Genomic DNA, 72,089 nt, shown 5'->3' on the forward strand with positions numbered 1-72,089 from the left:
ATCCAAACTCACTGCATCAATACCAGTTCTTTGCAAACCATCTTGGAGGTATCTTTCTCAAACACTATTTTTACACCTGCATCATCCATCTTTCTTACATAAATCAAATTTCTAGCCAATGTAGGAATATGCAGAACACTAAGAAGTGTTCTAATCCTTCCACCTTGCAACTTCAGCTTGAATTTTCCACGTCTGATGATTCTAACATTCATGTCATCCCCTAATAAGACATCACCACCATAATATTTCTCTTACTTTCAAAACCACTCCCTATGGGGAATGAAGTGAAATGATGCACCTGATTCAATCAACCATGCCTTGTGATCTAGATGTGTAATTCAAGAGGAAGTCAAGTACACATCAGCACCTTCATCTAAGGTGGTTTTCACCTCTACAGAAGGAGCATCATCATATCCCCTTCCTTTTTTAGGTTCTTTAGATCTACAGTTCTTTTCGTAGTGCCCTTCCTTTCTGCATTACCAACACACCTTTACAGGTTTTCCTGGAGATTTATATCTCCCTCTAGATTTAGATCTCCCACTTGAGGACTTATTTTTGTAACTTTGTTTCTATTATGGGACCATCCTCATACATACAAGATATCTCCAATCTGGCTCTCCATATTTTTCCATCTCATCTCCTTAGACAACAAGGATGAGAAAATTTCATCAAACTTCAAAGTAGTTGCATTGATACCTATTGCAACAACCAAACTATCCCATGAATCTAGTAGGGAACATAGCAAACTGATTCACTTATCTTCATCTAAATTTTTTATATCAACAACTAAAATTGTCTTACCACATTATTAAAGGCATTTAGATGCTCAGTAACCAAGTCTCCATCCTCCATCCTCAAGTTATACAACTTTTTCCGCAAGAACAATTTGTTCACCTAAGACTTAGATTGGTACAAAGTCCTTAACTTGTCCCACAAAGCCTTCATTGTAGCGTCCCCTAATACATTCAACAATATTGAATCTGAGATACACAATCGTATTGTGCTCTTTTCCTTCATATCCAACTTTGCCCAATCTTCTACTGATATTGTTGTTGGTTTAGTACTCTGATCTATTGTGATCCACTAATATTCATCCACTAATAGATCCTCCATCTTGAGCTTCCACAACTCAAGACTTTGTGCATTGAATTTCTCGATCTTTATCTTTCCACTATTTTACATCTTCTTTCATTGTAAGAATCAATCTCGTAGATCTCCCACTATAATAGGGTCTACCACAGGCCCGATCAAAACCCCTCAATAGCAAAGTCGTTCCTTTGAAGTCGAAACTTTTTTGGTATGAAATGTAGGTTTTAACCCTATATAGAAATTACTTGCAAACAGATTATTCAAACAAAAAAAAAGCAATGGCAAGAATTTAAAACAAATATACACAAAGATTTTCCCCCTGGATCCCAAAATTGGGACTACCAAATTGATTTTTCATTATATTCCTTTCAATGTTACAATACATATATATACATGTCGAAGCATTCATAAACCTCAATCCATTAACCTTGGATTAGAACATAACCATAGTTTCCTTAACCGGATCTACAAAATTCCATGGGAAGAAAACCCTCATGCCCAAAACCGTGTGCAAAACCCATGCACAAAACCATGGGTAGGTATGCCCACCATCTTTGGGTCTGCCCAACTATTATTGGGTTCGCATAAACAAATAATCTCGGGCCGCTACCTTAGACCCCGTGCAAGGGGGCTACCGCCCGAAGCAACGTACAACGTGTGGGCCTAGTCGTGGAAATAATATAACACACACCGAATAAGGAAAACAATCTAACTCAATGATAATCTAGTTCACTGATCGATCAACCCAAAATACCTAGTGGATGCAGAGAATTTGAGTTCCCCAGTTGTGGTGGAGATTCCAAGGTAGTGTAACATCAATGGTAGACTAGTATTGAGTGTACAGGTGTTGCATGCAGTCAGATGATCAACCTTAGGAATTGTGCAAAAAATTTGGAGAAAATTCCAAAATAATAGGGGCCTAATTTCCTCAGGAATTGCACAAGGAAATAGGGGCTCAAGCAGTGGCAAAAATTGACTAAGTCTAGCTCATAGCTTCTTAGTGAGCAGAGATATAGGTTATTCACTTGCAAGTTGAGCTCAAATTGAGATATAAATTGTAATACATCTTTATTCATCATATTAATGCAAACAGGCATAAGGGGTTTTTAGCATATTGCTTTCCCCTGGAAAAATATTGTGTGTGTTGTTTCTCATTGAATGGTTTTGATTGATGTTCTAAATTGTGAATTGAATTCCACAAAGCAGTAGAGTAAGATTGTGTCTTGTAATTTATATTAAATTTTTTCATGAGAAATTACAATTCTACACCATAATTTTTGCAGAGTCCTTTGAAGTATTGAATCAGTCCAAGGTTAGAGCCTTGTGAGAGACAAGGTTGGAGATTGGAATTGTTGTGAGGATTGAAGTCCTCATTTTGACTAAGTTAGTGCTTAGTTTTGTTCAAGGTTGGAGACTTGAAGAAGTTAAATATTTGTTGTATAGGTTGCAGTATAGAATTTTGTAAAAGAAGATTGGAGTCCTCACCATTTTCATTAATAAAATCATTTTCTTGTTCTATTTATTTTGTTTTGATTTAATTTGTGATAAAATCTTAACTAACATAATATAACAATAGAAAGAAATACTAATTCACCCGCTTTTAATATTTCCAACCATCATCATAAATTAATAATTTAAAATAAATTTATTGATTAATTATATTTTATAATATATTATAATTATTATAAAATATTGTAAACATAATTATAAAGTAAGTACTAGCTACTTTGCCATTATTATTTTTATTTATTTTAATAATTATAATAAAATCCAACATTAAATTGATAAATATAATTTAAATGTATTAGTTTTATTTTTATATTTCCCACATATATATATATATATAAATAAATAAATAAATATAAATATAATTGTAATGAGAAATATAACATTAAAGTTTAATAAATTCGCTTTTTAAAAATCAAAATCAATCATAAGCAAATGCTATAAAGTAGTGCCATGGAGGTTAAAACATATATTCATCACCATCAATATATTAAAAAGGAACATAGATCCCATTAACATCTATATTGAGATAGATATATATCTTATTTAAATCGAAAGATCTGTATTTTTTTCTTAGCCTTTATTTTTATGGCGAAATTATAACTTATTTATAAGAAAAATATATTTTTAATGTTTAAAACCACTCAAATTTTATAGAGAGAGATTATCAATCAAACAAGTCTTTATCCAGTAAAATTTTCTTGATATTATCATTTAAGATTTGAAAATGTTATGATGTATTTCACTTTTGTAAGTGAATTAATTAATTTAATGGTTGTTATTTAAAAGATAAGTAAAAGTATATTTTATTAGTGTGGATTATATCTAACTAGTTTAGATATATAAATTACATAGCTAGTAAATTATGATAGCCATCCATTCATAATGAGCATTAAAACATTCACTGCATGATATATCTTATATTGCAAGATTATTAACTATGGATATTTACTTTACTTTACAATTGAATTTTGTTGATGGGGAAAAATGTACCACCAACAGTAAGGGGGTCTCCCTGGTGTGAAGTCCCAATTAGACCTCACACTATTTTGGATAAGAGCCCCATCCAGTATGTGTGTCTTGTTGTCTCCGTGTGTGTTTTACTATTTGTTGTCAAATGCAGAGAAGTTAGCATGTGAGCAAGTATGAAATTCCTAGAGAATGAGGACAAAATCAACATACAATTGACAAACTTGCAGAATAATGTACAAGAACATAGTAACAAAAAAATATGAAAAATATGCCTCAAGAGGAGTCAGTTAATAAAGACCATCTAAAACATACCAGTAAGAAAGTATTATAGGTTAACTACAAATTAGTTCGCTAGTTACTATCATTAGCATGGTTAAAGAGAAAATATTCAAAAGAAAGCATATGAGTCATACACCAAGAATTAGTTCATTAACATATGACCAATATAAAAGCACACACACACACACACATGATTGGAGTAATAATTAGCCATTACAACTAACAGAGGAATGCATGGGAATATATGCCAAAAATGAAGAACTCATTAGTAATGTTGCAAATCCAAGTACATACGCCACAAGCCCGTCGAAACATATTAGTGGAATAATGTCCTCTTATATGATCTCCAACACAAACCCTAGCCTCACCACCACTCAGTGTAAAAGTTTCCAAGAGAAAGAGTGCTCAAAGATCTCAGTATTAACAGTTATCTATATGTTAAAAGAACTCCAGTGCTAAAATCCCATTGTAAGAGGTATGAGGATATATTTATACAGATGGGGAGGTGGATTTCCACCTTCCCATGACTCTTCAAATGCCTCAACCTACTCAACTACTATGTACTCTTCATATTCTACATAACTCTTGGATGACTTTTACAATTTATTAATCTCATGGGTATGATACAATATTATAATATGATAAAAGGAGGCAATGGACTTTGAGTATGCATCGTGTAAATAGTCAACAATCATACCAACAACTTAAGTCCTCTAACAACTTCAATCCTACAAGCACACAACCAGTAGTCATAACCCAAGATGGAAACATTTCATCACAACTAGATAGGAAAACATTGTAATAAGTATCCCTGTATCTATCAATAATATCTTCTAATGTCCCCTATTATTCCTTCAAAGAATCTATAAAATCATCTTCAAGCTTTTCCTTTTAAGCATGAAAGATTCTAACAGGTTTCAACCAAGATAGGAGAAGCACCCTCCCAAAACCAAAAGAGCTTATGTAGATTGCAGTTATGTGTTTGTACTAGTTTAAATATGTAGTGCGGCTATGATGGCCTCTAGTGTTATATATATATATATATATATATATATATATATATATATATATATATATATATATATATATATATTGTATCGTTGAGGTTGTAATAGGGGATCTAGCTAAAATAACAAGCTTGTAGCCCTTGGTTGCTACTCAAATAAAGTTATTTGAATGTACACCAAAAGAATGTGCATAAAATTTAGAAGCCTGATTCAATTTGTAATTCCCCCAATAGCTTACTATTCAAATCCCTCCTTGGTAAATGAAGTAATTTGGTGAGGAAGGTGGTTGCAACAGCTCTAGATATGTCCTAGTTGTAGTGTAAAAAGTGAACAATATAAGCCCCTTTTTATATTATTTACCAACATATGCCTACATCTTCCATCTGCATGAATGCATTAGGTGATAATAGATGTTGCAGTAATCTTCTCATGGAGGTTTCCCGGTTTCATTCTACATAAAAGAGATGGAGTATCCTCTATATCTATGACTTTCTTTGCATAGTTAGATCATAATTTTCACATTTTGTCTTGTTTTTGAGAGTCGAAATGGTGGAAATAGCTTGTTTCATGTTAGTCAAAAGAGAATATGAAATTGGAAGGGTAACATCAAATGATTTTTCTTGATAAAATGGTGTTAGGTCCCTATAATACTAGTGTAGCCCCCTAATTATTATTATTATTAGTGTATCCCCCTTATTGTTATTGTTGTGCCCATGTAGTCCCAATATTGTTATTGTTGTCCCCATAAAAGCCCATTTTTTTTAATGTTGTTCCCTTACATTATTATTGTTATGTAGGCTTTGATTATATTGTGGCCCCTTAGACTCCTATATATACAAAGGAGGTCTTTTCATTTGTATCATCCAAGAATTGTTGATCATTTATATAATGTAAAGGAGGTTTTCCCCTCAAAGAGGATAATTTTTAAGTCGTTGATCTATATTTTCTTCTATTTTGTGAGCTTGTTATGAAACCAACTCACAAAAAGATAGAAAAGAAAGATAAATGTTTTAGAAATAAGCCTCTTCAAGGGGGAAACCTCCTTTACATTACACAAATGAACAATTCTTCGATGATACAAATGACAAGACCTACTTTCTATATACATAAGCCTAAGGGGTCATAATATAATTAGAATCGACATAACAATAATAATGTAAGGGCACAATAATAAAAATATAGGGACTACATGGGCACAACAATATAATAAGGGGGTTGTACTAATAACAATAGGGGGTTACACTAGTATTATAGGGACCTAACAAAGCTATTTTCATAACATTTGGTATCAGAGCTTTGGATTCTAGGGTTTCACTGCTTCAAACAGGCCATTGTGGAATTTTAGCTATAACCTTTTTTTTCTGTGAAGCTTAAAAAGTTGAAAGTTAAACCATGTGGAGCCAAAATCTTGGTGAACTTCGTGTTGGAATTTTATATATTGTTTCTCTATATTTTCTGAGATATAGTTCGAAGAAGTTATGGTTTTTTCATGCTCCAAAATTCAGTCTCAAAAATGTGACCAAGGGAAAATCGTCATAACTTTCTCCTTAAGCATCGGATTGGAATTTCATAAAAAAATACAGAAAGAAAAAGATTTCCTTCTTTAATATCAATTTCAGGTCCAAATGATGAAATAATGACATGTGGAATTATGTACAAGTTCGCTCTACTGAACCATTACATAGTCAGGTCATTGTGGGAGATTTGACAAAGCATTACCTTGAAGAATAAAATTTTGGTCTGTGTTGTGGTGTTGGAAAGAAGACTCAAAGGGATACCATAGCAAGGAATTTCATACCTTGGAGATCCAAAATTACAGAGTTACAATCATTTAAGGATCGAGCTCCTAAAAGCAAGAAAAAGGTGTGTATTCTTTTAAAAATTGCATAACTTTTGTTTGAAAAAAAAGTTTGAAGTGATTCCAAGGGAATATTGAAGCATATATATCAATATTGGGTTCTAAAATTCCTCCCAAACAAAATAATTATACATCCATTAAGCCCTCAGAAATATCTACTATAACACATGAAGAGGAATAATTGCAACATGATATATCAAAATTATGGGACCAAGTGCAACAAATTTCAGTCTCACAAAGAGAAACCAAATATGAAATAAAAGGGGACATTGATGGCTAAAAAGAGGACATGTATGGTTTAAAATTAGAAAATGTGACATGGATGGTATAAAATAAACATGGAGGTTTTTAAAGTAGACATGGATGAAATGAATGTCAAGTTGGAAGGGTTGAAAATGTTGTTGAAAGAAAGGCTTCTCAGTGGTGACAAGGTAATCCATGAAAATCATGATGAGGACAAAAGGATTATGAATTATGATTTTAGAGACTCTAATATGGGGTTTAAGAACCACCACATTACAAATATATATATGAGTAAGTTTGATGGCAAGGATCCGATAACATGGATACTGCAGATGGAGAAATATTTTGATCTACAAGATGCGCAACCCTCGCAAAAGGTATGCATTGCATATTTATATTTAGAACCCAATCAGTTTGTATGGTATAGATGGCTTTGTTCTCATAAATCACTTGTCACTTGGTCAATGTTAATGGAGGAAATGATAGCACATTATGAAGATATAATGAGCAACACTTTCTTTAGCCAATTGTTAAATATAAAACAAAAGGGTTCAATGTTGGAGCACATTGAAGACTTCCAAAAATTGAATATTAGGGTAAATGATATTCCATAGGAGCATAGGATTGATATCTTCATATGGGTGTTAAAATATAACATACAACATGAGGTTCACCTTTGGGAACTTGATTCGTTGGAGAAGGCATTTAGAGTGGCAAGAAAATTTGAAAGAAAATTACGGCAACAAGGAAGTATACCACTCACAACTATAAATATGGAAGTCTTGTTGCTCCTAGTCTTCCACAACCTACAAGGTTGACACCACAACAATTGGAGGAAAAAAGAGAAAAAGGGATTTGTTACTATTGTGATAGAAAATACACCAAAGGTCATAAGTGTGCTAAGAAGAAATGAACTTGACCATATATTTTAATGCATTGGCAGGAATTACCACTCCTCAAACTCCAAAACATAGAAGGATATATCAAGAAGAAAAAGGTAATAGTGCTAATTGATGCGGGTAGTACCCATAATTTTATTCATTGTAAGACAACAAGGAATTGAATTTCTTCCTATATCTAGCACCAGAGTGTCAAGAGGAACTATAAATTTCTCAGGAAAGTGCCATGATATCAAGATAATGAAGGGGGAATATGTATTGAATAGTCCAATTCTTTCCATTCCAACAGGTGGCATTGATGTTGTACTAGGAGTCCAATGGTTACAATCTTTGGGGATGAGAACTTTCAATTTCAATAACTTTTCTTGAAATTTGTTTGGTAAGGAAAGGAAGTTCAATTAAGGGGTATTGCAGGGAAACCAATAAAGACAATCATCTCTAATGGCATGAAAAATCCTCTGAAGCAAGAACAACGGGGAATAATTTCACAATTATTCTCACTATAGGTTCAAACATCGAAATCATCTATTTCTCCATATCTCCAATGTTGGGAATGACGATTGTTGTTAGACCAAAACCTGCAAGTGTTAGTCAACGATCACATCACCAGTGATAAGGATCCATGAGAGGCGGTTATTCCATGTAGTGAAACAGACAGGGAGCATTGATTTATCTAATGTCCAACAATATCCCCCTAAAAGAGAGTCGGGTGTGTATCGAACTTGTGACCTATACTATGAAACCACTTTTGGGAATAACAATTGCCATTAGACCAAAACCCACAGGCATTGGTAAATGATCTCATCACTAGAGATAAGGATCCACGGGAGGCATTTAGTCCATGTCGCAAAACACATGGTGAGCATTGGTTTATCCAATGTCCAACATCCAAAAAGTCTTAGACAAACATTCCAAGGTATTTGTGACTTCCAAAGGCCTCCCACCTATTCGTGATTATGATCATGATATTCATTTGATTCTAGGAAGTTTTCCTCCAAAAATTAGGCCTTACAAATAGCCTTATGCCCAAAAGAGTGAAATTGAACATATGGTTAGATAAATTCTAGAGGTTGGTATAATTCAACCTACTCAAAGTTCTTTCTTTGCTCCAATAGTATTGGTGCACAAGAAGGATGGATCATGGCATATGTGTATGCATTATAGGGAGCTCAACAAGCTCACTATTAAAGATAAATTTCCCATTCCTATCATTGATTCATTGTTGGATGAATTACATGGAGAATTTTGCTTCACCAAGTTGGATCTTCATTTAGGATATCATCAAGTTAGAATGAAGAATGAAGACATTATGAAAACAACATTAAGAACTCATGAGGGTCATTATGAATTTTTGGTCATGCCTTTTGTCCTTACTAATGTACTTTCCACATTTCAAGGCTAGATGAATTCCATTTTCAAACCCTTCCTTAGAAAATTTGTGGTATTATTTTTTTATGATATACTAATCTACAAAAGGTCTTGGAAGGATCATGTTCAACATGTTGATAGGGTGCTCAAACTATTGGAGGAGAAACAATTATATGCAAAAACCTCCAAATGTTTCTTTGGAGTATAGGAGGTGGAATATTTGGGTCATGTTGTATCTCATGAGGGTGTTAAGGTAGACCCTAACAAAATTAAATCCATTAAGGAATGGAAAATCCCCACGACCATAGAGCATATTTGGGGATTTCTCAGGTTGACAGTGCATTATCACAAGTTTTTTAAGAATTATGGGAGAATAACGGCACCTCTAACATCATTAATAAATAAAGATGCATTTTCTTGGACTCCAAAATAAACTAACACCTTTTAACAACTTAAAGAGGTAATGTGCCAAGCACTGATCCTAGCTACACTAGACTTCACAAAAACCTATTATGGAATGTGATGCCTTAGGAAATGGAATTAGTGTTGTTTTAATGTAAGAAGGAAGACCCATTACTTTTGAAAGTCATCCAATCAAAGGAAAATATTTACACAAACCTATTTATAAGAAGGAAACGTTGGAAATATTACATGCACTAAAGCAATGTTGACCTTACCTAATGGGAAGGCACTTCAAGTTAAAAACAGATCATGATAGCCTTAAATACTTTTTGGAACAAAGATTATCTTCAGAATAGCAACAAAAAATGGGTGACAAATATGTTGGTTATGACTTTGAAATCATCTACAAAAAGGGAAGCAAAAATGTTGTTGCAGATGTACTCTCAAGAAAGGATGAGGATGTGGAAGCATTGCTTTGTGCAATTTCTATTATCCAACCTGAGTGGATAACCAAAGAAAGGGATGAATGGAAGAATGATGAAGAGGTGTGGAAACTCATTCAAAAGTTGCAGTAAGATCTCAATACATATGATACATTTAGCTGGAAAAATTATTCATTATGGTATAAAGATCGCTTATATATTTGTAAAAATTCCCAACTCAAGCAAAATATTTTTTGGAATTTCACACCTCTCCCTTAGGAGGGCACTTTGGATTTTTAAAAACTTACCATAAGGTTAAGAAGGAATATTTTTGAGATAGAATTAAATCTGATATTCAGAAGTTTTTGGCAGAATGTTTGGTTTGCCAAAAAAATAAGGTTGAGACAATTAAGTCCCCGGGTCTGTTACAACCTTTAGCCATTCCAAATCAACGTTGGGGGGAGGTATCAAAATGGATTTTTATCACAGGTTTACCCAAGTTTGAAGGAAATAGTGTCATCATGATGGTAGTTGATAGACTTACCTAGTATGCATACTTTTGTGCATTAGCTCATTCTTTTAAAACTGGTACAATTGCAACTACATTTATGGAAACAATTCAAAAGATTCTTGGAAACCCAAAGAATATAGTAAGTAACAGAGATCCCATTTTGACTAGAAATTTTTGGACGGAATTAGTTTATTGTCTTGGTACTCAATTAGCTCATAACTTATCTTATCATCCTCAATCTGATGGGAAAACTGAGATATTGAACAAATGTTTGGAAGGATATTTTCATTTCTTTGTATCTGATAAACAAACACAATGGGTCAAGTGGTTACCTCTAACTGAATGGTGGTATAACACTTCCTTCCATACTGAAGCAAAAATGACCCCATTTATGGCTATTTATGGATATCATCCACCATCCATCACATCATTTTTAAGAGAAAATTCTAAGGTTCAAGTTGTTATCACTCCATAATTTCCCAAGGTTGTGAGAGAAACCCAAAGGTAACCACAAAACCACTTTGGAAGTTGGGATCTAGCCCTTCTAGCTTTAGAGAGGGATCTCTCTATATGATTTAGATTTGTTGATTTAAGATATTAGGCTAGTTATTGTATTCTGAGTTTGATTTTTTCAAAGGTTTGGTTGAAACTGCAAGGATGGTCCATTGGGAATGGAGTCAATGAGTCTTGGGTGATCAAATACAAGAATTGAAAAATAGATGTAACAGGGTAAGGTAGGCAGGTTTTTGGGTCTTTAGAGAATCTATGGAATGAATGGGATGAAAATATTTAGATTCAATTAAACATAGAGCATACTACGATGAATTATATATTTAATATCAGTGTGAAAACATGGATATTGTTTATAAGCCAGATCAAAGTTTATTAAAAAAAAAATCGGCCCTTAATCTTCTTTAAACAATACAGATAGGAAAAACATATGGAAAAATTGGAAAAATAACAAGTTTACATGAGAGGAAACTTCACCAATTGTCTGACACAAGAATCCCGGAACACACTTTTTGTATTAATGGAAATCATCACTTCATTACATGCACAACTTTACGCCAAGGAACTCCTTTCTTGTTAAGAGCTCCAACCCTTTGTACTGCTTTATTACAATATATTTATAGACTTTCTGCTAAACTAATATCAAATTCCAAAAAGGAAATGATTACATAATATTCTCTAACAATTTCTAGAAAAAAATTGAATAATAAACTAAAGATGACATTAATCGCTGGAAATCTGCATGAAGTATGGAACTACTAGAAAATCTTCAGCCTTTAAATCTGGAAATTGGTTTTTAAATGTTGATCCTCTACCTTGGAATTTTGGAAAGGTTGAAGAATTCTTCGCAAAACCTGCTAGTTTCCCTCTCAAATCTGATTAACTCTTCCTCTTGTATCAACTAGTTGTCCCTAAAAAACTGTCAATTACTTGAATTTACTAATGATTTTATGTCACCTTTTGACAATGATTCACCAATGTCATAAAATATTTTGGAAGGAAATATTTTATAAATGTTTTTCAAATATTATGTAAATGAATTTCATATTTCTCTATTTTCATGAATTTACTAAATGAAATCCTCAAAATATCTACTCAAATAATTGCATCCCGTAAATCCATCCACTATTTGAAATTATGTCTTGTTTTGAAATCTTTTAAATCCATGTCTTGTTATTTAATAGCTAAGTGTGGGGTGGCAACGCAATTTACTTTGACTTTATGGATTTTACTTGTGATTTGAGGTATATAATATGATTATGAAGCGGGAAATTAATGGATATGGTAATTTTAATGGCAAATGGATATGATCATTTTAATGGAAACGTGGAAATGGAAAGAGATAAGGTGGAATATAGGATAAGTTAAGATGAATATAGGTAATATATGAGGCAAATATATGAGAGAATGAGTGGGAGATGAGTGTATTTTTATTTTATAAAATATTATTTTACTTAAAATATAAAACCAAAATAATATTTAAATATAATGATTTTATATCACATAAAACTTTGATGAGGGCAATTGAAAATTGGGTATAAGACCCAATTTTGTTTATTTTGTCAGATACTCGTAAATGTGCTTGAAACTCTACATACCAAATTAAGCATGTCCAGGGCACAAATTTTTCCAAAATTTATCATGTGCTAACATCGGCTCCAACTGCAGTGGTCATCACACCCCTTAACTTGCAACTTGTCACATGTTTTGAAACTCAAAAATCTGTACAAACTGAAAATGATACTGAATACTGCAAACTGTAAACTAAATGATGAAAAAGATGCTTTCCCAGTAAGATTATTTATGTATAGACAATCCTATTCTAACAACTAAGAACCAAATACTTGATTTCAAGCAATGTAAAACCTCCAATATAACCAATCAAAAAGTTGATCCAATGCCTGGGCTCCTTGATTGTGTCTAAGACGAATCAAAACTAGAGCATGTAAGGGCACTAGAAACTGATTGTAAACTTGATCTTCACAATAGAAACATAATTGGAACTCTATATTGAAAAATTCCTCCATATAGACAGTTATGGGATCATGAAAGACATGACTTATTGTTTGATTTTCAAAGTATTCTACAAATTTATGGTCATGCTTGGGTAGTTCATATATGCTTTCTTTACCATCATATAGTTTCAGTTGTGAGTCATCAAATCTATTCTCAAAACAATCCTCAACCTCAATATCAAAATGCAGCACTACCACTTCTTGTTTTGGTTGACAAAGGTTCTCAAAGAAATGATTTTGACATTGTAAATTGTGGCCCTGAATTTGAACTTCTAAGGCTTGAAGATCCTTCTCAATTTGTTCAACAAACTTTGCTAAAAATATGGTCTTGGCTTTAGAGCTACATTTTCATTTCTCTAGATAAATAAGAAAAGAATATGAGAAACCCTTATCAATTTGATCATCATCAAAATTATCCTAGTATTCCTTGAAACCTTCAATAGAGATAGGGTCTTCCACATACCCTATCATATTATTTAACAAGCAACTTGATTAGCATGTAGTGGAGTCATCATGAGTGTTTTTCAATCTAGATTATTTGACAATGGAGTATTTGGATCAAGTTGAAACTTGATTGGATTCACCATGTGAATGGTTCAACCTTCTTGTGTCTAATCACTTTCCACCATCAGCAATCAGATCTGAAACTTGATACTCTTTCTTGAGGATGATGAAACCATGAGGGGTCCCCAACAGAGTCACCAGAATGTTATCACTCTGTAATTTCCCAAGGCTGTGAGAGAAACCCATAGGTAACCACAAAACCACTTTGAAAGTTGGGATATATCCCTTCCATCTTCATTGAGGGATCTCTCTATATGATTTAGATTTGTTGATTTAAGATATTAGGCTAGTTATTGAGTTCCGAGTTTGTTTCTTTCAAAGGTTTGGTTGAAATTGAGAGCACGGTCCATTGGGCATGGAGTCAATGAGTCTTGGGTGATCAAATACAAGAATTGCAGAACATATGTAACAGGGAAAGGTAGGCAAGATTTTGGATCTTTAGAGCATTTATGGAATGAATGGGATTAGAATATTTAGATTCAATTAAACATAAACCATACTAGGATTAATTCTATATTTAATATTAGTGTGAAAACATAGATATTGTTTATAAGCTAGAGCAGAGTGTATTCAAACAAATTCAACCCTTAATCTTCTTTAAACAATACAGATAGGAAAAACATATGGAAACACTGGAAAAATAATAAGTTTACATGAAAAAAAACTTCACCAATTTCCTGACACAGGAATCCTAGAACAAACTTTCTGTATTAATGGAAATGATCACTTTTTACATGCACAACTTTACATCAAGGATCTCCTTTCTTGATAAGAGTTCCGACCCTTTGTACTTCTTTGTTACAATGTATTTATAGACTTTATACTAAACTAATATCAGATTCCAAAACGGAACTCATTACAAAATAATCTCTAACAATTTATGGAAAAAATATGAATAATAAACTAAAGATAACATTAATCACTGGAAATATGCAGGAAGTATGGAACTGCTGGAAAATATTCAACCTTTAAATTTGGAAATTGGTTTTTAAATGTTGATCCTTTGCCTTGGAATCTTGGAAAGGTTGAAGAAGTCTTCACAAAACCTGTTAGTTTCCCTCTCAAATATGATTAACTCTTCCACCTGTATCAACTAGTTGTCCCTGAAAATCTATCAATTGCTTGAATTTACTAATGATTTTATGTCACTTTTTGACAATGCTTCACCAATGTCATAAAATATTTTGGAAGGAAATATTTTATAATTTTTTTTCAAATATTCTGTAAATGAATTTCATATTTCTCTATTTTTGTGAATTTACTAAATGAATAACACAAAATATCTCCTCAAATAATTGCATTCCGTAAATCCATCCACTATTTGAAATTATGTCTTGTTTTGAAATATTTTAAATCGATGTCTTTTTTTTTCCTTCCCATGGATTTCAAAAGCCTTCTCATGGATTTCCAAAACCATGTGTTGTTTATCCATGTGTTATTGTTTTTACTTTTCCTTTTATCCCTCTAAAATATTTAGATAAATATTTATCCAAATATTATGTTCCCGTACATTTTTCATTCATAATTCATTTTCCTCCTTATATTTGTAAAGTTGTTGTTGGTTTTTCTCCCATGGTTTTGATTTCAAAAATAATTAAAGTTATTTTTAATCTTGAAATAATTTAAATATTCCTTTGTTCCAACATACAGGAAAATAAATGAATATAAGTGAATTTTTGATCTGGTTCAATTCCTTTTGTCAAATTTCATTTTTGTTGAGCCTCCTTTTACTTTCACCTATAACCTTATTTCACACCTGTAAGTCTCCCTTTTACCTTGGTCGTGTTCACCTCAGTCTTAATCTTACTTAGGTCTTTTATAAATATAACAGAGGAATCCAAACTCCAACTCCAGAGAAATTCGATTAATCAAATGAAACCATTGATCTTCCCATGATAGTTCATAAGATTCAAATCAATATAATTAGTGGTTTTCCGGGGGGTGTAGGTAGTAAATTGTTTAGGAGGGGGGTTTGAAATTAACAAGAGGGTGACAGCTATAAAAAGCGGTAAAGTGAAAAACATCTGCTCCCGCCCCTGCATGGTTAAATGTCGAAAAGGTAGGGCCCCTTGAAATCCATTAATAACCATCAATTTATTTTGCACATATATTGACGCATGAAAGATAAGGGTGATTTAATAGTTAAGTGTGAGGTGGGGACACAATTTACTTTGACTTTATGGATTTGATTTGTGATTTGATGTATATAATACAATTATGAAGTTGGGATTTAATGGATTTGGTAATTTTAATAGCAACTAAGGTGGAGTATAGGATAAGGTAAGATGAATATAGGTAATATATGAGGCAAATATATGAGAGAATGAGTGGGAGATGAGCGTATTTTTATTTTATAAAATATTATTTTATTTAAAATATAAAACCAAAATAACATTTAAATATAATGATTTTATATCTCAAATAAAATTAATTGAAACTTGAATAAAACTTTGATGAGGCCAATTGAAAATTGGGTATAAAAGTCTATTTTGTCTATTTTGTTAGATCCTCATAAATGAGCTTGAAACTTTGCATACCAAACTAAGCATTTCCAGGGCATAAATTTTGCCAAAATTTATCATGTGTTAACACAAGCAATGGAATATCACATCGAGCATCAACAACAAGTTCTCCAACTCTTAAAGGATAACCTCACTCTGGTGCAGAATCAAATGAAACAACAGGAAAATCAGTATCATAGTCAAAGAAGTTTTGATGTAGGTGACTGGGTATTTTTAAAACTACAACCATACAAACAAATGCCTCTCAAGTAAGCTAAGAAGGATAACAAATTATCACCCAAGTACTATGGTCCTTACAAGGTGTTGCAAAATATTGGTACTATGGAATAGAAATTGGAGATACTTGCATCTTCCCGAGTACACCCAGTTTTCCATGTTTCATGCTTAAAAAAGGTTATTGGTGACAAGCTTCCAGTTCAAAAAGTGTTTCCATAGCATGAAGAAGAAGGAAAAATCATATTTTAGCCTGAAGCAGTGATGGAAACAAGAATCCAACAACTACGGAATCGATAAATTTCAGAGTATTTCATTAACTGGAATAACTTACCCGTTGAAGATTCCACATGAGAGGATGAGAATTTTATACAGAAGCATCCAAAACTACTCAAGCATTGAGGGCAACGTTTTTTTGAAGGAGAGGGGGATGTTAGGTCCCTATAATACTAGTGTATCCCCCTTATTGTTATTGTTAGTGTAACCCCCTTATTGTTATTGGTGTGCCCATGTAGCCCCCATATTGTTATTGTTGTGCCCCATAGAAACCAACTATTGTTATTGTTGTTCCCTTACATTATTATTTTTATGTAGCCTCTAATTATATTGTGACCCCTTAGACTCCTATATATACAAAGGATGTCTTGTCATTTGTATCATCCAAGAATTGTACATTTATGTAATGTAAAGGAGGTTTCCCCCTCGAAGAGGATAATTTGAAGTCATTGATCTATCTTTTCTTCTATTTTGTGAGTTGGTTGCATAACAAATGGCACCCAAGGGTAGTTTTATTTTCATGTGTGCACTATGCTTCCTCCTTCCATGGTGATCCCCATACAACAAGTGATTTGAATGACATTATTGTCATGCTCGATGAGTTTTCCAAACTTATAGGTTTCTCGCCATGCCTTTAGGTTTTCCAAGCTCATCGGTCGCTATAGCTAGATTCTGCCTGGGGAGACTGACAATCCTCATTATGAAATGACAATTTAAATGTTACTAAACATTTCCTGCATAGTCATACAAAATTAGATTACTAATATGAATGTTACAAGCCCAGGTGTGTATGCTTATTAGTTGAACACACAAAGATGTTGATCCATCCCAATTTATCCAAGTTGCCACTTTGCATGATTTTTAGACATTTTAAAATTTGAGTTAGCATGCAAAGATCCAAACATATAATGTTTAAACGAGGAGCGACAAGTTACAAGGGAGTAACCATAAAATAATCCATGAGCTTCCCTAATGAAATATTGTGTCTCGTGCACCAATCCAAATCATTATTGGTACGAAAAGCATCACTTAAGTTCTTATTAGGCAATGTATTCATAAACCAATACATCTGAAAACCTTGTTGGATAGATAACAATAGAGATTCACTATGTAGTGAATGGTTCCCAAACTTTCAAGTCTTGCCTTAACCAATAGAGGGTCGTATTCCCTGTACATTGTCAATTTCATTATTATTTTTCTCTTTGTCCATACTGATATCATTTATATCCATTTTGGTGGTTTTCTAGAGGTTCTTAATTGTCACTATTTCCTTGTTAGGTAGGTCAGCGTAAGTTACCTTTTCTTTTGTCTTTCAGTGATAAAATTGTTGTACTTGGAATGAAACTGCCTACCAATTCCATTCTTTGAGATTCCTTGTAAGTGTTGGAAGAAGACAATGAATATGTGGCATCAAGTTGTGTAGAATGGCCAAGTGATAAATTCTTTATACTTCTAATCTTCGTGTTGAGTTTGGTGACAAAAGTGTGAAGCTAGAACCAACAATATTGACATTAGGTATATAACAAATTCCCCAATCACTCTAATTCTCAAACATGTTTCTATTGACATAAGTGTATAATTTTTTGGTAGGTCCCTCATGAGAGAAGAAATTCTCTGGTGAAATATCTTTCAACATCAAGAAAATAATTTAAGTTTCTTCCTCTACGTATGTCTCAAGGAAGAGAACCATTGCTCTGATTTTGTGATGTGTCCATAATGTTGAAATTTGGATAGGCTATTGAGATTCTATAATAATTGGCCCCTAATATCATTCCAATTCATCGACAAACCTTCCAAAAGTTGTAGTTATTGTTTCTTTTAAGAACTTGGCCCAACTGATTGCTATTCTAGAACTATGAGTATGATATCTTCTTCAAATTCCCTAGCTCTAGTAGGATGTTTTTTATAAGATTCTTTCTTGGAATTGTAATGGAATGCCAAAAAAAATATTTATTGCACTCAAACACACATATAAAATTTTATAACAATCCACTCAAGTATCTCCCTCAAAGTATCATCATTGTATAGAGTTTATTCCACGTATGAATAAGATCCCATGTAAACTCATCTAGGTCATGACTTTAGTGAGCATGAAATTCTTTAATTAATAACCTCTCTTGCTTCTCAAATAGGTAGTCTATTTCACTACTGAGAAGCAAACCCACAATGGTCATTCCATAAAATACAAAGACATGAGTGACATTTAACGTGACAGTGGTCACCAACCAACTGAACTGCAAGATGTAGAATCGAGTATCTCGATCGCATTCCCATGGCATGCAATGATAAAATAGTATGAATGTAGAAAATATCAAAGAAAAGATACCAAGATTTTGAAAACTAGATCGGCAAGCATAATCACCTAATTATCATGTTTCAATGATTAATTAAGCAAACCGGAAGATTTATTCCACTTCTTTATTTCTCCTTGGTAGAATACTTAATTTTCATTTCCAACAAAGAAACCAAAAGGAAAAAACTCCCAGCATCTGCACAAGCAGGTGCCATGTTCCCCCCTATAATTTTCTCGTAAAGTGCCATCACACACTCCGTGTAACGAACCAACCAACTACAGTCAAATGCACTACACATACTAAGTTCTAATGTCATAAATATTTTAAGGCGGTCATTTATCCACAACGAACGATACTGCGGATACTTTGAATGCATGCGGCTCATGATACTAAGAATGATAAATTCTATTCGAATGCACAAGAACAAGAATTCGACGAGGCACAAGATAGCCATCATTGCGTGTCGCTTTCTGAGCTTTAACCAATCAAATTTAAATGGCTGGGGCGGTTGGCTTTCGCACCCTTTAGCCGTGATCGAGTCCTGTGGCGGTCTCTTGCTGGGTGCTTTTGAACGGCTATGCTGTATTTTGCTGGCTTCGGTCGTATTGTAAAAATATCTGTAGGCTTCGGCCATATGTAGATTTTCTCTCTGAAAAAAAAGATACCACATAGCATGCAAACATAGCCAAACATAGCCAAGATCATCTCGTATTTTTCTTCTTGATTAGCTGAGAACATTTTCTGAGTGGAATTGGTCCTGGAACACTTAAAATGTAATGGCATTTTCCTCCACAAGAATGAAACTCATATACATGAGACACTAAGATGAGATTTACAAACTTTGAATGTTGAAGTTTTGAATGCATACAATAGATGAAAGTGTCTACAATCATAAGCTAGTTGACCAGGCCACAGTCAACAAAATGGATTTTGTAATGCATTGTGCTTAAAAATCCAAAATAAGTTTTACGAATATAGAATTTTAAATGATTTTTCAAATGCAAGTGGTAAAGATACCTCAAATATTTTTACTTAGAAAAATTTCAATGCATAATGGGAATTTATGAAGATATTGTCTTTAATTCATGACAATGCATATACAAACTCTCTTATTTGTTCATAATCAAGAAAAAAAATTAGAATTTAAATCTTGCATTGCTATTAAATTATTTTTAAAAATTGGCATCCAATAGAAAATAATAAAGTGTTGGAAATTGCACTAATTTAGCAAAAGAAAATCAAGCTTGAAAACCAATTCAATATTCAAGCATATAAACTAAGTTAATGACTATAATGGCATTGATATAGAATTCAGTTTCCATTATCATGATGCAATTATTATGATTGAAAATTGCAATGAAATTCCCATCAGATTTCAAGGTTGAAGATGCAAATCAGTGGATGAGAACCAAAGTAAACTATGGTTGGGTTTTTTACTCGTATAGTACAAGACTTATGCATGTAGACTGAAGTGCATGAAAGTTTATGAATGAGGCAACAATTCCACAAAACATGGCTAGAAATTTCCTACATTTACCCTAAAAATTCAATCTGTAAAATAACCGACATTTAAGCATGCAAGAGAAATTTGAGGTCAAGTAACATCAAATTTCCTCTTAGAACCGCTACTAATGGTGGCAAGCCTTTTGGTCCAATTACAACCTTGCCCAAACCCTATACACATAAAATCATGAATAAGTATAGTTCTAACAAACTACCAAATATAAAGCACTCTTCACATATGGTAGATAGAAATGCATGAAGCCTTGGAATAGGGCTTGAAAAAGGATTCTTGAAAGATGCCATAGACTAAAATGCATTCAGAAATATTAGAACTAGGGTGAGGCGAGGCAATATGATAATTCATATCAGACCATGATAGACAAGGAGTACTGAAGATCAGGGTCCTTGTGAGTATCCACACCAATTTATTGGGATAATGATCAAGCCATTTCAGAAAGCATCGTGTTAGACGTGTAGCAAAGGGGGACCTAAAATTTAGATGTATAGGTTGAAGAAATTTGGGGGGTGTTGTAGTGGCTACAATAATTGGTAAACCACCACTAGAATGCAACATCTTTATCTTCATCCATTTGAAATATAGAGCCTTATTAATGATGCAAGTGGGCATTGAACTAATATTGTGGGTACTGATTTGAGTTGTTGGAACTTTTATATATGTAGCATGCATTTATCTCATAGTTAGGTACTATTAATTTCATATACCAAACAAGAGTTCACGCATGTAAGTCTTTGACAATGACATGGATAACATGATAGAGGGTTTATTATTTGTAGAAATTAATAATGGGTTTCCGGTATTGCTTCGTTGCTAGCGAGCATCCATAGCCCTAGTGGAGTCGCTCAATAAATCCTAAGCATTGCTTCACTGCCAACGAGTGTCCATAGCCCCAACAAATTTATTTCTTCACCTCTTTGTGCAAGAATGATTTCTCATGCCTTTACCACCTTTTATTTATTTTTTCTTTTTTCTAAGGAATTCGCATTATATAGGCATTATTTGTGCCAAGTTGGATGAGTGACCCTAACTTATTTGATGGGAAAGAGAGGTTGTTTCTTGTTTTACGTAAACTAAAAAATATTTTGAATTAGATTTTCCTTCATGCCATATCTCCACATCACATCTCCAACCCACAAGTGGACAAGAAAAGCACACAAATCAAATATGTTTAGGACCAGACCGGAAATATATTTTTGGTTATAGATGTAGGCCTTATGAACTGATTAGGGTTCCTTGCAAATAATGGATCATATTTTCCTCACTAAAAATACAGACTCATGTAAAGAATATCTGGGATAGGGTTTTAATCCCAGGGTCTACAAGAGGTTTCCTCTTGGAGTAACGATCATAACCACAACACAACCACTTGTGGGATTTCAGAAAATTTGGCAAGGCAGATAAGGAAATCCCTTCATGTCTTTATTTATGTACAAGCTTAAAAATAAAGTGCAAACAACAAGGCTTAGATGGAAAGGTAAATGCATAATGCAAGGGTGTAAATGCTAAATGAAATGAGATTTGAAAAGAAGTGAAATGAGTAATGCAATGAGATAAATCGAATATAAATGTAATGGGAAGGAAAATAATGTTAAATGAAATTTAGATGCACAATGTAATGAAGCAAACAAAAGCTACATGCGATAAACGATAAGTGAAATTCTATAAAATAATGTAAGTGGAAATGTAAATGTGAAATGCTAAGCATGGATCCTCTAACTAGGTGCAATAAAGAAGAAACATAAAGCAACAAATCAAAACTAGATGAAAAATGAAAGAGCTATGTGGTGCAAGGTACTAACATCTAGATGTAATGAAAAGAAAAGAAATGAAATAAGAAAGCAATGCATGAAGATAAAACCAACAAAATTAACTACATGTGGAAAAACACAAATGAAAGAAATATGACCAACAAAGAAAGTAATATACCATGCACAACTACTCTAATAAGAAAATGAATTAAAACTAAACTTAAACCCTAATATAATTCAAGAGAAGAGATCAAGCTCATGTAAAATCTAATTTCCAATGGAGCCACCTGAATTGTTCCCAACCCGCAAACACAAAGATATCAATAATTAAAACCAGCATAAAAAATGTGCCAATGTAAATATATTTACCTGTTGTTGATGTTGTGATCAACACCCTCCAAAATTTTTCTTACACTTGAATTTTAGAACCTACTGAGGATATTACGATCTGTCATTCTATGGTCACTTCATTGTTGATCAATGTTGTGCTAAATTTTAAATCTTCTTCTCCATTTGTAACTATCAAAGTCACTTAATCGCACATGCTCAACCCTTGATGAATTCTTAAGCACACTTCCTTTATGCAAGCTTGAACATGCATAGCATATTCCATCAAGATAGTACATGCATAATGCACAACCTATGTCGATAGTCAGTGTGCTTTTTCCATTGACAGTCTCCCTCACTCTGGTTGCAAGTGTACTCCTCTTTCAGTGAGTTTTTCCAACTTTCACTCTTGTGTACCTTTGTTTTCAAAATTTTCGCTTTCACATTCACAACTATTGATTTTTCTTGCTTCCACTTTAGCAAGTGTTTTTTGCATGTTATCCTCTCTATGGCATATGTCACTCTCAATTTATTTAGAATTTTCATGTGTCATTTTCACATTTTCTTATTATCGCAGGTGTCACTTATAATCATTTTTACTCTTATATGTGTCACACCTTTTCGCATCACTAGAGGTAGTTCTAGCACACTCTTCTACACTAGATGGTCTTATATATCATAATTATATTGCTAGACACATTCCCACAACTTATGTTCTAAGTGACGTAATGTGTCGTTCTAACTATCACACTTAGAAATAAGTGTTTTTTTGTTGTCGTTTCAAGGTGTGATTTTTGTTCATGAGTACTGTGTATTTTCCTAGCTTGTATTAATGGAATTCATGTGTGTGATCCATGTTTGAGTCTCGTTCAGATGTATTTCCCTCTCATACTCTATTGTGCCCACACTTAGCCATTTTGGAGCTCTTCTTAGACCTCCTACTCAATGCAAGTTATGAAATACTTAATCCTTCAATAGGTAATGAGAATTATTTGTTCATGAGCCTTATTAGTGATATCTCTTCCTCCTACACTTGTGAATTGAGCCTTTCTTAATACCATATCCTATGACTGCACATTGAGGGTCTTCTACGCATGGTCACCTAACCCTTGTTGCATGTACTGACTCACTGCATTGAGTTTTGATCGCCTTTGTCTTTTATAGCACATAGAGAACTCCTATATGATAGTAAGTACCTCTTCCATCCCCTTGTAAAAGAAAAATGCACAAGGAAAATTCCCATCTCCCTCTACAATGCAATAAAGCCCTTCCTAGGCTAAGTGACCTAACCTTGTGTTGCCTCCCTCTATGAACTGCATAATTCCCCCTTCTAGTGATCTCTCCTAAGCACAGAGTGCATATTTAGTGAACATTAAGCCGTTATTGAAGAAATTAGTCCTAGTATAAGGTTTTCAGAGCGCACTTCGGAAAAATAAGGACCTTATATCTCTTCAAAAGCACACTTTAGAGGAACAAGGACCTTTTCTCCTTTTAAAAGCACACTTCAAAAAAAAGGGTCCTTTGAACCTTTAAAAGCACATGGTGCACTCTTAAGAAATAGTCAATCATCCTTGTCCATCATTACTATGCCATGCACACTCACTGGCTCTTCCAAAGTACATAGCGCATCCTCAAGCAATAGTCGAGAATCCTTGTCCACTGTTACTGTGCCCTGCACCCTCACTAGCTCTTCCAAAGCACATAGTATCCATGGGGGCTTCATTAGGGGAGCAATACCATACCATGTGCATTCATATTGGGGGATATATATTGAGGAAAAAATGGCATAATATATTGAGCATATAATAGGGGTTAAAGGGTTTTTATATTGACAGGTATAAAAAATGGAGCTCAAAGTTAATCAAAAGATACAAAGGGGTATAAAAAATGTTAATGAAAAAATGGATGCCTACAATATCTATTGAAAGTAGGGAATTTTAAAATTGGGAAGTTGTATTGGTTTCATATTGGTAGGGGTTTAAATAATGTGATTTTTATAGGTATTTTCCAATATGTGGTCAAATTAAAGGTATTGTTTAGTATGCCATCAATGCATGTGCTATGTCAGAGGTTCACTGAGTGAAGCGCCTGTGAGTGCATCCTCAAGCAACAGTCGGACATGCTTGATTCATTAAACCTCACTAGCACACAGCACACCATCAAGCAACAATAGTTCTTCCTTGTCTCTTGCGACTACGCCCTGCACCTAAGTAGTCTCTCTCTCTCCCTAAGCACATGGCACACTTTTAGTAAATAATGGGGTTATCCCTTGCTCATTGTCTGGATCAATTGTGCTTTCATTGTCTCCTACTCCTTTGAGCCTAATGCAAGTTAACAACCTCCTCACATTTCCCCTTCCACTTTCCCACTATATTGGACCTTGAAGATTCCCTCCTCATAGTGCCTGGTGCAGTTTTAATGAACATTGATGCTTTCCTAAGTCACTATTGGGCTCAACTACATCCTCCTCATCGACCCCTTCCTTCTTAGTCCTTTCACATGCATATCATAAGCATGTTCTTTCATGAGAAAGCTAGAGATAGGATAGATGATTTTAAGACCGATTTTTCCTTTTCATGAGTGATCTTCACTGGCAAGTGTACCATATCAGTAGGACAAGGTGATGCTCAAGAAAGATGTCAAGGATAAGACACAAAGAAGAACTTTTGGAGAAGAAGCACAAATATGAACCATCATGAAGACATGAAGTAGATCCTGGACCATGGCATAAAAGAGACATTGCATGTTAAATGAAAAGGCCCTAATATTGATCCATGATCCTTTGGAGGGTGAAGATGAAGAACAAAGTAGATATTTCATGAATATGAAGTGTCGATCAGATATATCATGAAGAAGTGAAATACATAGCAGCAAAGAGAGAATCTTGGCATCAACACATCATCATGAAGTTCCATGTCATCAATGCCAAGTCATGGCATGTATGTAGAAATTTGATAGAAATCGCAACTGCTCAAGGTTTCGAACTGAAAACAAGACACACAATTCTACTCTATTAATCTCCAGGATAGAAATCACAATTTAGAACAGCATTCACATACATGCAACAATAAAAACCACAAGTACGTAGTGATTTCTAAGGGAACCCAACTGGGAAAAAACTCTCAAGCGTATTTGCATTAATCAGTTGAATATAGAAACTATTACAATTGCTTGCTCTAGCTCTGAGTAAAACTAGCAAGAGTAAAATTGTCCTCTCTGCTAAATGAGAACCTCTAGCTAACACTTAACCACTTTATACCTCCTATAGCCTCTTATTTCCTTGAGAAAATCTAAGTTAATTCAAACTCATAAAAAATAGGAAATGTCCCTATTTCCTTGTGCAATTCCCAAGGATTGATCAACCGCGTGCATGAAAAATTTTGTACACTCCACTAGTATACAAATAATTTTACATTAGCCTTAATTCCTCCACTCTAGCTGAGGAATTATAATTCCATGCATGCATGAGCTATTTTGGGTTTATTGGTTAGTTAATTGACAAATCTCTAATTTAGAACGTTGTCCCACTGCACAACTGATTCCATTAATTGTTAGAGGTGAGTTAACTGAGTGCAACTGAAAATAACTAAACTAGATTACTAAAATTTACCAATCAACACATGCATGACTAAAATCCAAGCCCACTAACTTGAATTATTTGATCTAAATGAGTGACAAGAGCTATGTCACACTAGTTAATTACCTCCAAGTTGTCCTATTAATGTGGAAATTTGATTTACTCAATTTGACTAAGGCTAAAGTCAAATTGGGCCTTTCTTGCTACACTTTCTAACTCTCCCTCTTTGCAAGAAATGGATTTTTCACCACCCCTATCCATCATGTGTGGAATGTATTGTAGCAACACCTCTCATTTTTTTCGTTTCTAATGCAGCAAATACAACTGAGAAGCATCGAACATATATAATCAATTGTGTATCTGCAATTGTATACTAGGAAAACTACAATGTTGTTGATTCTAAATTGTGCCTCCTACACTAGTATCAACACTGCTTTGTGCTCCTCCGCATCTGATTGCACCAACTGACATTGATCCTTCTACTACTAAATACTATGGGCCATTGTAGCAAGGTAATGATCCATGAGGAAAGTATATTTTTGTTGGCGTTGTAGTGTTGGCATTGATGTCAACAAGGTGTTGGTGTTTTTCATCATATGCCTATGATGTGTGATGAGTGTTTGGTTGTTGTAGTGCTAAGTTTGATGGTCTTGTCAGTTGGCATTGATGTCAACATGTTTATGACATGACCTAGTGCAGGATTTGGATGCTGAATAGATATGGATGTGATGTATGATATGATGGATTTTCATAGGTTGATGATTGACTTGCCACATATGTTGGAGATGTTGTTGCTGCAAGTGGTTGGAGTGTTGCTACAGGTGTTTCCTATGCTTATAAATGTGTTGGAATCATTGGATACGTTTCTACACATGTTGGAGATGCTTCTACTAGTGTTGGAGGTAGTTAAATGACATGATGTTGTTGCTGCAAGAGTCAGAGATGCTCCTACAGGAGTTAGAGATGTTTCGATAGGTGTTGGAGGTGTTTGGACAAATTGTGGTTGTTGCTTGAGGAGCTGGAGGTGTTGGTCTTGGTGATAAGGTTGGCAGACTAGGGACTACTTGTCACTAATTTGTTGCAACAGTTATTGGCCTTTGTCATAGTTGCAGACATGTTATAGAGTCTTGGAGGGATGTTCAGGAGTTGAAGAATATGATCCATAACTAGTAGACATCTTGGACTGATGTTTCAATGTTTTTATTTAGTTTTTCCCCGAATGCATGGAGCCAAGCCTATGGGAGCAGATGAAAAGATCCAGCCGCTAACAGGTGGGCCTATGGGAGAAACTATGATGTGATAATCGAATTTCCTCAGTGTTGTGTGTGTGACCAAGATTTTTCACCAGAATTTCTCTGCATTCCTCACGCTGCTCAATTATTTTTTTTATTTTGGAGACATTCTTGTTCGGAACTTTTTGGTTTATAGTTGAAAAAGTTTGCGGGACCTCCAGAAGTTAATTAAAGATGAAAATATCGAAAGGAAAGTGAAGTAGTGGTTTGATAGAGTCAAGGAGTTGAATCTGGATCAAATCAAGCATATGAACAGAGTTGTGAAGCCCATAATATCTTAGTAATTATTGAGTTAAGAACCTTAGCTCATATATTTATTTGAGATAACTCAATGATAGTTCTGTTGATTTTCTCTTGTGTGTTGAGTGAGTGAGTGTGTGGAGAAGAGTGTGAAAGTTGTGTGAGGATTGCATTGCTGATTTTCTGAAGTAGTTTGTAGTTGTAGCAGCAGTGAGCTGAAATATGTTTCATCCATCATATTTATGAAGTGTGTGAAGTGTTAATGTGTGGATTGGAGTAGTGGTTGATGAGATTGTGTGGCAGTTAGTGGAGTATTTTGGAGATTCTATTCTCCTATTTTATTATTCATTTTTTGTTGGAGCTTTTGATTTAGAACGATGGTGTTGTTATGATGTTCGCGTTGATCGAATTGGGAGTCTAGTCTCAAATATAGTGAAACGAGGCTCACATGGAGGAATTGAAGCATGGAGGCTTCATAGTAGACAGTGATTTGGTGGATTCAGTAGAGGAAACATATTTCTCCATCCAATCAGAGTTGGATAGTCCAATCGTAGTTGGGAGAGGATCGTTGATTATGGTGGCCTTCAGTGGATCAGTCCATAGATCTGTGAGAGAAACAAAACTCTTGTCTAATAAATTTGAGCATACTATGAAAGAAGTTGAGTCTTCCAGCTTATGGGAGTAAGTTGATCCATGTAAAATTTGTTCATCAAATTAATAAAATGTATTGAGCAACGCAATAGCAACATGGGTGGTTTTTGACCTTGGATGAGGGTTTTCCACCAAAAATAATTGTATCTCTTGTGTTGAATGATTGCATGGTTTTTCTTCAATTGTATGCTATAATCCTTTCTTATGTGTTTCATTTTATGCATGGTTTAAAAGATCAATAATTTGAAGAAAAGTTTATAAGTTCCTTCACTAATGATTCACCCCACCCCCTCTCAGTAGTGATCTAGTTTCCAACAATTGGTATTGGATCGGGGCTCTCAGGTGAAACTTGATCGTAGGAGAGTGGATCTTGGAGTTTTTGGCTGCATTTTTGCAAATTTTCTAAAATGGATCAACAAGGAATTCCATTACTTCATGAAGGTAAATTTGCAACTTGGAGAGTGAATTTGGATTCATATTTTTTGTTCATTGATGAAGATATTTTGCTATCATTTGAGTATGGAATTAAATATGAATATAATGATTTGGCTAAAAGGATTATTTTGAATAGTATTTCAAAATTTGATAGTATGTTTTTGAACCATTGTGATTCTGCCAAAGGAATGTTGGACAAGTTGCAGAATTTGTATCTTGGAGGAAAAAATTAGTTTTTAGAAATGGAGAAAAATACGAAAGATTCTACTTTTATCGTAGTAAAAAGTCAATCCTCCTCACAAGAAGAAGATGGAACCTGGATTTAAGACTTCTATGGTTAATATATTCTTTAGTACCCGGAGAACCCACATTAAAAACCATTTTTATGTCAATGTTTCAAATCCAGCCAGGGATCCATCATCAAGACTATTATTGAGTGTTGATAGAAGAAGAGCTTGATAGCGAGATATAAATAGTTATGAGGTAAGCCGTATTGGTTTAAGGAAAAAAGTTGAAGGTCGGCTGTTTAATAATTAATATTATCAAAATATTTAATTTTTTATTAAATTAGGTTTATTTTCATTTTAATCATATAATATTGAGTGAGAAAATATTTTACTAAGTAATTTCACCTTTTATTATTAATATTAATAATAAAAGGTGAAATTACTTAGTAAAATATTTTCTCACTCAATATTATATGATTAAAATGAAAATAAACCTAATTTAATAAAAAAATAAATATTTTGATAATATTAATTATTAAACAACCGACCTTCAACTTTTTTCCTTAAACCAATACGGCTTACCTCATAACTATTTATATCTCGCTATCAAGCTCTTCTTCTATCAACACTCAATAATAGTCCTGATGATGGATCCCTGTTGGGATTTGAAACGTTGACATCAAAATGGTTTTTACTATGGGTTCTCTGGTTACTAAAGAAGAAGATGAAATCTCCAGTGATATAAAGATGAAGGGAAATCAAAGATAATTCCACTAGAAGTATAAATTCAAAGACTTGTGGCTGAAAATAAAGACCAATTAATGTTGATGCAAATGTTTGATGAAAAGGAGTGTGCCTTCAAAGAAGAAATTTTATACTTGAAGACTTAGTTGGAAGAATGAAAGAAATATTAAAATGGGATGAGGAAGAAATACGAGTTGGAGGATGAGTGCCAAAAATTCAAGGTTGAAGCAATTTCAGCAAGGAAAAAATTAGAGAGGTTCAAAAATAGTACGCAAGCATCTACAAGCAAATCAGCAATTATTGGAGCAACTAGTAGTAGTGAGAAAAATGAGAATTTTTAGCCATGCAAGAAGTAGAAAAGAAAGAGAAGGAGGCCAAAGGAGAAGAAAATAATTGGAAAATGTTACGAGTGTGGAGTTCGTGGACACAGAGTAGAAATTCGTAGTAATGGAGAGATCAAACTCTCTCATCAAATGGAGCATCCAAAGGAGAAGAAATATCAAGTTGAATGCAAAGAAGATCTCCATCCATCAGGTATAATAGTCCATTTTATGGTTATTGTTTCTCATGCAATGATTTTCACCATAGGGCTATTGACTACAAGGCACATGCAAGGAATAAAAAACAGTTCAACAGAAAATATGAAGTTCTTCCTCAGTTCCTTGGTCACATAAGATGTTTTGTGTGTGATAATATTGGCTATAAGGCCAAGGATTACAAGTTTCCCATGTATTATAGGAGATCGAATCATAAAGACGAAAATATGCAAGGCCAACTGTACAAAAAGAAGAATGACTAGCAAATGAAAGTATGGAGGAGAAAAGAGAAGCAAGAAACTCCCACCAAAAATTGATGCCTACATGTTCTCAGGGGGAGCATTTGGTGGCAGCATGAGTTCCATGTATATTTTTGGATGTGCAGCCATATCGGAAAGTGTAAATGAAGAAAAATATCCATATTGTACGAGGTGCATGTGTTCAAGGGGATTTCATGAGGTTTGAAGAGCATTTTTATTTATGATCTATTTCTATTCTAGTTTATTTATTAGTTCAACTATGTTGTTACTAATGGTTTTTGGGGCAACTACATGTTGAAGATTTTTTTTTAATGATCTTGGAGGTATGGTAGTGACATTCTTATTTTATGTTCTTTGTCTAGGTGTGATGGAGAATCACACATTTAGGGGTAGCATTTTTGCTTCCTAATAGAGTTGCATATTTTTAGCATCATGCTCACTTTGGAGGAGTTTTATTGTGTTTACTTGACATGAGTGTGTTGCAAGAAGAGTTTTATTGTTGTTTCCATTTAGCTGTAAAATCATATGTTTTCATGACATAGTTGGTATATTGATGATGATTATACTGCTAAATGATATCTATGTCATGTGTTGTGTAGCTGCTATGGAATATCAGATGATATGTTGGAGATAATTCATTTATAGTATGCACTTTTTTGCTCATAATTTTTATTCTAGATGTATCATGTTGTTTCTCATGTGTTTTTGGATGGATGTGACATGAGAAGGATGGTTTTTGTTTCTCATGATATTTCGATGCATGTTGATGGATGAGATATTGTGCATTTATGGAGAGGATGAAATTATGTGTTGCTCATAATACTTTATTATTGGATCTTTTGTTGTTGTTGGTCTATATTGGTGTTTTGTTGCTCACTGATTTGTTGCTTATGCCTCATTGATGACATATTGCTCACCTATCTTGAGGAGATGATGAGTTTGTGTTGATGATGGTGCTACATTTCAAGATCTTATGATATTTTTTTTGTTGCTTCCTGTAGATGTGTTTTTCATGGTTTGAGTTTATGATTAGTATATTGTTGGTTGATGAACCTCATGATGATATGGATATATTTTTTGTTGCTTCTATGACATATTTCCATGTTGGTGCTATCAGATGATTTTATTGTTGTCCCTATGTGGAGCATGGTGGTTGCTAGTGGATTTTATAATCTTGTTACAAGATATTCATTGTTGTGATGTTGATGGCCAAAGTGTTGAGTGGCCATGAACTAGCATTTGGTTTGGATAGTACTCCTATCATTGCTGCTACACATTGAGTGAGTAGATCATTGCTCATGGGGGCTTTATACTTGATGCATATGCCATGGATTGTATTATTGTTTTTTCTTCTATATAGAGCATATTTCATTACTCATTGATGCCAGGTACTCATGATATTTTATATTTTGGGCATGTATAGAAGAGAGAACTATTGTGTTCAGTTGTAAAAGCCATGTATTTTCATTGTGTCATATTTTGGGTGTATTTCTCATGGTGAAGACCCATGGCGTATAGTATGTATTTTCATTAGCTATGTATGGGTCAATGGAAGTCGAAGTCATGTATTACTTTGTATATCATTGATGTAACAACATTACATTGGGTGCATGATGTAAACTTGGGTCCATAGAGTCATGGTTGATGATAGGTGTAAAGGGGTCATATGTCAGTCCTATGTACTTGTCATAAATATGTATTGTCTCCATGAAGCATTGTATTTATTGTACTTCATTGTATATCATTTTTGAAAGTCAGTTAGAGTCATGATTCCTAAGGAGTAGCCTTTTGCACTTAACAAGGAGGATTTCTATAACAGGTATATGTGTTTCTTCAGCAACAAAGAGAGTGTGTTTGCAGCCCCATTACATGCTTAGGGGGAGCATGTTTAGTTTCAGAGATTATATGGCATTGGTTAGAGACATGTTGGCAGTTGAGGTTCTTTTTTTATAAGCACATTCTTGGTTTACATCAGCCTTGTATCAACATGGTGTTGAGTATGACAGGGGAATCATTCTCTCATCTGGCACATTATTGGCATTGTATTCAGTGTTTATATGGCCCTTTACCATTGATGTCAAAGGGGGAGATAATTTGGATGGATAGAGATCAACTTCAAAGTTGTAGCTTCAGTTTGGAGAGTGTATGGAGATCAACCTCGCATGATGGATTGAGGTTGACATCAATGCAAAAGTGGGAGTTTGTTGGCATTGGTTTCAATAGGGTCTTGGTTTTGTTCATCATATGCCTATGATGTGTGATGAGTGTTTGGTTGTTGTAGTACTCATTTTGATGGTTTTGTTAGTTGGCAATGATTTCAACATGTTTATGACATGACCTAGTGTAGGATTTGGAGGTTAAATAAAGATGGATGCAGTGTATGATATGATGGATAGTCATAGGTTAATGATTGACTTGACACATATGTTGGAGATGATTATGTTGTAGGTGTTTGGAGCGTTTCTACAGGTGTTGCATATTCTTCTACATGTGTTGGAAGAATTGGATATGTTGCTACACATGTTGGAGGTTCTTCTATCAGTGTTGGAGGTAATTGGATGACATGATGTTGTTGTTGCAGGAGTCAAAGATGTTTCTACAGGAGTTAGAGAGGTTTCTACAGGTGTTGGCGGTGTTTGGATAAATTATGGTTGTTTCTTGAGGAGATGGAGGTGTTGGTCTTAGTGATAAGGTTGGTAGACTATGGACTACTTGTCACTGATTTGTTGTAGCAATTCTTGGGTTATGTCATCAATTGCATACTTGTTACAGAGGCTTGGAGGGATTCTTAAGAGCTGGAGAAGATGATCCATTAGCTGGAAAATGTCTTGGACTGGTGTTTCAATGTTTTTCTTTAGCTTTTTCCCAGTCACATGGAGCCAAGCCTGTGAGAGTAGTTGAAAAGCTCCAGTCACTGGAAAACATGCCTATGGGAGCGATTGTGATGTTCTAGTCAAATTTACTTAGTGTTGTGCATGCGATTGGGGTTTTTCATGAGAATTTCTCTACATTCCTCGCGTTGCTCAACTAATTTTTGTATTGTGGTGGCATTCTTGTTTGGAACTTTTCGGTTTATAGTTAGAAAAGTTTGTGGGACCTCTAGAAGTTAATTAAAGTTGAAAATATAAAAAGGAAAGTGGAGTAGTGGTTTGATAGAGTCAATGAGATAAATCCGGATCAAATCAAGAATACAAACAGATTTGTAAAGCCCAATAGTTCTTGGTAATTATTGAGTTGAGCACCTCATTTTATCTATTTATTTGAGATAGCCCAAAAATAGATTTGTTGATTTTCTCTTGTGCGTTGAGTGACTGTGCATGTGGAGAAGAGTGTGCAAGTTGTGTGAGGATTGTATTGCTAATTTTCTGAAGAAGTTTTCATCTGTAGTAGCAGTGAGATGAAATATGTTTCAGCCGTCATATTTATGAAGTCTGTGAATTGTTGAAGTGTGGATTGGAGTAGTGGTTGACGAGATTGTGTGGAATTTAGTGGAGTATTTTGGGGATTGTCTTCTCCTATTTTATTCTTCATTTTCTTTTGGAGCTTTTGTTTCAGAATGATGGTGTTGTTGTGATGTTCATGTTGAGCAAATTGGAAGTCCAATTTGAAAGATTGTGCAATGACGCTCACATGGAGGAAGTGAAGCCATGGAGGCTTTAGAGTAAACAATGATTTGGCGGATTTAGTAGAAGGAATAGATTTCTCCATCCAATCAAATTTCTATAGTCCAGTGGTGTTTGGGCGAGGATCGTTGATCGTGGTGGCCTTCAGTAAATGGTAGTCCACAGATCTGTGAGAGAAATATATTTCTTGTATGATAGAGCTAGTATACTGTGAAAGAATTTGAGTCTTCTGTCTTATGGGAATAAGATGATTCATGTAAAAAAAATTCAACAAATTCATAAAATATATTGAGCAGTGCAGTAGCAGCAAGGGTGGTTTTTGACCTAGGAAGAGATTTTTCCACCATAAATAATTGTGTCTCTTGTGTTGAATGTTTGCATGGTTTTTCATGTATTTTATTCTCTATTCCTTTCTTATGTGTTTCATTTTATGCATGGTTTAAAAGATTAATAATTTGAAGAAAATTTTATAAGTGCCTTCACTATTAATTCACCCCCCCTCCTCAGCAGTGATCTAGTTTCCAACAACTGCAACTACTACTGCTCTCCTATGGATCTTGGCTACTTCTTTGGAACTCTGGGACTAAGGTTCTACATCACCCCACCAAACTCGTTGAGGTATAGTTTCATGCATGGAAAAATATACCTCTATCTTGTGGAGATTTTTCACTCTAACCCTAATTTGTTTCACTTTCCCAATAGCTACATGCTTCAAAAAGGCTTTCCCCTTACTGAAAACAACATCATAGCCTCTATCCTCCAATACTTCTACAAAGGTCAAGTTCTTCTTCATCCCAGGTACAAACATAACACCTTTGAGGTGAATATGGGAGCTAGACTCCCTCTTAAAGGTTACAGTACTAATTCCTATAGAAATATACCTCCCATCATCCCCAATTTCTATGTGCATCTAGAGATCCTTCTCCTCCAGGGTACTAAAAAATTCCTTCTTTCCTCTTATATGGTAAGAGGCACCAGAATCTAGGTACCAATCATTCCCTCTTATTTTGCTTATCAATCAAGAAAGTAGGGTGAAATATAGCTTGAATTGATATGCCAAGGCATATCCTCCTACTCCTGCTACAGTCTCCTTGTTGGATTTCTTGTGCGGACACTTTGTTGCATAGTGTCCATATTTGTGGTAGTGAAAAAATTATATCTTTATTACTTCCTTCTTATTTCCATTTTTCCGCATGGACACAACCTCACCTTAGGCCTTTTTACCCTTGGACTTCATTCCTTTTCCAACTAGAGCAAAGTTCTCTTCCTATTCTTTGGATGTTACTCTGTCCCTGGTATTTCTCCTGATCTTTTCTTGAACCAAATCAGACCACAACTTTTCCCAATTTAGTAATTTTTCCCTTCCATTTATAGATTCATGGTAGTTGTGCCAATATTTTGGATGGCATATAAGACTTAGGCTCACCATATCATCTTCTGCAACATTCACTCCAACCCCGCCAAGTTCATCTCAAACTTCCATGAATCTGGAGAGATATTATGGAAGGGTATCATTTTTTTGCATCCTAGTGTTTCAAAGGTTGTCTTTCAGGGCTAATTTTCTATGGTCACTACTATTTTTGAATAGATTAGTTAGTGTATTCCACATAGAAAATGGTGTTTCTTTACCATGGATATTTGATACCACATGGTTTCTCACACCTTCTAGAATGATCCTCATGGATCTTGCAGTGTCCTTCTTCCAATGGGCTAACTATTGTGCATTTGATGCTGCTATATTTTTAATTGCAGTTTGAGTGTATTAAGGCACTCCATTATCATCAAGTATTGCTTCCATCCAATCCTTCTAGGCTATGAAATTTGAGCTACCCTCCAGGGCATACTCCAATCTCATTATGTTGAAAGGCATTTTCCCAAATATGAAGAAACATTGCTACACTGAAGCTACAAATTTGAAATTCCTGGGAGAAAAATTCGAACTACTAGTTCTAATGTGATTTCAAGGTTCTAATACCATGTACAATTTTTATAGAAATTGTAACTTCTCAAGATTTTGAATTGAAAACAAGAGACATAATTCTACTCTACTAATCTGTAGAATAGAAATCACAATTTAGGACAACATCATGAGAACCTCTAGCCAACAATTAGCCAATTTCTACCTCCTCCAGCCTCCTATTTCCTTGCACAAATATGAGCTAATTCAAGCTCATAAACAAAATGAAAGGTCCTTAATTCCTTGCGCAATTCCCAAGGATTGACCAACTTCCTGCGTGCAAAATTTTGTACACTCCACTAATATACAAATAATTTTACATTATCCTTAATTCTTTCACTCTAACTAAGGAATTTTAATTCCATGCATGCATGAGCTATTTTGGGTTGATTGATCAGTTAACTGACAGATCTATGATTTAGATTGTTTTCCCACTACACAACTGACCTAAAACTGACTCCATTAATTGTTATAGGTCAATTAATTGAGTGCAATTGAAAATAACTGAACTAGATTTTTAAAATTTAGCAATCAACACATGCGTGACTAAACTCCAAGCCCAATAACTGGAATTTTTTTATCTAATTGAGTGACAAGAGCCATGTCACACTAGTTAATTGCCTCCAAATTTTCATGCTGGTTTGGAAATTAGATTTACTCAATTTGACTAAGGCTAAAGTCAAATTGAACCTTTCTTGCAACACTTTCTAACAATGTGCAAAAGTCATCACATAGTCTAATGTATCCATGTGTCTTGCCACATCATCATGTGGAATGTAGTGATGTAATTATCAAAAAAATTATATGACACCATGGATATGTCAATTAACCTTGTTTATGACACCATGGATATTTCATACTTAGATATGTCAATTAACCATGCTTATAACCAACATATAACGAGATAAATAACAATGATAGAACATCCATTAAATCCACATAATAAAAAGTACATTTACTCATAAAAATCAAGAGGAACTTACTCTTATTAACCATATGCAGAAGCCAACCAAGTCAGGGACTTCCATGTACCACCTGACCATATATTGGGCTTAACCAAATATCTCTTTCATCCACTCACCCCTATTCCATATTCCAATCATGAATGTAGGATCTCATGGGATAAACCAATCCATAAAAAACCAAGGGAATCTAGAGGTTGAACCACCTCCACCCTCACCATACCATGATCTCACCTAAACCAATCTCAATATAACAAAACCAAACCGAGCTTGGATGCCTTAGAATTCCTTCACCATCCCTTGAGGAATTTTCCTGTCTCCACCCACCTATTAAGGGCTTCCAAAAGAATATCATCTCCACCCCCAACCCTTGCGATTTCCTTGAGACCACCTCACCCAGATCCAAAATCTTCTGGAAATCCAACACTCAACTGAGAAAGTATCCCATCACACCATGGCTATCTAGAAATGGCAAGGAAAGGCTAAAACCACTGTCAAAACCTAGAAAATCCCATGCCACCAACAACAAAGAAACAAAAATGCACACTAGCATATGCCATGCATGCCAAAACTAGGTAGGAAATCATACATTCAATCTGTTACCTACAAGAATTCATACTGAAACCACCTAATCCAACCTTCCCTTGCTTGATCCTTGCTTCCTTTGCCTTCCTTGTCCTTCCTCTTATTTCCTTGTCTTTCCTTTGCTTTCATGCTTTCCTTATCCTCTTGGTTCTCTTCTCCTCTCTAAGACTAACTCCAAAATTGAACTGACAAAAAACTACAAATTGATCCTTTGATGTCTTTTTGTTCTTGATGCCTCTAATTTCTTCATTTTCCCTCTATTTTCCTTCAATTTCCTCCTCACATGCAACCTGTGACCTTTCACCTCCCTTTTCTCCTATTTTCCTTTCTTTTCATAAATAATATACCAATAATCCATTTTTCCCTTTTCAAAGCCTTTGTCATTACCTTTTCTAATTTTACCTTAGCCATAAATGCAACAAGTGATTCCCACTAGGATATTTTTCCCAACATTCAGCTTGGAATAAGTGTCCCTTGACCTTGGTCATATTTTTCCTTTATTAAATTTTACTACATGAAATTTTGACCTGGGGATGTTACAGACCCCTTCCCCTTGCGGGAACACCATCATTGGTGTTCTATGACACCTACAACCAGCAAAACTACTAAAAACCGAAAACATACTTCCTATGGAGCTTTATAACCTAGCTCATTGCAGTATTCACAATGAACATCCTGCTCAAAAGTAAAACCATCATGACAAACATGACAACCATACCAATTATTGGATATTTATAACACATCTCATTGCGGTATTTACAGTAACAACCATACATGATATACAAAAAAAGTTTTTCCTTAACCAGCAAAAAAAGAAGGATACATAGCCCCCATTTGATTAGACATATCCCATGTAGCTTCATCGAGCCCAAAGGGCTTCCACTGCACTTTAACCTACTCGATTTATCTGTTCAAGAGCATGTTTTTTTTCTACTGCAATATGCACTAAGGTTCTGACTGGAATTCACCTTCTAGTTCCACCTGCAATATAGACCAATCAATAACATGATCAACATCCTTTACATATATTTTAAGAAATGAAACATGGAAAACATCATGGCGTTTCACTGTTGAAGGTAGTGCAAATATGTAGTCCACTGGTCCAATCCTCTCAAGGATTTCAAAAGGCCCACAATACCATGGTTCCAACTTGGCACATGATCCAATCCTTAAGGATCTCTTCTTGGGCTTGATGCAAAAATACACATGCTCCCCATCCTGAAACTCCTTGAATTCCATGTGATGGTATACATAACTCTTCTTCTTGTCCTATTCTCCCTTTAGATTCTTCTTTATAACATGTGTTTCATGTTCCATATATGCCAATATATCCAGTCCAATAAGTACCATGTTCACTGGATCACTCCAGTTGATACGAGTATTACAACTCTGACCACACAGTGCCTTAAATAGACTCATCCTTAGTGACTCGTGATAACCATTGTTGTAAGGAATCTCAACCAATGGAAGGTACTCCTCCCATATCCTCTTCTGATGCATCACATACATCCTGAGCATATCCTTCAGAATCTTATTGACCCTCTCTGTTTGCAGATGATAGGTTGTACTGAAGGCCAGCTTTGTACCCAAACCTGCAAACAACTCCTTCCAAAACTTGGAAGTGAACTTGGCATCTATGTCCGACACAATATTTTTGGAACACCATGCAATATCAAAATCTCCCTAATGAAGACCCGTGCCACCTCACTAGATGAATAAGTAGTTTTCATTGGAATGAAGTGAGCTACCTTGCTCAACCCGTCGACCACAACCATGATACAATCATGTTTCCTTGATGTCCTCAGAAGACGTGTAATGAATTCCATGGAAATGACCTCCCATTTCCACTCTGTAATTGAAATAGTCTAAAGAAATCCACCTGGATGCTTACACTATGATTTCACTTGCTGACAGTCCAAACATCTAGCCACAAACTCTACCACTTCTTTCTTTAGATTTCGCCAATAGTAGAACTTCTTCTCTGTCGTCAATGTCTTATGGTATCATGGGTGACCTAAATATGGATTGACATTAAATTCCCTCAAGATAACCTCTTGAGCCTACTGTCATTTGGCACATAAATCTTGTCCTTGAATCTCACCAAACCATCTTCCATGAGGTGATAGTCCACATCCTGATCACCTGTACCCTATTGTTGTAACGTGTGCCTAAGCTCCATGTATTTGTCATCCTATTGTCATGCATGTAAGATATGATCCTATAAATATATCCCATATGATCTTACTGTTGTAACACGGTTCATTTGCACTCTCATACTAAGAGCATCTATAAACATTTTCTCCTTACCCTTGATGTATCTAATCTCAAAGTCAAATTTGGTGAGGGTGTCCACCCATCTATCTTTCCTGGCATTCAGATTTAGTTGGTCAAATAGGTACCTCAAGCTACTAGGTCGCTCATCAATATGAACCTACTGCCAAGAAGACAGTGTCTCCACATCTTTAATCTATGGATAATAGCTGCCAACTCAAGATCATGAGTCACATAGTTCTGCTCATGATCATTCAATTTCCTAGACTCGTAGCATACCACCTATACATCCTGCATCAAGACTCCACCAAGTCCTCTCTTGCAGGCATTTTTACGCACCATGAACTCTTTATCTGGATCTACAATCTCAAGAACTAGAGCATTTTTCAATAACTGCTTCAGCTGCTCAAAACATGTTTCACATTCCTCTATCCATTCAAATTTATTTCCTTTCCTCTTCAAATATGTAACAGGATATAAAATGCATGATAAGTTCCAGATGAACCTCCATTAGTAACCTGCTAACCCCATAAATGATAGGTCTTCATCGATATTCTTAGGAGTTTCCCGTTCCATAATAGCCCTTATCTTTTATGGATCTATTGTTATGCCTTCCGTGGAAACAACATGTCCCAAGCAATGCACCTTTGTCTTAAAGAAACTGCACTTTCTAAGATTGCCATACAACTGATGCTCTCTTAGAAATATCAAAATTATTGTTAAGTGTTCATCATGCTCTTCCTCATTCTTAGAATATATCAAGATTTCATCAATCAATACAATAAAAAACTTGTCCAAATAAGGATGCAATACACTATTCATCAAGCACATAAAAGTAGTTGGAACATTAGTCAAACCGAATGTAACTACAAAAAACTCATAACTCGCATACCCAGTCCTCAAAGAAGTCTTGTATATGTCCTCTTCTTTGATGAATACCTGATGGTATCCTGATCTCAGATCAATCTTTGAGCATATTGTTGTTCCCTTTAGCTAATCAAACAAATAATCAATCCTCAGCAATAGGTACATGTCCTTGATTGTCACCTTGTTCAACTACCTATAATCATTGCGCAACCTGGGAGTACCATCCTTCTTCTTCACGAGAAATATTGGTGCGCCCTAAGGTGATACACATGGCCTAATGTATCCCTTATCAAGCACTTCCTTCAACTAAAACTTCAACTCTACCAACTCTGGAGTGCTCATCCTGTAAGGTTCTTTTAATGTTGGTTCTGATCCTGGTACCAACTCAATAGAAAATTCCACTTCCCTGTGGGGATGAAAATTTGGAATCTCTATCCGAAACACATCCAAAAACTATTGTAATACAGGGTACTTCTTGAAGTTTTTTACATCCTCTACATCCTTACCCTTGTCACTGGAAATATGAACTGCAAACATCACACATCCTTTCCTGCAACTGTGCTTAGCCTACATAGTGATGACCATCCTCACTGATGTAGGCTTCTTCTTTCCCTTCAAGATTCTCTTTTCTGCATTATCATCCAGAAATTCAATAGCCTTGTCGTAACAATCTACTTTGGTTTTGTGAAGGTACTTCGAATCCATACCCAAAAGCATACTATATGATCCCAATGGCAGTAGATTTAGATGTGTTCACGTAGGCATATCATTCAACTCAAATGCACAAGCTCTTACCTAGTGATGGACTCTCTTCTTAGTACCTATAGCCAACTACAACAACCAAGACTCTACATGCACTTCTTTTCTCAAGCCACACTTATCCACCAGGTCAGGATTAACATAACTATAATTAGATGCAAGATCAATCAAAATAGAAACAACTTGACCACAGAGCTTACCTTCCATCTCAGTAATGGACGCCTGGTGATCTACCAGATTTTTGTCCACATCTGCATAAATTTAAGGAATGCTATGACCATCATCCCCAATTGTCTGCGCCTCCCGAGCATTATAGATCTGAGGCCAACCACCCTGGTACAATGGAAAATCCTTCTTGCAATGATCTTTACCACATATCTAACACTGCAATGGTCCCCCACCTATGTTCTACTTCTCTCTAGGCTATGACCCATGTCCCTTTTCAACTACATTGAACTTATTTTAAGGAACCACATTTTATTTCTCACCTCCATCTTGAGGTCTTCCCTGCTTCAGTGGCCACTTCCCTTTAATTTTCTCATTTCCCTTCCAGTCATGATTAGGCTTAGCTTTCTGATTTGATTGCTCATAACAATGGTTTAGCTTCAGATGGATTCCTCCAATGATCTAGGCTCATCAAACTCAATCCGGTCTCTATATGTTGCTGAAAGCCCACCAATGAATCTTTGGATCTTAGCCTTCTCATTCTTGAGATAAGGAACATACCTCAACAACTTCAGGAACCTGCTAGTATACTCAATATCTTTCATAGAACCCATCTGTAGCTCATATAACTATTTAGCTCTATCATCATAGTACCTCTCAGACAAGTACTTCTTCTTGAAGAGTCTCTCAAACTTATCCCAAATCAACATTTCTTCTCAAATTCCCTTGACATTCTTCACATCTTCCCACTAAATATCTACTTTCCCTTTGAGACTGAAGGTAGTTGTCTTGGATTTCATGTTTTCTGAATAGTTATGCAATCTTAAGAGTTTCTTCATCCCAAGAAATCATGCCTCTACCTCTTTGACTTCTTCATTTCTCCATTGAATGTAGGCATCTTGACTTTATTGAATTCCTCAGGCAACTACTCACCCCTCCTATAAGGATGATGACAGTGATGACTGTGATGATGTCTCCTGGATGAGGAACTAGAATGATGCCCATACATACCAGTCCTCTTGTCAGGTGTATCTGGACCAAGACCTGCTACCATAGGCTCCATTAGTTTTCTCTTCCCGATCTTACCTGATCCTAAACTGTCCCTGTCTCTACAACTCTGAAAAGATTTGAAGAATCATTGCATTGACCTCTACCTATTTCTCCTGGCCCCTTGCAAGCATTTATTGAGCCTAAACCAACATTTCATTGTATGCTTTACAAATTCTGATCTCTACCCTCAAACTCCTCAATGTATCTGCTATACCAGGAGAATAATATCCTCCTTGTTGGCTAACTAATCAATAAGGAGTGTCACGGGAACTGTAGTCTACCATTTTTCTCATCATATTTTCTTCTCTTCTTCCTGTAAGTAGACCATTTCAGAAGAACCAAATAGATACTAAAATCAAATCCATACCCCATTGATGTTCAGGGGAGGCTTATCTCATCTAAAGTATTAGTCCACATTAGTCTGATACATGTATAATCATACTCACATAAATATAACAACATCATGCATGACCATAGAAACTATGTACCATGACCCCATCAATGATAACCATAACAATGACAACATCAAATTTTACCCGAAGAGAGTGCAACCCACTCTGATACCACTATATAACCCGCCTTTTCCCACATTTACCTGCTTTCACCAGCTTGCCCAAGGTAAACATGAGATGAGGGTCACTATGATCAGACTCAACCTCCTATATGGCCTTAAGTAAATGGATTCAAAAACTTGAGACTTTATTGACTTCCCTCAGGTACTACAAGACCTTAAGGAGAAACCCAACCCCTCCATGTGTCCAACCCTTGAGATAACTCTCTTTTTCACTGACCTAGAGCCTCAGCCACTCCCTTTTCAAGGCATTCAAGTGAATGTAAGCCTCCAGTCATTCCCATAGACCTGCCTCCAGTGACTCTAAATTTTGAGCCACTTTTTTAGGGCCAAGACTCAATCCTCTTCCCAAAACTCAGTGAAACTTCCAAAAATGATAAATGACATAGAAACAAAGCTTATAAACCAAAACTTGAACTGGGACTTGACCTGACCCCTCCCAACCGTGACCAACATTTCGTCAAACACATGATGAACATGAAACCTAGAGGTCATGAATGCATATCTAAACATAAGGATATGAAAACTTATCAAAGGTTAAGCAAGAAGGACCAATGCCTTCTCACAATAGATGGCATATCACCAATTAGGTCATGCAATTAACTAACCATACATTCACTAATGGAAATGTAATAAGAGCCATACTTAGAGATGTCAATTAACCATGCTTATAACAAGCATATAACCAAATAAATAACAATGATATAACATCCATTAAAGCCAAATAATAACAAGTACATTTACTCATCAAAAGAAAGAGGAACTTACTCTTATTAACCATATACAAAAGCTGACCAAGTCAGGGACTTCCATGTACCACTCGACCATACATTGGGCTTAACCAAATATTTCTTTCATCCAACCACCCACGTTCCATATTCCAAGCATGAATGTGGGATATAATGGGATAAACCAATCCATAAACAACCAAGGGAATCCAGAGGTTAAACCACCTCCACCCTTACCATACCATGATCTCACCTAAACTGGTCTCGATAGCACAAAACCAAACCAATCTTGGATGCCTCAGAATTCCTTCACCATCCCCTGAGTAATTTTCCTGTCTCTACCGACCTGTTATGGGATTCCCAAAGAAGGCCATCTCCACCCCCAACCCTTGGTATTTTCCAAAGACCACCTCACCCGGATCCAAAACCTTCCAACAATCCAAATCTAAACTGATAAATAATCCCATCACACCATGGCTATCTGTAAATAGAAAGGTAAGGCTAAAACCACTATCAAAACCCAGAAAATCCATGCCACCAAAAGAAAAGAAACCAAAATACACATATGTCATGCATGCCAAAACCAGCTAGGAAATCATACATGAAATATGTTACCTACAAGTATTCTTGTTGAAGCTTCCTAATCCAACCTTTCCTTTCTTTATCCTTGCTTCCTTTTCCTTCCTCGTCCTTCCTTTGCTTTCCTTGTCTTGCCTTTGCTTGCTTGCTTTCCTTCTCCTCTTGGTGCTCTTCTCCTCTCTGAGACTAACTCCAAAAATGAACTGAGAAAAAGATACAAATTTTTCCTTTAATGTCTTTTTATTCTTGATGCCTCTAATTTCTTCATTTTGTTGGACTCACAATTGTCTTTACACCAAAACCTGTAGGTGTCAGTAAATGGACACATCACCAGAGTTAATGGATCCATGAGAGGCAGTTAAGCACATGTCACGAAGCACACAAGGAACATTGGTTTATCCAATGTCCAACAATCTCCCCCTCGACACGAGATAGGTGTGATTCAAACTTGATACCTTTGGCTTTGATACCATTTTTTTACTCATGATTTTTGTTACACCAAAACTCGCAGGTGTTAGTAAATGAAAGCATCACTAGAGTTAATGGATCCATGAGAGGCAGTTAAGCACATGTCACGAAACACACAAAGAGCGTTGGTTTATCCAATGTCCAACACATTTTTCCTCTATTTTCCTTCATTTTCCTCCTCACATGCAACCTATGACCTTTCACCTCCATTTTATCCTATTTTCCTTTATTTTCATAAATAATATACCAATAATACCTTTTTCCCTTTTTAAAGCCTTTTCCATTTCCTTTTCCAATTTCCCCTTAGCCATAAACACAACAAGTGATGCCCACTAGGATATTTCACCCAACGTTCAACTTGGAATGTGTCCCTTGAACTTGGTCTTATTTTTCCTTTATTAACTTTTATTTACATGAACTTTTGACCCAGGCTTGTTATCGTGCCTCTTGGTGATGATGTTGAAGATGGGAAATCTAGAAATCAAATTGTTGATCTATCTATTCAACCTTCATCCAATTCCCATAATCTAGATCATGTTGAGGAGAATTTGGAATGTTTCAGTAATTACATGGAGCCTGAAGTGAGATTTGATCCCATGGTTCTTCAAGATCATATCAATGTACATAATCCTAATCTTGAATCTAATCCAATTGATAACATGGTTTCATCTAGCGATACCCTAAAACCTTTATCATCTATGTATCATGATTCATTGTTTCATCATCTACTTGATCCACTTACTTCAACTCGTAATGATGTTCAACCTGTTGTTTTAAGTGGTAATCAAGAACAAGGTAGTTTCATTTTACATGTAGAGGAGAAAAGTGTTCAAGATGTGTCTTATATTTCTTCCCTCTTTCAAGATGATTATCTTTCATCTTTGGTTGATCATTGATCTTGTAACCTTGAAAACATGTCAAATGATTCTAGGCCCTACAATCAAGTAGTTGAGACTTTGGAAAACCATCACCTTGAAATCCATGTTCCCATTAAAAATTATGGTGATGAGTGCCCAAGTAATTGGGATGATATATTTTCTTCTTCATAGAACTTGGATTTGCAAGGTAACGATACAAAATTTGTTTCACATAGTGTACAATCTTCGTTTATGGGTTCGGATGCTCTTTCAATTCAAAATGGTCGTGAAATTCCTCTAATTCATACATCTTCAGATACCAAGTATGAAGAAGTAAGTTGTTAGGATTTTGAATCTTTGGTATATCCTGGTCAATCTAAATGTCACATTGGTATGCTTTTTTTTTACTATTTTATTGATGTCAATGATATTGGTTTGTTGTTCTTACAAGCTCAGTCTAATTTGGTTACAATTGGTGTTCCTCCACCTGAGTCTTTTAATCCTTCCTCACCTCTATCACACTATTCATTGTAACTAGATATGTTTGATAACTCTGTTATACTAGAATTCCCTTTAGATCCTTTAGATATTTATCTAGTTGATCATGGTTGCAATCAAGTACAAGATGGTGTAATCCTACAATTAAAGGATGAAAAGTTTGAATATATTATTCATGATCTTCTCAACTATAAATCTTTCACAAGTTAGGAGGAATATATTCCAACTCTATCTGATCAGTGGAGTTTTTATTATTACATTTAAATTCTCTATCTGTCAAGAGTTTGATATGCCTAATCTTAAATATGATCAAATTAGTGGCACTAGCAGTGTTTTCTTTGATACATCTAACAATAGAGGTGCATGCTTACCTTTTGATTTTTCTAAGCCACCCAAATTTGATGATCCACCATCAGAAAGTTCAAAGACCTATCAAGAAGTCGAGACATTTCAACCTCTGCTGATGGTTATGTCAGGTTCTCGCAATCCTGTTGAGATATCTAAACTAAGTTGGATCCAACTTTTCAAGCATAGTTATTTCCTTAACATCTATCCATAGGTTGTGAGTTCATTCTTGAAGCACTTTCATTATTTTCAAGTTAATCTTCCTAATCCTCAAGATAGAATTTCTGATCAGATTAAAGATTCTTGTTTGGTTAGTCCCTTTTCACGTGAACCCCTTGTATTATACCAAGGGTTGGAGATCCTTAAATCTTGTCATTCTAGCTATCAAGATAAAGGTCATTTTGGGTTGGATGATTTCTGTTTGTCAAAATCTTCTGAGATTGATCATATTCTTATCCCTTTTGTGTATATCATGAATTTAATCATCTTCCTAGAACAATATCTCTTCTTGAATGCTAGAAAATTCCATTGGATCCTTGAGCAGATCAAAACCCTCATGTTGACACAAATACTGGGTTTGATTTGGAACATGTTTCTAATATTTTTTCAACTTAGTATCCTATTTGGTTTCCTGTACTTACAATGTCAGAAGTTGTTTTAAGTTCCCTAATATTCCACATTGTTGGTTCTACATGTAATTGCATACAAAGGGAACTAATAGAGAATCGATAACTTTATATGTTAATTGACCAATCTATAACCTGCCTCCTCCCACATTTATCCACTTTCACCAATTTTATGGGGTAAACATGAGATGAGGGTCACTATGATAAGACTCAACCTCCTATATGACCTTAAGGAAATGGAGTCGAGAACTTAAGACTTTACTAACTTTCCTCAGGTGCTACAGGACCTCTAGGAGAAACCCAACCCCTCCAGGTGTCAAAACCCTAAATTAAACCTATTTTTTTGTGCCCTAATATGATAGATGTTAGCACTCACTTCCTTATTTCGACTAAGACCCTCCAGTTGCAAGCATGATGCATACAAGGGAGCGACTGCAATATTTTTCACCCAGTTGTGTGTCTTTGACCGTGGGATTTAAGCCACTTTTTCAGGCTAGGATCCAAAAATTTGCCCAAAACTTAATGACACTTTCCTGAACCATGAATGACACAAGGACAAATCCTTCCATGCAAATGTTAGACAAGAACTTGAGCTAAGAATTCCTAGCCATGACAGACATTCCGTCAAACACATGATAAACATGCAACATATAGTTCAATTGCATATCTAAATATAAGGATCTAAAAACTTATTTGAGATTTAGCAAGAAGGATCAATGCCTTCTCACAATAGTTTTCATAACACCAATTAGGTCATGCATTCATTAACCACAAATTCATTGAATGAAATGTGATAAGTTCCATACTTAGATTTTTCATACAACCATGCTTATAACTAGCATATAACCAGATATATAAAAATGATAGAAAATCCATTAAAGCCATATGATAATAAGTACATGTACTTATCAAAGACAAGAGAAACTTATCTCTTATTAACCATATGAAAAATCAAACTAAGTCAGGGACTTCCACATACCACACGACCATAGATTGGGCTGAATCAAATATTTCTTTCAGCCAATCACCCACGTGCCATATTCCAAGCATGAATGTGGGATCTCATGGGATAAACCAATCAACAAAAAACCAAGGGAATCCAGAGGTTGAACCACCTCCACCCTCACCATACTGTGATCTCAACTAAACCAGCCCCGAGATCACAAAACCAAATCAATCTTGGATGCCTCAAAATTACTTCACCATCCCTTAAGGAATTTTCCTATCTCCACCCACCTATTGAGGGCTTCCCAGAGAAAACCACCTCCACCCCCAACCCTTCATATTTTCCTAAGACCACCTCACCCGAATCCAAAACCTTCTCGTAATGCAAAGCTCAACTGAGAAAGAATCCCATCAAACATGGCTATCTGGAAATGGAAAGGCAAGGCTAAAACCACTATCAAAACTTGGAAAAATCCATGCCACAAAAATCAAAGAAACTGAAGTATACACATGCATATGTCATGCATGCAAAAAACAACTAGGAAATCATACATGTAATCTATTACCTGTAAGTATTCCTACTGAAGCTTCCTTATCCAACCTCTTTCTTGATCCTTGCTTTCCTATTCTTTCCTTGTCCTTCCTTGCTTGCTTTATTTCCCTATCCTCTTGGTGATATTCTCCTCTCTGAAAACTAATTCTGAAAATGAACTGACAAATAGACTATGAACCAATCCTTATAAGCCTTTTTATTATTGAGGCCTCTATTTTCTCCAATTTCCATTATTTTCCTTCAATTTCCTCCTCACATGCAACCTGTGACCTTTCACCTCCCTTTTCTCCTAATTTCCTTTATTTCCATAAATAAAATTCCAAAATACCTTTTTCCCTTTTCAAATCCTTTTCCATTTCCTTTTCCAATTTCCCCTTAGCCATAAACAAAACAAGTGATTCCCACTAGGATATTTTGCCCAACATTTAGCTTGGAATAAGTGTTCCATGACCGTGGTGTTATTTTTCCTTTATTAAATTTTATTACATGAAATTTTAACCCAAGGTTGTTACAGAGCCCTCCCCCTTATTGGAACACCATCCTCGATGTTTTATGACACCTACAACTAGAAAAACTATTGAAAAGCAAAACATACTACCCATGGAGCTTTATAACTTAGCTCATTGCAGTATTTACAATGATCAACCTTCTGAAAACATGAAAATCATACCATATACTAGAGCTTTATAACACATCTCATATGGTATTTACAATAACAAATACAATTCCTATGCACATTTTCTTCAACTAGCAAATAACTATACTATTTATGAAGCTTTATAAATCTAGCTCGATATAGTATTTAAAATAATATACACATATGCACATTTTCTCAACCAACAAATAAAATGATATGATGCCCACATCAGTAACAAGGGAATCCATAGGATCAAATCTCCACCCTCAAAGTAATACCAGGATTCACCTCCTTCCTAGGAAGTCAAGAATCCACTGCCAAAGTCAAACCTACATCCAATGTCCAAAGCTACGATCCTTGCACTACCTATTCCCTCAATGAAAATTTATTGGCTCATTATTCCAAGGCACACTCCTAATGTGCATATGATTCCATCTTGCGATGTGTTGAAGGTGTTGGACCTGCCAACTTTTAGGGGATCTCCCCGATATGAAGTCCCAACTAGATCTCACACTGTTTGGTGTAGGAGTCCCATCCATTATGATGGCCCAGTTTCCACTACCTTAAATGTTTTCCTTAGCTCTTGCTTGTCAACATGAGAGAGTGGTCTGCTTTTTCTTCGAGGTTAGCGTGCCTGGTGAATGATAGTGTTACTTGTGTCAAGGTTCTTTCACAATAGGGAGAGAATATGGAAATGAGTCTCTAGTCGATGGGGAGAAAATCCAAACTCTGTTAGAGATACACAACACGACATGACATGCACAGCCTCAAGAGGAGAAGTCCACACGAATGTGGCAATCACAACACACACAGGAAGATAGAACGTACAACACTCAGCGGAGTAGCTCGGGAGAGTGCAATGGTCATTATAACAAGTTTATATGAAAGGTTTTGTCTGATGTTCGAGGTGGTAACCAACATGGGCAAGATAGCGTTAACAACTTATACAACACATTTTCATAATTATATGTATTAGAGCAAATGAATGAGTTCAATTGTTTAACACAGGTTAAAGCAACATATATTAGAAGTGTTCAAGATTAACCTTACAAACAGTTACAACACGTGTGAAAGCATTCTGGCCTGTGATAAGGATTCTGAATTAAGTGAAAGTTCAAACACACATCGATACACCATACATCACTAACCCCATAAAAGGGGAGTTGGAGCTACTATTTTCTCCTCAAATAAAGTACTATAGACTCTCAAGGCTATGTGGGAGGAGCCAAGTTGAAAATTCCTTTTCATGTACAAATGAGGGGGTATTTATAGCCAAGGGAAAAATTGGCCCTTGTGACTATTCGACATCCCTCACGAATGTTTGACTTATTTGACTCTTTAGCTTTACATGAATCTTTGTATGACATGTGGGTCTCTTGGAATTTCATGCTACATTACATTGATTTACATAGTATGGCCCACAATAGTGATATGGAAGACATGACTCATGACATGACTTGGCACAACAGTGATGGTATGTCCATGTTGTTGTTGGTTGCATGTTGAGTTGCAGTGCTGCTGGGTGATGGGTTTTCTCTTGGTGAATCACAGCTTCATCTCCGCATGGCAAGGTGTGTAGGGTCTTTGATGGTGTTGGTGTTTTCTTGATGTTGCATGTGCACATTTCTCCTTTGCTTTTAATTTGGCATGCTTGACATGTTCATCTGTTCGTGAAAAATTCTCCTCGCATTCATCGTCCATTCACGAACACATATCCTTGCACGTACTCTCCTTGTTCATACCATCCATTGTCGTGTCATGTCTTATCCATATACCTATATATACAATCACTCATGATGAGACAACATCAAATCCATAAACCTCCTAGTCTACCATGATGCATTGTTATTCGCTTTCGGATGCAGGTGACTAGGAGAGAGGACAAGGATATGAAATTGCACAAGGATTTTTGGGATGGGATGTGGGCTCCGGCACTGCTGGTGAAAATTGCGCAGAAGTCACTAAGAGATTAAGATGGGCAATCCGGATCAACAGTGACTGTCTGCGAAATCTGGCTTAGATGGAGGGAAGATCTGCGCAATTTCTAAAGGGAAGTAGTGCAAGCAGCTGAGGGGCTTGGCAACAAAAATTGCACAATTCCTAGAGGGAGTTGGTTGCGGGCTTTAGGAGGCTTGGCAGAAAAAACTGTGCAATTCCTGAAGGGAGTTGGCAGCGAGTTGCGGGATGGTTTGGCAGCAAAAACTATGCAATTCCTGGAGGGATCTGGCAGCGGTCTGCAGGGTTGCTAGAGATGAAAAATGTGTAATTGTTGGGAGGCTGACCAGCTGAACAATTCTACGCAGTTTCTGAGCTGAGCAAGATGTTGGGAAACTAAGGGGCTTGCTCATGAAAACTGCTTAGTTTTTTGGGTGAGCATCCAACTCGCTGACTAGGTGGCTGGTTGGGAAAGTTGCACAATTTTTTTGAGGGAGATAGGGGCAGGAATTTGGTGTCTATCTAGCCTATTTGAGTAGTTTCCTCAGTTAGCAGAGTGGGAAAGGTCTGCAACTTCCACACAATTTTTGAGGGGAGTGAGTCCCGAGGTGTTACACAACATTTTGTCACTATCCCTGTACTCCTCATTCCTTGATCCTAGAGGACCTCTATAGTGAACCCCACATGCTTTGTGTTCATGACGAAACTCCCATTATGTCCCTCTTCATGAGCAGATCAATTCCCTTTTGCACCATTTCCCCTAAAGCTTCTATTTTTCCCAATTTACAAGACTGACTCTAATGACCTTTGTCTCCCCCACGCCGATGTGCAGAGATTAAAACTATCCCTAGCACCAACCGGAGCGACTGAGCTATGTACTATTCACGATGGTCCTATTGTGGAAAGTTTTTTAAATTAGGAGCCAAAGCTTCCAGCTCTAGAAGCTTCGTGACAGAATTCTGGTAAATGGTTTGGTCGGATGGGGTCGAGGATGTCAGTTTGGGCTCCTTTCCCCTATAATGATGGAACTACCTTAAGCGATAAACCCTTCTCCCATGAGAATAGGATCCATCTCCCATCCATTCATCCTATATAAACCTCCCTTCTTCCCAAGAACAGGCTAGTGTTAATGTTGGTGTGCTAGTGCTATTTTGGTTTGGAGTAAACAACAAGATATTCCTAGTTGTAGCTATCTAGTTGTGTGAGGGAGAAGTGTGATTTGGTTTGGAGTGAAGAATAAAGGGAAGAGCCTTAAAAGTATTGTGGATTGAGGGCATCAAGGAATGCTAGAAGAAGTGTGTGGGAACTTGGTCTTGTAAGAGGAGGACTGCAACATCAAGGCAATGGTTGTAATCTCTCTTTCATATTAATATATGAAATTATCTATTGATTTCCTACATGATTTGTCATCTTACATATTCATGGCTTAATGTTTCTTGACTTGTTAAGTAGGTTGAATTACAATTTGTATATTATCACAGTTATTGTTTGTTTTTGTTTACTTGTTTCAGGTGCCTGAAGAAGGAAGCGAGAAATAACTGGAGCAAGCAAGAAAGGACATCATCAAACATGATAAGCATACTAAGAGGTAGGCCCTCTTAATTGGTTCTAACCTAAGGAAATCTTCCATAGAATGTATCTGTTGTGGCTAGACCCATTATCGAGCTAGAGGAATTTGTTTGTGTCCGCACTTATAATTTTACTTCACCAAAAATTGGTGACTCCATTGGGGAATCCCAATCCTTTTGTTGGTCTTGTATTTCATGATTTTGTGAGAACTTTTCTAGTTCCACCTTTTCCCTTTGATTCTGTTTCTTTTCTCCTACTTACTAGCCTAATTCTAAAATTCATAGTAGTAGATATGGTCCATGTTTCAAATTTTTTTTTTCCTTATCTCCCTCAATTAGCGCACTTAATTCATTGACAATCGCGCTGATCAATGTGAGTTACTGGGAAACAGTCGCGCCGACCAGCCTCTGGCATTTGTTGTCACTTAGGCAGTTGCGTCGATGCCTATAAGTGAATATTAGGGTCTAACCCCAATCTTGGCCAGTGTGTTCTGCTCTTGTGATTTTGACCCCATAAGCCTTTTGGACTATTTTCTCCCTAATTAAAAAGCTGCATTTCGTTTGGTTTTGTTTGCTTGCTGGCTTATCATCTTTTTGCTTGATTGATTGAGTCATTGAGTGGTCAGCGACACTAGGGCATCTAGTTGTTTGTGAACTCAGTAAGTTAGGTTGTAGGTGTACTTACTCCTTGCATTTCGTTTTTGGTCCTTTTACGACTTTGACCTCTATTACACAAGTTTGAAAAGTTTTTGTTTGCTTGTCTAAACGTTTCTTTTCCAGCATGGATCACATTTCTTGTCTTGTGGTTGGTAAAGTTGGTGTTTCATTAGTCTGAATGAGTTTCTCTTTTCATGTTTTCATCTGCTTGAAGAGCTTATTGTCTCGAGAACTTTTTCATTGAAGAATTATATGCGAAAAGTTTATTTCATTGTTTCATGAAAAAGTATGAAATTCTAGTTTGTTGCATCATTGTGCTACGATATCTTGCATCATTAAAAGACTAGAATTGCATTGGAATTTGGAAAAGGAAAATAAATTTTTTTCTTTTGAAAGGACTAATAGATAAGTTCTTGTCAAGAAATTAGGAATTGGAATGCATTTTTCATTAGTTTATTTTTTCAAAAAAGTAAGGTAGTGAAAGATCATTTCATTTTTAGTTGCTTGATTATTTGCATTTGATTGAGTAGTTTCTACCGTCTCTAGTGCAGGCATTTCATCGAATTGAAAGGGTCTTGTCTCATTTAGTTTCATTTAAGGTTTTTCGAGTCACATCACTAAGACCTAAAAATTGAAACATAACTCGAGATAAACTTTAAAATGAATTCAATTAACCTAAGGTGCATTTGAAATTAACGATCATATCTAGAATTTCTAGGCTAGAGACGTGTTCCAGTGTCTTTAAACCTAACAATTGTCATTAGCTTCAGCATTAGAGAGTGCTAGTACAGATTTTTTCTCTCCGTACCATTGAGTATATAACGGGAGGCTGCAATCCTTTTATCCTTAGGAAGATGAGTCGGCCGCCTTTCAAACGTGATACATTGAACACAACATTCGGGGAGATTGCTTGCTCATACTTCTTGGTTTGTTGGGAGGTATTCTGCAGTTCATGGTTGCCAAGTAATCATGTTTACCTAGATCATCCAGAGCAGTCATTTGATCTTTTTGACTCATTAAACTTAAAATATCATTCGAGCACTTGTCTTTTCGAGCTCGTTTCCAATCAAAAGTGATAAAGTCATCTTTGTTTCTTTCTCGACTCTTAAAAAATGAAAGAGCACCAGTCTTTTATGCGTCTTAATAATTGATTTCCCATGATCCAAAAATACCCTATTAGTATTTTCTGAGACCAAATCATGATTTTCCCTTAAAATAACATTTTAAATCCTTGAAGTTAATTTTTCTATCGACTAAGACAAGGTCATCGCGGTTGAACCATCTGGTTCACCCAGTTCCTCTTCCTCTCCTCCATTTGAAAGATAATATGAGGAGTCGTTTCCTAAGTTACCAGAGTCACTCGAGGACGAGGGTGTTGAACTTAGAATTGTTCTGAGCATTCAACCTTTGTCATCTTGTCCTCCGCTTACTTTCAATACTGGGTCATCTACTAATCTTGGCCCGAAATCTCCAGACAATCCCGTTCAAACTCCTAAGAACTCGCCAACCACTGACGATAAGCTTGGACTGGTTATCTACCCTCTGAATCCTCTGTTTGACCTTGTTTTGATATCACCCTAGCATCCTTAAAGTTCGTACAACCAGCCAGGTGTTCCTTTGGAACTATCCCCTTGTACTTCTTCGGCTATTCGTCATTGTTTGTTTCTAAACATGGAACCTAAAGGTGATGCTCCAGTCACCTCTCCGGATGAGTCCAAAGTTTCTACTCCACACACTGTTGAGGGGGAGGAGTTGCCTTTTCCTCCCGAGGGTTTCCCCTATTCAGAGGGTATTCCCACCAGTTTTCCACCCAACTATGTGTCTTTGGCACAGTTGGTTTTAGGTACACCTAGTGCCTCATCACTTTACCATAACCTTGTTTGGGCATCAGGTGCCATGCCTACTTCAGGTCCATTCATTATGAACATGAATTCCAAACAGGCTATTACCTTAGTCCCAGTGCAACCCACTGTTCTAAATACCCTTATATCGTGAATCCCAGTTACCCATCTGGCACAACCGGCAGTTTCAAAGAATGTTTTTGTCAGTTCCTCCATCCCTCTAGTCAATGACCAGGCTATGCCACCACCTTGGGGGTAGAAACTAAATGTTTCTATGGTGTCAGGTGCCACTAATGTGAGTAGATCACATGCTTGGTATAAACCATCCTTCTTTTGGTATTATTCATAACCCTGCTAATCCTACTAGATCAAGCAATGTCCATTACCAATAGGTTTAGAATCCCATTGGTCCGTATGGTTCAAGAAATGTTCAGTATCAGCAACCCTATGGGGCTCAGGTCCAATACCAAAATCCTTACATTCCATATGGTTCTCAAGGAATGGTTAATCAACCTTACACCCTCCAATCTAGGTAGTACATCCAGCTTGGCTATGGCCAGATTCAATTCAGAAATTTCCTGGGAACTGTTCAAGTACGCTTGTAATAGCAAGGACAACCTCTACAACAACAAGGGAAGCCTTTGTTACTGCAAGGGCAACCTTTTTTGTAGCAAGGGCTCTCCGCACAACTCCAAGGGAAAATGTTCCTGTAACAAGGTCAAGTGCAACAACCGCAAGGTCAACCCTTGCAACAGTTGCAAAAAACCGTGCAACAATAGATGCAATATGCTCCATACACCTCTCAACCCATGTCGTCACAGGGCCAACCTCTATAGCCCAAGGGACAAATTTTTCAGCTGCAAGGTCAACCTTTGCAATAGAAAAACCAACCAAGGAAGCAACAACCCTTGTATACATATCAACAGGGTCAACCCTTGCAGGGGTAGGGTCAAGGTCAAGTCCTGCAACAACAGGCTCAAAATCCTCATGTCCTAGGTCAACAGGATCAAAATCCTACTAGCCAAGGGCATCAGGTAAAAAATCCCTATGTCCAAGGGCAACAAGTGTATCAACCTTATGCCCAAGGATAGCAGGTCCAAAATTATCTTGTTTAGGGACAATAGGTTCATCACCCATATGTTCAAGGACAATAGGTCCAATATCCATATGTCTAAGGTCAACAAGCTCAAAAACCTTTTAACTTGTATGTTGCTTATTAGCAACTTATGGCCAGATAGTTCCAAGGTATTCAAGGTCAAAATCCTCCATATGGTCAAGGTAATCTACAATGGGGGCAGCCTCAAATACCCTATGGTCAAAATCCCCCACTGTGGGGCCAAAATCCTTACCAATAGGGATGGGATCCTCTGTATGGACCCGCTTATCGACCTCTCATGCATTTTAACACCCAAGTTCCATTCTTGGCTACACTCGAGTTGCCAGACATATGTTGCCTTACAAATGATCGAATCCTTCATTCGATGTATTGGCCTTCGGTGCCGTCCAAGATACCAAGTGATTGTCCAAAGTTTGATGGGAAAGCTAAAGAAGATCCTCAAGCACATGTGATGACATATCACCTCTAGTGCTCGTCGAACTCATACATTGATGATTCCACTCATCTCTGTCTTTTCCAACGAACCCTCACGGGTGCTGGAGTGAAGTGGTATATCGAGCTACCTTGAAGTACTTACCATAACTTTAACTCTTTAGCCATGGATTTCCGCACGCATTTTCAATTGTCAGTTTGCTATGAAATTAGCACCTATTTGCTCACATATCTTAAGCAAGATACTACGACACACATCTCTAATCACATCCATGAATGGAGACGTAGATGTTGCTTGATCAAATTTGAGATTACTGATCAATTTCTCACTGAATGGTTCACCAAATAATTTGTGGCCCCAATTTCTTGCGATATAGATATGGGTGGATGTATCACTAAATAGTAGGGCATCGCTCATGCCTAGTACTTGGATCTAGTTTACTCTCAGTCTGGAACTTTGTACGAGTTATTACCCGATGCTCCGCGACCATCATCCGATCCCACAACATCAAAGTCACAAGTTGTACCTCCTGTTGATGGAGTTATTGGTTCAGTATCCCAAACCCCTGATAAATCTTTTTCCAAACAGAAGTCGGTGTCAAATGATGTTCCTAATAGTTCATCCCAAAATCCACCTGGCCCTAGTAAAACCTCGGAGGTCCACGTTGTCCAGTCTACCGTAGCAGACAAATCCTCAAAAGGAAAGAAGAAAGGCAAAGGCAAGGGTAAAGCCAATGCCCCGAAACAAGGTCCTCCCAAATCGTTTGCTAGCGAATCTTTGCAACGAAAACCTAAGTATCCCGACCTAATTTGTGAGGAATATCACTACACTAAGGATTGTCCCTGATGATCCGAAGTTAATCACTTGCTCAAAGGGACCCCCACTGTCCTCAAAGAGCTGTTTTCATCTCAACAGACCCAAATGGTAGACCAACACCAATCTGCTTCCTCTGGATCTCAAGTGTTCATGATGAGTATGCCTATTAATGTGGCTACTAGATCAAAAGACTATCAAAGTCCCACTTCAACATCTGGGAAAACAGAAAGAAGAAACACGTTCTTCTTCTACCCCTAGTTCTCGCCCTCTTCATATTGAGCACCCTAACCCTGATTCTGCTATGCGGCCACCCTCTCGAGGTGTGCTATGGAAATCCTCGTATAATCCCAACACCTAAGTTGCTCAACACTACAATATTGTTGAGGATTTGGCTCAGGCACCATCAGCCATGTCAGCTCTCGAGTTACTCCAAAGCTTCCCATCACAGTGGCAATCCTTGTTGTCAGCTATCGGGAGCATAGTGTAGGAATTTACAGGGTAAGTTCCACAGAAATAATACCAAAAGGACACCGATCACAACCAGATCTCAAATCAATACACCAGTATTTTTGACGTGGTTAAAACCCTCAGAGTGCAATGAGGGAAACAGTCCACGGCCTGTCCCAACGTGGGTACTACAGGCAATTTATTAATCAAAGAATGAAAATTTACATAAGCTTCTCTCATGCACGGATTACCCGAACAATGACCCTCCATGCGCTTTAAATAGAACTCATGGACCAATCGGGTGTCAAGCCACGGATCAAGTGTCGGTAATACCGAGGTGAGAGTGAACCGTCGGATCACTACATATCGTGACCGTCAGATTGTAAGTTACAAAATGTACAACGGTAAAGAAACACACTTTACCTAACTCTATGCTAGACCAAGTTGAACTTAACTATATCCTATGTGTCGGAATATCCTAACATCCCCCCTTAAGAACAACTTGGGATAGGATTGAAGGATTTACAAATATGACACAATAGGAGAAGGAAGGAGGCACTAGAGCCTATCCCCCCTTAGTGACAACTTCCTGAACTCCAAGCATATATCGAAGTTTAGTGAACTTCACCTCTGTGAGAGCCTTTGTGAAGATGTCTGCAACCTGATCATCTGTTGGACAATATTGCACTTCAAGAACATGGTCATGAATGAGCTTTCTGATGAAGTGCATGTGTAGTTCAATGTGTTTGCTGCGCTGATGTTGGACTGGATCTTTGCATAGCTGAATGGCACTTTGATTATCACACCAAAGTGTGGTTGGATGCTGCTGCTCAAAGCCAAACTCTGATAGGATCTGACGAAGCCACAAGGCTTCCTTACTAGCTTCCACGGCACCACGATACTCTGCTTCTGCTGACGAAAGAGAAATGGCAGCCTGTTTCTTACAAGCCCATGTAATAGGTCCTGAACCAAGAGTGAAGACATAACCGGCAGTAGACTTCCGATCATCAAGGTCACCAGCCCAATCAGAATCAGTGAAACCAACTAACAGAGGAGCTGCTTTGGCACTGTAATGAATCCCAAACTGTACTGTACCTCGAACATAACGAAGTATTCTTTTAGCTGCTTTCCAATGACTTTCACGGGGGTTTTGCATAAAATGAGCAACAAGGCCAACAGCAAAGGAAAGATCAGGACGAGTATGGGTTAAATACAAGAGTTTTCCGACAAGTTGACGGTATAAGGTAGCATCAACTTCAGGAGAAGTACAAGAGACTGAAAGTTTGACTCCAGACTGAAAGGGAGAAGGGGCTGGCTTACAGTCTTCCATGTGAAAATGACGAAGAATATCACAAGCATACTTGGACTGGGAAAGGAAAATACCCTCTTGGGATTGCAAGACTTGAAGACCGATAAAATAGTGTAAGTGTCCTAAGTCTGTCATTTCAAATTTCTTTTTAAGGCTGGACTTCACATGGTTTATAAGGTTGGGATCACTACCAGTAAGAATAAGATCATCAACATAAAGAACAAGGATGATAAGAGAGTTGCCCACTTTCTTGGTGTAGACAGTATTGTCAGAATGACACCTAGAAAAGCCAGATTCTAAAAGAAAGCTATCCATTTTGGCATACCAAGCTCGAGGAGCTTGCTTGAGGCCATAAAGAGATTTCTTAAGTCGACAAACGAGGCTGGAGTCTGTTTGTATGAAGCCAATGGGTTGTTCCATATAGATTTCTTCCTGCAAGTCCCCATGCAAGAAGGCAGATTTAACATCCATTTGATGGACTTCCCATTTTAAAGAGGCAGCAAGGGAAAGAACAAGGCGGATAGAGTTCATTTTGGCGACTGGAGAGAAGGTTTCAGTGTAGTCAATGCCTTCAACCTGTGAAAATCCCTTAGCAACTAGACGAGCTTTATGTTTATCAACTTTCCCATCTGGTCCATACTTGGTTCTGTAAACCCATTTGCATCTAACAAGTTTGCATCCCTTTGGTAGAGGAACAAGATCCCATGTATCATTTGTCATCAATGAATGATATTCTTCATTCATAGCTACTTCCCAATGTGGATGGCCTGAAGCTTCTGCAAAAGTGTCAGGATCATGATTTACTGGAGCTTGAGCCAGTAAAGAAGAGGCTCTTTCAAACTGAGAACGTGTACGTCGCTGATCTGTAGGATCACCGGCAAGATCACCTGCTGCATCCCGAGTAGCACGGACCCATCTTGGAAGTTGAGGATCCTGAGAAGGTGGGGGAGGATTATCATCCTCGCTTTCATCATCAGAAGAAGAAATGTTTTCAAAGATAGAAGAGATAGGAAGAGGTGGCACATCCGCCGGACTAGGCTCGCAGGCCGATTTATTTTCATCAAATTTTACATCTCTTCTAATGATAACATTTTTGGACTTAAATGGAATAAGTCTATAACCTTTTACATCTTCAGAATATCCAACAAAAGTACATTTCTCACTCTTAGGTTCTAAAGCTTTATGCTTTTCATCTGGAATATGGGCCCATGCTTCACTTCCAAACACACGAAAGTGACTTACATCTGGTTTAATGGAACTCCAAGCTTCTTCTGGAGTGATATTCTCTAGAACCTTAGTAGGAGTGCGATTGATTATATAATTTGCACAATTAATTGCTTCGGCCCAAAAACTAAGACTGAGTCCTTTAGATTGCAACATACAATTAGCCATTTCCTTTAAGGTGCGATTTTTCCTTTCAGCTACACCATTTTGTTGTGGAGTGTATGGAACAGTATGTTGCATTTGAATTCCATTTTCGGTGCAAAAGTTGATGAATGCGTTTTTAACATATTCACCACCATTATCAGTTCTTAGCTTAAGAATTTGATGTCCAGATTGTTTTTCAACAAATGCTTTGAAGGCCAAAAAAGTGGTAAATACTTCGCTCTTGAGTTTTAAGAAGTATACCCAAGTGCGTCTGGAGAAATCATCAATGAAAGTTAAGAAGTACTTGCAGCCAAAGAATGAAGCAACAGGAAGAGGACCACATAAATCACTGTGCACAAGCTGTAAAGGGGCTGAGGCGTGCCAAGAGGCACGTTTGTCAAAACTGTCCCGATGATGTTTTCCGAGTACACATCCGGAACAAACACCATCTTTGCAAGATACCATAGGAAGACCTGTCACCATATTTTCTTTACATAGATGCTGAAGGGAGCGATAGTTTAAGTGACCAAACCGCTCATGCCAAAGTTTGCTCACTTCATCATTATGAGCAACAAATACTGAGGGAAGATGGGATGACCCAAAGTTGTGAAACTTATACAACCTTTTGGAATCATCAGCAAGACCAGTAGCTAGGATCTGTTTAGGATCTTTTAGATCCTTGATTACAACATCATGAGGTGAAAATTCAACAATTTTACCTTCACCTGAATGAGTTATCTGATAGACAGATAGAAGGTTGCAGGATAAGTTTGGAACACATAATACATCATTGAACTGACCATTGTCTAGATGAACAGTTCCAGTCCCTACAACATTAAGAGATCTATCATCACCAATATATATATTTTTGGTGTTACAATCATTTAAAGAAGAAAACATGGCTTGGTTTTTGGCCATGTGACAAGAGGCTCCAGAATCAATGAGCCACTCATGAGAATGAGAAGAAGAAGAAGATACGTTTAATGCATAACCAGACTGAGATGATTGACGATGACATGCAGAAAGTGCCGTTCCGGAAGTTGAAGTTGAAGTAGGCTCCAGATGGATGTTATGTTTCTTCATTGCGGCTTCCAAGGCTTCCATCTTCTTAAAGCATTTAGATTCTAAGTGGCCATCTCGATTACAAAAGTTACAATGTCTATCAGTCTTCTTCCATTTGTTTTTATTGGTCTTATCATTTTGCTGAAATGATCTTTCATTTTGAGGCTGAGATGGTTTAGGACCATTCTTTTGAGGATATGACTTCTTAGGATTCTTTGAATTTGGGTGCTGCTGGGCGGCTAATGCTTTCGTGGAAGAGTTTCCAAGATTAAGAAGACCAAGGTGTAAGAGTTTTTCTTGTTCTCTTATTAAGGAATCACAAAAGGAGTCAAAGGAAGGGGCCTTGTAGTCTTGTCCTTGACAAATGAAAGCTTCCCTTGTAGAATGGAAAGTGGAAACAAATACAGAGTAGGCTGGTCCTAACTTAGTAAGGATGGAATAAATAAGGTTACCATCATCTTTCTTAACTTTAACACCTTCCAAGAGATATCTAAGGGTCTTGAATTTGGACAAGAAATCTTCAATGCAAGAAAAATTATTAGGATCCAAAGTAAGCAGCTCATTTTCAAGTTGATGGGATCTAATTTCATTTTTATTCCCAAAAACTTTAGCAAGTTTTTCTAATGCTTCATGAGGAGTCTCAAGTCCTCCAATGTGGAATCTAAGATCAGGAGAAATAGACATCCCTATCAAACCACGTGCTTGATCTTGTCTATTTTCCCATTTTGCTGCCTTGTCTTCATCTGTAGGTTTCTTCTCTTGGTTTGTGGCTATTCTGAAGAGACCTTTACTTCTAAGTAAATCTTCCATGTATTCTACCCATTGGAAGTAGTTAGTGCTGTCAAGAATGACTTGGCATGGACTTTCCATTTTTTAAAAAAACTGATGCTGAAGATGCTGAAAGTAAGTGTACCAACGGATAGATCTCGAAAAAAAAGGCGGTTTTAAAAAAAACGGCTCTGAAAAAGGCTTCCAGATGAAGAAGTTATGGCTTTTTGAAAAACAACTTGTTGACGTTGCCGGCAAAGTGCGCGAATGTGCGGGAATGAAAAAATCCACCCCCACAAAATGGAGACTTGAACCCAACACCTCTACTCTCTAAAAATAGCTTTGAACCAATTGATCTATACAAAAAATTAGAGAGAGAGAGAGAGAGAGAGAGAGAGAGGGGGGGGGGGAGGCGGGGGGGGGGGGGGGGCCTCGGTTTGCGTGCTTGCCTTGAGAAAGCTCTTTTTCCCTACAAAACACAAAACACAAAACCCAACACGAATATGCAAAGAAAAATGAACCTTGCGGCTCGAAGTTAGATTTAGCCAAAAAACTAGAAATTTAAAAAAAAAATCTCAAGGTTAGCTTTAGCCGAAAAACTAAATATTTTTCTCAATGTTTCTGATTTTCCGAGATCACACTAAGGTGCAGGGAAAAGAGCATACGCATGAGAAAAATCCTTCCTTTCTGTTTCTGATTTGCCCAGATCGCACAGAGTCGCAGGGCAAAGAGCATACGCAGAAATGAAAGGTATAGATCCGGTTAAAAAAAAGGCTAAATAAACTGAGACCGAAATAAGCAGAGAGAAATTAACAGTAAACTGCAAAAAAAAACACTATATACCTCCCGATCTGAAAAATGACGCAGCTAGGGCTACCGGAAACCTTTTCGCATGAAACGAAAGGGGTTCCTCACTGGAACAGATGCTCCGAACACAACAGAGCAGTCCTCTCGGCCCGAAAGCAGTCAGAAACAACAGATCTAGGAAACGACAGCCGCATGCAGTTCTACCGGCTTCAGATTTGGATCACCAACGGACGCGGCCCTCAAATAGCTTTGATACCATGTAGGAATTTACAGGGTAAGTTCCACAGAAAGAATACCAAAAGGACACCGCTCACAACCAGATCTCAAATCAATACACCAGTATTTTTGACGTGGTTAAAACCCTCAGAGTGCAAGGAGGGAAACAGTCCACGGCCTGTCCTAACGTGGGTACTACAGGCAATTTATTAATCAAAGAATGAAAATTTACATAAGCTTCTCTCATGCACGGATTACCCGAACAATGACCCTCCATGCGCTTTAAATAGAACTCATGGACCAATCGGGTGTCAAGCCACGGATCAAGTGTCGGTAATACCGAGGTGAGAGTGAACCGTCGGATCACTACATATCGTGACCGTCGGATTGTAAGTTACAAAATGTACAACGGTAAAGAAACACACTTTACCTAAATCTAACCTAACTCTATGCTAGACCAAGTTGAACTTAACTATATCCTATGTGTCGGAATATCCTAACACATAGATCCCACCAATTCCAATTTGATATGTTTTGATCTATAGAACCATGTTCCGTGCCTCCCTCATTAGATTGCCTTTCGTATTTAGGTAATCATTAATGAGAAGACCATCCACCAGACTGTCATCGATGAAGGTGCTTCCACCTACATCATGTTCGTTGCATGTTGGAAGGCTATTGGTTCTCCTACTTTGAACCAATCTCTGAACACTTTGGAAGCTTTTGATGGGCAAGACTTGTGACCCTTCAGTGTCTTACCTAAGCTTGCCATCACCCTGAAAGGAAAGACAATGCAAGTCAAAGTAGAAATTGTTGACTCCAATCTCAATTATAATCTTCTACTCAGCCGAAGTTGTACCCATGCATGCATGTCGTGACCTCCTATTTATTTCGTGTGATTCGTTTTCAAGATTTTCACTGTCGACCAGCTATCTTTCTTTGCCTCTTCCTCCTTAGAGGAAACGTTCCGTATGTTAAGCACACTAGTGCTCCCTATGAGAGTGTGGGGGCGGGTCTTTTCAAATATTCTTCCTTAATTGGAATTTTTCCACTCCCTCCTCCTCATGTTGCCTCTATCAACATGATCTTGGTCAAATCTGATCCTTGGGTCATTTTTTCACTAGATATTGTTGATTCTTGGGGTGAGGTTATGCCACTTAGTCCCGCTGAAGTCAATTACGTGGAAATCGTTTCGGCTTCGAGTTCGGCATCCTATAATCCTTTTATGTCGAAGACCACTCTCGATATGTACTCTCAATCCCCGTGGCTTGGCACTTTGGAATCACCTGATCCCTTAGCCAATACCTTTCTTGCTGATGAAGGTATCATGGAATTCATGTCTCTCGAGGAAGCACCTTGGATCAATACTCATCATCGCTCCTCATTCCTGCCTCGCCCGATGGTCGTGTCTACCATTTTTGAAGAGTCCTCTTCTCTGTTTCCTCCACTGATTGTTACTCATGAAGTATGTTTGGAAGGAAATTTGGGTAATATTACCCAAATGGTGCCAATTGACATTTATATCAAACCCGATATCATTGAACACATTCATATTGGGGTATCTTGTTCTCCGATGAGATCAAGACATATACTTGTCTATTTCGGGAATTTCGTGATGTGTTTGCATGGTCCTATGAAGAAATGCCTAGAATTTATCCTAGCATTGTAATGCACGAAATACCAACGTATAAACATGAAATGCCCGTTCGGCAACGGCTTCACCCAGTGCACCCTAGGAAGGTTGCCACTATTAAGGGTGAAGTTGAAAAGCTTCTCAAAGCTAGGTTCATCTATCCCATCCCCCTTACAAATTGGGTGTCCAATATTGTCTCGATGATTAAAAAATAGGGCATGATCCACGTTTGCATCGATTATCGAGATCTCAATCGTAGCTATCCTAAAAACAACTGTCCTACTCCCTTCATTGACCAAATCATTGATGAATGTGCCAAGAGCGAGATCTTTTCTTTTATGGATGGTTTTTCTGGTTACAACCAGATCAACATCGCATCAGCCGATCAAGAAAAGACAACTTTTACCTGTCCATGAGGTAAGTTCGCGTACAAGAAGCTCCCTTTCAGCCTCAAAAATGTTGGAGCCACATTTCAGCAGCCAATTTCCTATGTGTTTCATGATATTCGCAACATTGTCTAGCCTTACTTGGATGACCTTCCCGCTCATTCTCATAAGTGCCAAGATCACCCAGACCATCTTCAGTAGATTTTTCTGCACTGTAGATACTATAACATTCGGTTAAACCCGCACAAATGTGTTTTCTACGTAGAATCAAGATGACTCCTTAGCTCAATCATTTCCAAGGACAATATTCGCCTTGATCCACTAAAATTCGAGGCTATTGTAAATTTATCCCCTCCATCTTCACTACACCAACTCTAGAGCCTGCAAGGAAAGGCAATTTTTCTCCATCATTTTATACGCAATTATGTCGAGCTAGCTACAGGATTTACCCAGTTGCTAAAACAAGGAACACCCTTTGTATGGGATGAGATGGCCCAAAAATATTTTGACTATCTCAAGGCCATCTTTGTAAATGCTCCTATGTTGCACCTGTTAGACTATTATCGAGATTACTTCCTTTACCTAGCCGCATTCCCTAGCACCATTTCTATGGCCTCGGTCCATGACGACGATGAAGGCAACGAACATGTGACCTACTACCTTAGTCAGAATCTCCTCGACACTAAAACGCGTTATGCACATGTCGATAAGTTGGCTTTGGCTGCCATCGAGGTTTTGTTCAATTCTTTCAGCACTCTATCCTTTTGCGCATGACTATAGTGATTTTTAAATGCAACCCCATGACCTATATCCTAACTCGTTAGTTGCTGGGGGGGGAATATTCTAAATGGATTGTGATCCTGCAATAATTTGATTTGGTATTTACTACGACCAAATCTAAGAAGTCACTTTTTTTCACCGAATTGATTTGTTCCCTTCCCTCCAAGTCTCTCCTTGCTAGTGCAGAAGAACAACTTCTAGATGAGACCCTCTTTCTGATTAGTGCCCTTGATATGTGGTACGATGATATCATCGTGTATCTCCAGACATGCACGTTCTAGTCCACATTGACCAAGGATGATCGTCGAAGGATTTGGCATCAGTCCCAAGCCTACCGTATTATTGGCGATACTTTATATCGTGTCGATGTCTATTCAGTTCTTCGTCGATGCCTTACAATCGAGGAAGCTGAAAGAGTTCTTAATGATTTCCACTCTGGGGCATGTGGTGGTCATATGTCTAGTTATGCTACAGCTCAAAAAATCTTTTGTACTGGTTATTTCTGGCCATCTATCTTTAAGGATAGCATTCTTGTTGTTCGCAAGTGCCACGAATGCCAAATTTACCAATGCAAGATGTGTGCGCCACCCAGTCACCTACACCCTGTCATTACCATTGGTCCTTTTGCCAAATGGGGCATCGATTATATGACATGTAACCCTTGTTCAGCCAGGGGGAATTGTTATAGACATTTTTGGGCCCTACAACCCCAAGCATGAAATGTCCATAAACCAAGGGCTCCTAAGTCCCTAAAAGTGTTGTTCTAACCCCTAAAGGAACAATGTCAACAGATTACAGCTTCTCCCAGAAGTTGTCCATGAGAAACTGCTCAGAATTGGTCAAAACAGGATCATTGTAGCTGCTCCATTAGCTAAGTGCGTTGCATCTCACCCAAATACACTGTGAGGGTGCATTGCATTTCAAAATTCCCTTTTGTGGGGTGCGATGGGTGAGAAATGACAAATGGCAGTGTCATTCCACGAGGTGGAGAGGCAATGGAAGCTTCCAGAATCTTCTCCTGTGACACTTGCCTCACTGAATTCAACCAAGGATGAGTAAGAGGCCATCAGTCTCCAAGTGGAAGCAAGAAATATCAGAGAGAAGACACTAATCAAATCACAAGCTGACTCATCCCCCTTACAGATATCTATATATGGATCCCTCATCCCAGAGATCCAGAGGCTGGAATTTTGCATATTGTAAGGAATTGATGTTGGTTTCCTGAGACAAACATCAGATTGTTGGGTGATCTAAGCTTTGTTTGAGGTGAAGAGGGGCTTCTTTGCTGGGAGGTTGATGCTGGGTCAGGACAACCGGTTGTAACTACTCTTAGCTCTTTTCTTGTTTATCAATATAAGCTATTTGAGTTTTCCTCCATGCTTTTGTGTCATTGATGCTTGTCACATTTGTATGGTCAATTTACATCTGACCCTAGATTGTTTATGATTATAGATCCATGTCTTTGTATAGTGCTATTCTTCTGTGATCTTACAGGTACTTTGTGAAGCTAGGCGTGCAAGGGAGCAGGTAGCTGAGGACTATCAAAGAAGAGAGGGATCAAATCAGGAGATTGGTGCAAGACAGAGGTTGGTCTTTCTATTCCTCTCTATCTATAATTCATAAAGGAAAATCAAAAGTAGCTTTTCTCTGTTTGTTTCTAAGGCAGTTGTCACACCTTAGTGGGATAGAGCAGTTCTAAATAGACACTTTTCCCTGTAACAAAATGGCGACTCTGCTGGGGAACTAATTAGTTTGTTTGTTTATCATCTTTGTTGTTTGTTTCATAAACTTACAAGTAGCATTCGAACTGCATTTGCCATAACAGATTCAAAATAGACAACTGCTACTTCAATCCATCTACCGGATCTGTTTATGATTTAAACAACTTATTCACAAACTATCTGATTGCCCTTGTGATAGCTCTTAGATCCTCCTTAGATCTACCCCTGATTGTTGCATTACTCATTGCTTTTTGCTTGGCCAAAACCCAAGAACTGAACTGTAAACTGTGACCCGGAACCCAAACAGAGTCTCGTTTCTGGTCCAGTGCAGGTACTGTTCAGAGATTCTGAATTTCAGCGCACTTCCCGAGTGGACAACCTGCGTTGCATTTCAGATTCTCTATGTTACAGGTGCGCTGATCAGACCAGCTCTATGTAGTTGTGGCTTCTGTGGTTCATTCTTTCCAGTTCTATTCTTGAATTTTGCTACCTGTGATCAGTATATGTCTGTTTGAAACCCCTTTTCCTTGCTGTTATTCTTCCTCCTTTGTACAAAAGAACTGTAGATGTTTTTGTGTGTTTGTTGAGTCGTTTACAGTTCTCCTTTGCAAAAGTAGCATAATCGTACTGTCGTCCTTTGATTTGAATCTTTCGCAAGTGTCGATTTCAGTCGTAGGAAAAAGTTTAATTTCTGTTGATGGTCGATTATCCTGTTACTATTGCTTTTGGTCTGAATTTGTAATTTTCTAGTGTTAAGAACAAGTATTCATTTCAAAATCGTAAGGTGTTGTAATCGTCTCCATTTTTTGATTTCGAAAAGAAACTTGTTGATATTTGTCACTTGAAAAGAAATCCAGATTCGTGCATCAACTTTCTTTTTAGCATTCATATAGTAAGAAAGTTGAAAACAAATACATGCATGTGCATTTGCATATAGATAGTCTGATTGGCTTGATTTAGGAAAGTGCATTTAGAGTGTGCTCTTTTCTCTTTGTGAAAAGATTTTGTCTTTTTTTTCCCTAGTAGCTAGGATTTTCATTGCATAAAGGAGATAAAAGTTTGTTTATCATCTTAGATTGCATTTTAGGAATTACATCTACATCTCGTGGTGAACCCAGAAGGCAAACTTCATAAACAAGATCAACTTAAAATAAATTCAATGAATCTAACAACGCTTTGGAACTTAACGCACAACATTTAGAAGTCTAGGCTAGAGACGTATTCTGGCGTCGTAAAGCCTGGTAATTTGTTGTTCTCACTGATGGTTGGGTGATTCCTCCACTTTGAGACGATAAGTGCCAGTACGGACTTGTGCTCCCACGTACCGTCGAGTATATTTTGGGAGACCCCAATAGGCTTAACCCTTTATCCATAGGAAGCCGTGTCTACCACCCTATCGATCGCAATGCACTAAACACAGCATTCGGGAAGATTGACTGCCGTACCATAAAAAGTATTCTGCAGTTTTGCGATTGATTTGGTAATCCCTCTACCTAGATTTCCAGAGCAATCCCTTTCATTCCTTTTCAGACTCCTTAACAGAAAATTTCCATCTGAGCACTTGTCACTTTAGGCTCATTAAAAATCGAAGGAGACTAGAGTCATCTTTTGTTTTTTCTCGACTCTTAAAAATTTAAAAAACAAGTTGTGTCAAAGCATCTAAAATTTATTTTAAACGGAATATTCATTACCCTTTCCTACATTGATCTTGGGTTGAGAAAATGGAATCCACCTACCAAGGAATTCCCCTTGGAGGAAATCCTAGTCCCTTCTCCTCTTGGGGAGATGTTGGTGCACCCCATATGGCCACATTGTCGCTTCCAGGACTGACAATTGGTTTGCCTGTATGGCTCTTCTCAACCTCTGTTGTTCAGAACACCACAATTCCTGAACAATCGAATCAGCAATTAGACGAGTCCAAAGTTACCCACCAACCTTCCACTTCCTCTAATTCTTCCTCTCCTCCTTCCTCTTCGCTTGAAGGGGCTGGTAAAGCCAAAAGTCAAGTACCTAAGGAGAAGAAGGAAAAGAAGAAGAAATAGAAGAAGAAGAAGGAGCCAAAAGCGAATGGGGGCAAACGAGAGTCGTTTAGCGAAAACCCACACACCGCACCGACCAGGCCTAAATCGCCATGTGTCATTTGCAAAGGAGACCACTATCACAGAGATTTCCCTTGCATCCCTCGGATATTAAGGGACTGGTCTCCTCGTTTGCACAACCCGCTGTCGTCAACCTCTGATGATCATGTTGAAAACACACCGTCAACTAGTGAAAGTGAAGCCCCAAGACAAAAAGGAAAATATAGATTTCCTTGTAAACTGTACGAAGGCGATCATGCCGTCCACCATTGTCCCTTCTTAGACGAAGCTAAAAGAGTTTTGGATGATCGTCCGGTTTCACCGTTACGACTTCCTCCTAGATATAGAAAAACTCTTGCCGAGTCCGTCACTAGTTGAAAATCTGGTTGGCCCGCTCAGGTGGTCGGCCGAAGCATATATCATTGAAGATAAACCATCTAAATCCATACCATACGAAAGTCAAAAGGTCGAGGTGGTAGTTGACCTGGTCTTGCCTTCAGAGGTTCCATCTTCAGATGATACAGTCACTGAAGAGAACAAGGATGACACCATCCAAATTCTTTTCATAAACACAGAATCCAATGAACATGGGGGCGATTTACCTGTTCCTTTACCGCAGGAAGGAAGTTCGTCAGATTCGTACCCGGCCGTCTATTCGGTCCCACCTCCAAGCAACCTAGTTGTCTCCTTCGACTGGAATCAACTAGGCAGACCCCGTTTACTAGCTAGTATACCATTCCGAATCATTGTTCAAATATATAGAATGGTTATGGCTAGTACCATCATAGATAAAGGGGCTTCTGTGAGTATCCTTTCCTCAACTACTTGGAAAGCGCTTGGTTTGCCATCGCTTTTGCCTGAGATGAGAAATCTAACAGGCTTTGATAAAGGAACCAGTCGACTGTTAGGGATCCTTCCCAATGTGCCCATAACATTGAGAGGGAAAACCGTTCACATGAACGTGATGGTAGTTCAAGGACTCCTGGATTACAATCTACTCCTTGGACTAGACTATATTTATTGCATGAGAGTCATCGTCTCATCACTCTTTAGAGTGATGTGTTTTCCACACGAAGGAAGAGTGGTCAAGCTCATAGACCAGCTTTCATTTCCCGGATCACACAGAGCAAATAGTCATATACCATCCTTGAATGGTCTTTTCACGCAAGAAATGTCTCAATCTCCAGTCCACCCACCCGATGAGCGCGAGTTATTCGGGGGGACATGAATGAAACCCAGGGGGCATGCACCCTAGTCTGCTTCTGCAGGAAAACTTCGGGTATAGGGTAGGTTTCCGCGAGAAAATATGACTAGTCTGTACTCCCATCCGTGATTGGAAGAGGGGGTTATTCTAGAACAAGATTCTCTTGTCAAAGTTGCGTGAGTGGAGTAATTTCCTCCACTCACCTTTGTCTATTTCGATAGACATCGCCGAAGAAGTGTTTTGTTTGCGCTGTGAATAGAGCAATCTTTGGATAGCTTGAAAGAGGTATACCTTTCCTGATAAAATAAATGTTTTTTCGGCTCGAATAAAAGGTGACCTTGAAACTCTGTTTTATACCTGGGGGCATGCAAACCTTTTGGCGTGCAAG

Source organism: Pinus tabuliformis, chromosome 6, assembly GCF_031772625.1.
Source record: "Pinus tabuliformis cultivar Carrire ecotype Pingquan chromosome 6, CPIR1, whole genome shotgun sequence".
NCBI lineage: Eukaryota > Viridiplantae > Streptophyta > Pinopsida > Pinales > Pinaceae > Pinus > Pinus tabuliformis.